The sequence below is a fragment of the Labrus mixtus genome, chromosome 8, assembly GCF_963584025.1.
Source record: "Labrus mixtus chromosome 8, fLabMix1.1, whole genome shotgun sequence".
Classification (NCBI taxonomy): domain Eukaryota; kingdom Metazoa; phylum Chordata; class Actinopteri; order Labriformes; family Labridae; genus Labrus; species Labrus mixtus.
Genome location: NC_083619.1, coordinates 30139218 through 30200749, shown reverse-complemented (window position 1 = coordinate 30200749; position 61532 = coordinate 30139218). Strand labels below are relative to the sequence as shown.

At 40.5% G+C, this 61532-nt stretch overlaps 1 protein-coding gene, 1 long non-coding RNA gene and 4 gene segments (V, D, J or C); all 6 read left to right on the top strand.

The window, feature by feature from the left end:
* Window positions 1-4023: 4023 nt before the first annotated feature.
* LOC132979602 (uncharacterized) lies at window positions 4024-5598 on the top strand. The gene is made up of 3 exons (XR_009674070.1): window positions 4024-4457; window positions 4576-5223; window positions 5468-5598. It is a non-coding gene; the product is annotated as an uncharacterized LOC132979602 (long non-coding RNA).
* A 16210-nt stretch (window positions 5599-21808) lies between these two features.
* Window positions 21809-22821, top strand: LOC132979601 (uncharacterized). Its single transcript, XM_061045504.1, has 2 exons — window positions 21809-22262; window positions 22396-22821. Exons 1-2 carry the CDS (start codon window positions 21857-21859, stop codon window positions 22773-22775), a joined length of 786 nt encoding a protein of 261 aa, XP_060901487.1. The 5' UTR covers window positions 21809-21856; the 3' UTR covers window positions 22776-22821.
* Window positions 22822-28394: 5573 nt separating this feature from the next.
* LOC132979612 (T cell receptor alpha variable 22-like) lies at window positions 28395-29570 on the top strand. The segment is given in 2 exon segments: window positions 28395-28735; window positions 28982-29570. Coding segments are annotated over 2 exon segments (411 nt in total).
* A 620-nt stretch (window positions 29571-30190) lies between these two features.
* On the top strand, window positions 30191-31181 carry LOC132979607 (T cell receptor alpha variable 41-like). The segment is given in 2 exon segments: window positions 30191-30409; window positions 30654-31181. Coding segments are annotated over 2 exon segments (543 nt in total).
* A 13432-nt stretch (window positions 31182-44613) lies between these two features.
* On the top strand, window positions 44614-45755 carry LOC132978487 (T cell receptor alpha variable 26-2-like). The segment is given in 2 exon segments: window positions 44614-44912; window positions 45109-45755. Coding segments are annotated over 2 exon segments (420 nt in total).
* A 3938-nt stretch (window positions 45756-49693) lies between these two features.
* LOC132979599 (Ig kappa chain V region 3381-like) lies at window positions 49694-50498 on the top strand. The segment is given in 2 exon segments: window positions 49694-49779; window positions 49923-50498. Coding segments are annotated over 2 exon segments (420 nt in total).
* Window positions 50499-61532: the final 11034 nt, after the last annotated feature.

Here is a 61532-nt window from a genome sequence, read left to right as displayed (position 1 = left end):
ACTGACTCTGCTGTGTACTACTGTGCTCTGAGGCCCACAGTGACAGGAAACACCACAACTCTGTACAAAAACCTCTGGAGAGAAGACAACACAATACTCCACAACATCCACTAGAGGGAGTCACACACTGATAAACTTTAGTTGTATGTGTTGATACAGTCTAGATTCTTTCCCCTCATGATACAGTTGTGATAAAACTCTTCAGAAATGAAAATGATTTGATATGAGTCTCCTCCTACTGACTGCAGAGGAGCCTTATGACAGAGAACTGGGTCTTTGTAATATAACAATGAGTAAGGTCTTTTACCTGCTCTTTTGTAAAGTGTCTTCAGATAACATTTGTTATGAATTGGTGCTATACAAATAAAGATTGATTGAGAACTCTTTTAATCAAGCTGTGAACATCAGACCGAACAACTCAGCACCAACTCATACTAGTTCTTCCTTTACAGCACCTCACCTCTGTAAATGTGGGAGAACTCACAATGGCCTCCAGTTAAAAACAAGTTCAAGTTCTAAATAAGGTGTTCCTCTGGCCCCGCCCACTGAGGCAAACCAATGAGATTGTATATATCTCCAGAGCAGAAAAGTTTGAGGAAGTCAAATTAAAACCATGTCAAAGTAGAGGAGAACATCTGTGCAGCACAGAGGCTGTTTAGTTTAGAAGAACATTACTCATCTGCTGTCTGTTTGTCTTCAACAACTCCAAAGACATGCTGCTTTACCTCTTTTTACTTTGCTCTCACTTTATAGGTGAGTGTTACAACACACATCAAACTCTAATTTCACCTGCTGTTTAGACCAGATATCTGAACAACTATTTCAAAGTAGATGTTTATCTGTGGGAGCTACAAATTCCACTGATAGAAAAAGACTTTTGTTTTCTTCATGAATCTCAAAATGATCAAAGATGACTGATGAAGTAAAGGACTGATTTTCAGTCTCTTGATGTCTGAATCTCTTGCAGACTAACAGACATGTATAATACTTATTTTGCAGCCCTGGGCTCCATGAACAGCATAAACCCAGAAAGAACTGAAGAAAATGTTGAAGAGGGAGGAAACATCAACCTGACCTGTAGATATGATGGTCAAATCAACAACATCCAGTGGTACAGAGAAAAACAGAGATCCAGACCAGAGTTCCTGCTCTACATCACAGAGGGAGGATCGATTCATCCAACAGATTCTGATTTCTCAGCTTACATTAACAAAACGGAGAAACGAGTAAATCTGGAGATCTCCTCTGCTGCACTGAATGACTCTGCTGTGTACTACTGTGCTCTGCAGCCCACAGTGACAGGAAACACCACAACTCTGTACAAAAACCTCTGGAGAGAAGACAACACAATACTCCACAACATCCACTAGAGGGAGTCACACACTGATAAACTTCTATGGTATGTCATGATGAAGGTTTGATGTTTCTCAATTCAGAAATGAAACTAGTTCAACAGATGAGTCTCCTCCCAATGACTGCAGAGGTGTTTGATGACAGAGAACTGTTTGATTCCAGCTGTGAACATCAGACCAAACTCTACTCACAAAACTGAATCATACTGAACATTCAGTTACAGCATCTCACCTCTACAAACATGGAACAACTCACTGTTATTTTGTTCTTATCAGCTCTCATAGGTATGTATGTAATAAATGGACAGTGTGTTGTGATTCTGAAAATCAGTTCGGAAAGCTGTCATTATAACATTAAATATGTTAGATGTATAGTTATGTTTGTTCAATGTAAAGATTAATTGACGTGACTTTGAATAATTTCTTTGGCTTCATCTTTTTTTAGGTGTCAACTGTGAAGAACTCACTCCAGTTAAGAATGAAGAGCACAGTTTAGAAGACAGCACCGTCACTCTGTCATACAGTTACTCCAAACAAGCTGATGGCAGTGATTATTTCTTCTGGTATCGACAATATCCAGGAAAACAACCACAGTTTATCGCCTCTCACATATCAACAGGACCACTTTCAGAACCCATCTCAGGACTGTCTGTTTCAGTGAGGGGGGATAAAAAACATCTGGATCTACAGATCTCCTCTGCTGCACTGACTGACTCTGCTGTGTACTACTGTGCTGTGAAGCCCACAGTGACAGGAAACACCACAACTCTGTACAAAAACCTCTGGAGAGAAGACAACACAATACTCCACAACATCCACAAGAGAAAGTCACTGTTCAAACATACTGTTCATAGTCTGATTGAAATATCAAAACTTGAGCTTTTCTTACATTTCAAGGAGGAGCATAGTTTAAAGTTAAGACGTCACCTTTTAGCTGTTATGACACACTGACCAATTGCCTATTTAACAACTCAGCAGCCTGTCATGGGGTCTTTGATGACACGTGGATGATTGCATCGTCGACATACAACTGGCAACAAACATTTTCACAGCTGTCTGGTAGTTGGTTAATGTATAGGCAAAAGAGCAGCGGCCCCAGAATGGAGCCTTGTGGTACGCCAACATTACAGTGTTGAGGGGATGATATTGAACTATTGATTTTAACTCATTGCTTTCAAAATTCCAGACATGACTTAAATCACCTGAGAGCTTGATTACAGAAATGTAGATTTTTTTGAGTATTATAAATCAAGTCATGGTTTACAGTATCAAAGGCCTCTTTCAGGTCTAGAAATACTGCTCCCAAAACTTTACCGTCACCTATGATGTGTGTCAGGGGCTTTACAAGTGGAGAATGCTTATTTATGAATTCAGTATCTAATCCAAACATATCTTTAGCCTGAGAGGTATTAGATTAATTATTTGTTGAATGTTGCCTTCATTAGTCTGTGTAATGAAGAATGAGTTTGATGCATCTGTAGGTAGTATCGCTTTCATTGTGCAGGTCTGAAAAAGAAGCCGACGCCAGACGCTGTCACACGTATCAGAAAGTATATGTTGTCATGTAATGTGTCTATGTTTTTATTTTGGAATAATATTGCCAGGAAAGATCATCACTAATATGTGCTATAATAGCCAGATAACAGTACACTTCAGTGTCACCAGCAGGAGGCAGTGGGGCGCTGGGCTTCTCCCATGCATGGACTGTCTTTGTTACGGGACTCTCGTTTCTTCCTCATTCTACCGAGTGAAGCTGAACTGAATAGAAGCACAGTTGCCTGTCTCATTCTTTTCTTCTGTTTATACAGGTTTGTATGGTTAAAACACATGTGTAAATGCATATAAATATTGATAAACACAAAGGAAACATTCTACATCACATTTGTAAAGGTAGTTGAACTTTATGTGTTTGTGAACTAGTAGATACTATGCTAAGGTTACCGCGTGCGGGCCAAGATGGCGCCGGCGATCGTCGTGTCTTTTGTGTTGATTTAAATGAGCTCCTGCACATCTCATTTCAAAACAGATATTATATTAACAGTGTGATTAAGTGTTCTGAAGGTTATGGATATTGTTGTTATTGTCATATGTGCACGGTTTCAATGTCATAAGGAGTTATAGTTGTCAGTCTTCAGCTATTGTACTAGGAGCAACATGCTAGTCTCCCTTTATTTACATCTGTGAGTGAGGTTACATTCAATTACCTTTTAATAGCCCGGGAAATTATACAGCTGAGGTTAATATTGTCCTCAAGTAGTTTTAGAGTAAAAGTAAACTCTAGTTCAGTTATAGAGCTGATTAAATGTGTGTTTATGTCGTTAAACACCCGTAGCATATAGGATTATTTTGTAGAAACCGTAAATATAAGTTTTTTCTTGAAAACCAGATATGGAATTGGTCGACAGTTTGTATTGTGATTATTTGTGATGTTGTGAATTCTGTATTAATGATGCACTATTAGAATACAGAAAACAAAACACAAAGTGTCAGAAAAAGAAGCATTTATTTTGAATACTGTTTCATAAAGATTCTACCGAGTGAAGCTGAACTGAATAGAAGCACAGTTGCCTGTCTCATTCTTTTCTTCTGTTTATACAGAAATTCTCATCTGCTTATGGGATCTCATTTTGAGACCTGTAACATATACATGTTAAAAACATATCTAAAACAGTGCAACAGAGAGACATGACAAATGCATAAACAGCAAATGTGCAGCAGATACATGAACCATGCAAATTTACAGCATATCAACTAAATTAGTACATATATTCAGTCACTTTTCTCTCTCTCTTTCTGGGAATATGCATTTTTGACTTTAGAATCAATTCTGAATTTGAGTCCTGTCTCTCCAAATGGAAATCTCTTGACCTGTTGCAGCGTGGTTTCATTCCTCAGCCACAGTACAGTCCTACATAAGAGACAAACAAAGATGACTGTAGAGTTGAGTGGAGGGAGGGGTTAAAGGGAGGAGTCAAACTGTGACTCAACGACCAAAAAGACAAACTTTCACAAATGTGGTTTATACAAGAGGAGACTCTTTATGTTTAAAGATGCTTTCAGTATATTTGAGTCAGTTTGTGACTTTGTTTCTGCTCACATTAACAGGTAGGTCATTAAGAATATCAGAGCTTTATTCATTAAAAAAGATGATTTTGAATCAGAAGCACTTCTTTGTTCCTACTGGAAATCACATTAAAGACAGTACGTGTTATTGTTCCTTCAGGTGTTATCTGTGATGATCTCACTCCAGTCAAGAATGAAGTGTTCGGTTCAGAAGACAGCACTATAACTCTGTCCTACAGATACTCCAAGACTGTTTCTAGTCTTGATCATTTCTTCTGGTATCGTCAACATGCAGGAAAACCACCAGAGTTTATTCTGTATATCTCTGGACTTAATTCTTCAAGACCAGCAGACTCTCTCAAATCAGACTCAGAGTTCTCGACTAAGGTGTCTGGAAAGAACCATCTGGATCTACAGATCTCCTCTGCTGCACTGAATGACTCTGCTGTGTACTACTGTGCTCTGAGGCCCACAGTGACAGGAAACACCACAACTCTGTACAAAAACCTCTGGAGAGAAGACAACACAATACTCCACAACATCCACTAGAGGGAGTCACACACTGATAAACCTATGATTATTTCATTCATGATACAGTTGTGATAAAACCTTTAAGGAATTAGAGTAGTTTAAAGAGTCTCCTCCTCCTGACTGCAGAGGAGCCTGATGACAGAGATCTCTTTAAATCAAGCTGTGAACATCAGACCAAACAGCTCACCAAACTTACTCATACTTGTTCTTCACTTACAGCGTCTCACCTCTACAAACATGGAACAACTCACTATTATCTTCATTTTAACTCTCCTGGGTATGTTTGTGTTTAATAAGAAATCTAAATGACAAAGAAGCTTTTAAAGAATTTCAGATCCAGTATGAATTTTTGGATCAGCGACAGATCAATTTAACATTTCAAAAACACTTTCTAGAAAACAACACTTCTTTACTGATGACTGTTTCTTGTATTGTTTGTTTGAACACAAGATGTTTATTGTGTGACATCTTTAAACTACAGTATGTCTGATGTTGAAACATCATGTGTTTGTCTCCATCAGGTAACACCTTGGAGGATGATATTACTGCCAGCAGTGCTGAAGTGTTTTCATCAGAGGGTCACAGTGTTACTCTGTCCTGTAAATACTCAGTTAAAGCTGATAATCTCCAGTGGTATCAACAAGATCCTGGATCAGCTCCTCAGTTCCTTCTCCTGATCAGCGACACTTCAGATCCAACTGTAGTGACAGCAAAACCTCCACACCCTCGACTGACTGTGAAACTGAATGAGGAGAGAAACCGTCTGGATCTACAGATCTCCTCTGCTGCACTGACTGACTCTGCTGTGTACTACTGTGCTCTGAGGCCCACAGTGACAGGAAACACCACAACTCTGTACAAAAACCTCTGGAGAGAAGACAACACAATACTCCACAACATCCACTAGAGGGTATGTATGTAAAGGAAAATGTGGGTGTTTAGGGAAATAATTTGAATAATAAGTTGAATTAAAACAATAGATTTTTGAGGTGTGATGGATTGTGTTGCATTAAGAGTTGAATTTCAATAACATACGATTCTGTATCATATCTTCTTTTTTAGAATCCAGCTATGAAGAGCTCACTCCAGTTAAAAATGAAGAGTACAGTTTAGAAGGCAGCACTGTTACTCTGTCATACAGTTACTCTGAACTGTCAACTGGTGATTATTTCTTCTGGTATCGACAACACAATACTCCACAACATCCACTAGAGGGAGTCACACACTGACAAACTTCTATGATATGTCATGATGAAAGTTTGATGTTTCTCAATTCAGAAATGTTCTTGTCTCTTCTCTTCTCTCTTCTCTTTTGTTCTTCGGAGGCTGCCATTTTTTGAGGTGTTCCACAGGGTTCATTCCCGGGTCCTCTCAGTTTTTAATTACAGGCTGACCATGATATTGTTAAAATAATTTGATCAGGTTTCCTTTGTGTTGGTTGAAGAGCCTATATTATTCCCTTTTTGGGGTTCATATATTTAATCTATGTACCTTCTAAAGTACGTTCACAATAGCTAAAGTTCTGTACTGCCACTCCATGCACCGGCTCCCTTCTGACTCTCTCTCTAAGGCTCTGAAGTGCCCACGTTCAAAGTCCCCACGTGTGCCAAGTCTGATCTGATTGGTCAGCCTGTTGGCTCAGCCGTAATTGGTCAGTTGCTCAGCACGGTTCTCGGAAATCAATTTCAATCAATCTATCAATTTTTATTTGTATAGCGTCAACTCATAACAAGTGTTATCTCGAGACACTTTATAAAAAGCAGGTAAAATACCTTACTCTTTGTCTTTTAATATTACAAAAGAGCAGGTAAAAAGACCTTACTCATTGTTATGTTACAAAAAGCAGGTAAAATACGTTACTTATGCTATATTACAAAGACCCGGCCTATCCATCATGAGCACTTTAGCAAAGCAGCAAAAGTTACAGTGGTAAGAAAAAACTGCCTTGTTAAAAGGCAGAAATCTTCCAACACAGGAGTAATGTGGTCCCTTTTCCTAGTTCTAGTCAATACACGAGCTGTAGCGTTCTGGACTAGTTGAAGAGTCGTTAGAGATCCACCATAGCACCCTTACAAAAGAGAATTACAATAATCCAATCTGGAGGTAACAAATGCATGAACTAGTTTCTCTGCATCACTTTGCGACAGGATATTCCTGATCTTGGATATATTACGAAGGTGAAAATAGGCTGTTCTTGAAATTTGCCTGATGTGAGAGCTAAAAGACATATCTTGATCAAATAGAACTCCTAGATTCCTAACAGTGGTGCTAGATGCCAGGCTGATGTCATTAAGGACAGTCAAATCACTAGAAAAAGTCTCTCTGAGGTTTTTAGGGCCTAGCACAATAACTTCAGTCTTGTCTGAGTTAAGGAGCAAAACATTTCTGGTCATCCAGGTCCTAACGTCCTTAAGGCACGTTTCTAGCTGACATAACTGATTGGTGCCATCGGGCTTCATTGATACATAAAGCTGAGTATCATCTGCATAACAATGAAACTGTATGGAGTGTTTCCTCATAATATTTCCCAGAGGAAACATATATAATGTAAAGAGAATTGGTCCAAGCACTGAACCTTGTGGCACTCCATTGCTAACTTTGGTGTGCATAGAGGACTTATCATTAACATGAACAAACTGAGATCGGTCTGATAAGTAGGATTCAAACCAACTTCTAGCTACAGCACTATCAGATAAACTTCTAGAGAGCACATTTTTATTAAGCAGAGGTAATTCTGGTAGGACAAAGTCGAAAGTAATAAGGAAATGGTCTGATAGAAGAGGATTTTCTAGGAAAACTGTAAGGTTTTGGATTTCAATGCCATAAGCTAAAACAAGATCCAGGGTGTGGTTAAAATGATGAGTAGTTTCGTTTACACCCTGGGTGAAACCAATAGAGTCTAATAGTGACATGAAAGCTGTGCTCAGGCTATCATTTTCAACATCCACATGGATATTGAAGTCACCTACAACAATTATTCTATCACTGCTAAGGACTAAATCTGATAAAAATTCTGCAAATTCAGTTAGAAACTCAGAATATGGGCCAGGAGGACGGTAAACTACAGCAACTAGAACTGGCTGAAAGGTTCTTGAGACTGGATGTGAAAGGGTTATCTAGAAGACCAGAATTAAAAATAGCTGCTACCCCACCACCTCGTCCGGTGTCTCGAGGTATATGAGTACTAAAATGACTGGGAGGAGTGGATTCATTCAAACTAACATATTCATCTCGACACAGCCAGGTTTCAGTCAAACAAAGTAAATCAATATGCTGATCTGATATCAGATCATTCACTAAAAGAGATTTGGATGCTAAGGACCTAATGTTCAAAAGACTGCAGTGAATTTTCTGATTTTTTTGCAAAGTCGTATTCGTAGTTTTGATTCTAATGAGATTTTGACGATTTACGCCTTTTTTTCTACGTTTGGATGACTCGAGTCTGGGCCGGGGGACAGACACAGTACCTATAGTATAACTACAGTTCGATTCAGAATTACAGCTATAGTGACTGGGAGACAGATCTAAGTGTAAGACTGCAGCTCTGCCTGCTGGTCTGAACTCTGTGTTGTTGTCAGGGTTTTGGACTAATAACCTCTGCTATGTTTCTAGATAATAGAGCTGCACCGTCCAAAGTGGGATGGATGCCGTCTCTAGCTAGCAGACCAGGTTTTCCCCAAAAAGACTGCCAGTTATCTATGAAGCCCACATCGTGTGCTGGACACCACCTCGACAGCCAGCGGTTGAGTGATGACAGGCGGCTATACATGTCATCACTGGTCTGATTTGGGAGGGGACCAGAGAACACTACGGAGTCCGACATCGTCTTAGTACACACCGACTCCACATTAACCTTAGTGACTTCAGACTGGCGTAGTCGGGAGTCATTAGTGCCAACATGAATTACGATTGTATCAAATCTACCTTTAGTCTTTGTCAGCAACTTTAAATGAGATGCGATGTCACCCGCTCTGGCCCCAGGTATACACCTAACTATGCCCGCTGACTTCGCTAGCTTCACGTTTCAGACTATGGAGTCTCCAATAATCAGAGTTTTATTCTCAGCGGGTGTGTCGCTGAGTGGGGAAAATTACTTTGAAACGTGAAGTGGTTGGTGGGGAACCGTGTGCTTCGGTTTTCGACTATGCTTCCCTCGGACAGTAACCCAGCCACCGCCTCCCGGCTGCTCGGGAGCTACCGGGGGGGAAGCCAAGCTATGTCGGCCCGCACCGGCTACAGGTGGCTGGCTAACTACTGCTGCATATGATGACTCTGACTCAATGGTGTGGAGCCGTCTCTCTAACTCAGACACCCTCGCTTCCAAAGCTAAAAATAAACTACATTTCTTACATGTATCATTATCACTAAAGGAGGACGAGGAGTAACTTAACATATGACACGTAGAGCAGGAGAGAGCAGGAGAGGGAGAGACAGAAAAAGAAGCTAACTGCTAAGCTAGGCAAAGAGTAGGTAGCTAAAATAAACAAAACTGTTAAGCAGGTTTGTCGCTAGAGAGAACGAGTGCTTTTCGATTACTTCTGTTTGTCTGAACGTACAGTGTGTTGGAAACAACAGTCGTAAGAAACTAGGCAAAATGAACAATTAAGCTTTTAGCTCTAACGATCAGCACTGAGCAACACAGAACAGCAGAGAACAGTACAGGAAGTGATGCAATACGCTCACCCGTAGCATGTAGCACGTAGCAGCTGCAATGGGCAATGGGAAATGTCATGCCCCTTTTACCATATTGGGAATGCAGCCACTGGCTCCGTCCGAGGGGAGCATAAACATTAGCACCTTAGCACTACTGTGCTACCGCAGGCTACGGCATATCGTGGGCGTGCTACAGAAGTTAATGGGCCTGCAACATGAGCTGCTGGGCCACAACGAGCCAATGGGCTTAGATCAGTGATATCTTACTGACAAGACGTCACACTGGCAAAACATTTCCGAGGGGGGCTAGAACCGAGCGTTACATGCAGCTAATGCTGCAGCTAACAAGAGGACGTAGGAGTAGCCGCGTTTCCGTGGACTTTGAATTTTGGCAAATAGATGTGTCTAAACATGCACAGGACACTTGGAAAACACACTAAAGAGCATATAAAACCAGAAAAAGCAGAATATGGGATAAGATTTAAGATAAATGAATCTTGTAAAACTGTTCAAGACCTTCATAGAGTCCTCACAAAAACCTGCTTGAAGTCCCTTTTATACACAATTGTAATATTTTTTATCTCCACTAGAGGAAACATTATGAAGGGGGAAGATCACCACAGCACTCTGTTCAAGCATTCATATGTAACAGCTGCTGTAAAGGGAACTATTCTCACACTTCTGGCTGAACGTCAGATCAGGTCTCTTGTTGGTTTAAACCTTGTTGTAGAGATGGAACTTTGGCTGTGGATTATTCTGGCTGCTCTTTTCTTTGGTGAGAAACTATAGCATCATACATTTGTTTTACTCCTCACTTGTTTGTGTGTCTGTTCTGAAGGCTATGTAAATTATTTAACCTCAATCCTTTTTTTCATCAATCAACAATTAATCTCTTCCTCTTTCTGTTCTCTTCTCAGAGTGTAAAGGAGAAGACAGAGCGATCCAGCCAACAGAAGATGTCTTTGCTTATGAAGGAGACACAGTCACACTTGGTTGTACATTTGAGACCACTGACCCATATCCAAATTTGTTCTGGTACAGACAAAAAGTGGGTGATTTCCCAAAGTACATGTTGAGATGCTACTCAAAAGACATATATAAAGATCCTGAGTTCCAGACAGACAGATTTAATGCTTCAATCAACGGGACATCAGTTCCTCTGATGATCCAGAAGCTTCAGCTGACTGACTCTGCTGTGTACTACTGTGCTGTGAGGCCCACAGTGACAGGAAACACCACAACTCTGTACAAAAACCTCTGGAGAGAAGACAACACAATACTCCACAACATCCACTAGAGGGAGCATCAGACCGAAACAACTCAGCACCAACTCATACTAGTTCTTCCTTTACAGCACCTCACCTCTGTAAATGTGGGAGAACTCACAATGGCTTCCAGTTAAAAACAAGTTCAAGTTCTAAATAAGGTGTTCCTCTGGCCCCGCCCACTGGGACCAAGGGCCCGTTTCAGAAAGAAGGTTCAACAAACTCTAACTCTGAGCTCTGAGTTGATTTACCCTCAGGTGGGAAACTCTGAGTTTTGGGTTCCAGATCAGCTGATTTGAGTTAAATCAACTCTGAGTAGGTTCACTCGGTGTTCAGCGCGTGCACCACTACTATGAAAAGCCAACATTAATGGAGCCATGGCAACAGGTGAGAAAAAAGAGATCCTCTTACTTTAACCATCTGGAAATATAACCTACTACATCTTCATGCAGACACACTACAAATATAAACAGGTTTTAAGAAAGAAAGAAAAAGTAACACTGCTGCAGCAGCACAGGAGAGAAAGAAGTGGTGAAGGAGAAAACTGCTGCTCGCATCAGCATGTAATGAAGTCTATTCATCTAATATTTAATCAGAATAATAGTTCTGCAGGTAAAAACCGGTGTAATGGTGTTTAAACTAACATTTAGTGACATAAAGATGCAATTAATCAGGAGAAAAGCGACTTTAAAACAGCTCAAAGTGAAATAGGCTATAAGAACAAACTAGGCTCATGGTGGTAGCCAACCTTTGGGTCACACTTGATTGTACATTTGAGACCACTAGAACAAGCCCCACTCTGTTCTGGTATCGACAAAGATGTAATGATTTTCCGAGATACATGTTGAAATCTTACTCAGACAGAAAAGAAAAGGCTCCTGAGTTCAGGACAGACAGATTTAATGCTGCATGTAGCATGTCCTGGACATGCAAAAAGGGGTCACTATAGCTAACGGAAGCTCACCACACAGTTAGTTAGTTAACTAATTATTGAACTAAATGAGATCTCACTCCCTACCAACCTGCTAGTCTACTCTTTCCTAGTGGAAGGAGCTGTGTAAAATTATGATGTGGATTCCCGTTGTTGATATGTTTGATGATGAAGAAATTCGCCGTTGACACTGACTTGCTTACATAATGATCATTTTATTGACAAACAAGTTACAGCATCGCCAGGCTCGCCGTGGTTCGACCTGGGAGAGACACAGCCAAAAGTGATCTCTCCTGAACATACATTGAGAGTGCTATTTATACACAATGTTACAGGGCACATGAGGACATCTGTTTATCTGTTTTTTAGGACAACCCCTCTTTTCCAACAGCAGCCTCTGCAATTATATGTATGTCATAAACTTAAAGGCCAACACAGGTCACAGGTACAATCTCCTGTCTAGATGTCCCCGGGAAACCCTCTGGACATAAGGGTCCATTTGTTCACATTCCACTGCGGGGGATCCTAGCTTTGCTCTAAACATTTCCTGACACTCATAACTCATCCTGCGAACCACACCTCTAAACAAACTTTCCACTGAAGGAAACCCCTTTAACAGATGTGTGCAGTATACACTTAAAGATCACTATAATATCTCTGTCCTAGATATTTAAGACACTTAAATTACTCCTCTAACACCCTTTGAGGACAGATGAACAAGTTATAATCACAGCCCCAGGATTATCTGCCTAACATTCATTTCTAGAATAATTAGATTCAAGGATAACCCCTGGTATAGGACTCTAGATTACCCCCCAGAGAGGGAATAACTGTGAACTCCCCTCGCTAGGATGTTAGGTGTGTATGAAGTGTGTAATATAAATCAGTAAGACAAGTGTGCCGTAGTGTGACTGCTCAAAACTTACCTTCCGAGGTACACGGGGTCCTTAAGGGGAACTTCCAGTCTTTGTGGTGTAAATGATTTCAGTCAGAAAACGATTTTAAAAAGTTTCCGAAAATGTATTTAAAAATGTTAAATGATATTCCAAATGCAAATACAAAACAGTAAAAGAAAAATATAAAAAATGGAAAAGAAAAGCAAAACTCAAAGACCAAAGTCTAAACCTGTGAGTGTAGACACTTGAGGTTTTAAAAGATCCAAAATGATATTTCAAAAGTCAGAGTGACGTGGATTCGTTTAGCAAAGCAAAAAGGAACCTCGATCAGATTTTCTGCAGAGTTTTTATAGCCAAAAAGTTTCTCTTTTTTCAAGATCCTGAACAATGCACGTTCGCAGAAACGTGATGCATCCACAGGTCATGCTAAGCTCATGACATAGGTAATACCAAGTTCATATGTGGTTTCGGCTCGAAGACCGTGAACCGAGCAGATACACAGAAACGCTATACGCCTATGAGCTCCTATGTGGTTTTGCTTCAATGTATGGCACACTTATCTTAAAATAAAATTCTTCCATAAGTAGAAAATGATTCTGATATGGTTGGACTTAGTACGTCCTAGACTACGTGCACAAGTAACATGAAGTACTTTTACTGTGTACTTTTTGTGAAATCCATTGACAAAGATTTATTTTATTGACATTGATTTATAATGGACTTTGACAGTGGATTTCACAAAAAGTACACAGTAAAAGTACTTCATAGTACAGGTGCATGTAGTATAGGAAGTACTAAGTCCAACCATATCAGAATCATTTTCTACTTATGGAAGAACATATATTTTTATATTTTTTTCCCAGGAAAACATCTTATTTTGAAAAACGGAAGTTATCGCAGACTCGCAGTATTATTCTCAAACTAATTTCACCGACCTCCGAAGCTATTCCCTGAACAGTATTTTGTTTGCTCCCGTTTCATACACGTGTCTCTCATAGTCAGTTTTATGGTAAGACCTAGACATTTAGCACTTCACTTCATCGCTCTCTTTCTCTGTTCGCTCTGGAGTCCGGAGCATTTACCATAAAGATCAGAATACGTGAGCACTTCAGATTTAGGGGCGGCTCACTTCACCATGTAAACTCGAGGAGAGGCTGGCTTGACCGCAGTTGTGCAGCCCACAGTGACAGGAAACACCACAACTCTGTACAAAAACCTCTGGAGAGAAGACAACACAATACTCCACAACATCCACTAGAAGGAGTCACTGACTATAAACTGGAATCACTCAGGAGGGGAAGTTACAAGACAGATCATTAAAAGCGTCAGTAAAAGATGTTCAGTGTAAAGTTGTCAGTCAGGGAATAACACAGGGCTGTGAATGAGACCTGTCTCTGTGATCAGGCTCCTCCTTCTAATCCTCTAACTTAGTGTTGATGTGGACTAAACACAGAGATCACAGCCTTCTTTATACTCTCTGTAACTCAGTTATTAACACTGCAGATATGATGCCTCTGGTTATCTCAGTGTTGCTGGCTGCTGTGTGTCTTGGTATGAACTCTGTTTCTTTGATATCAATCCAACACTGACATGATTCTTTAACAGCACACTAATACTATTTGTTACTGTTTTACAGAATGTATGGCACAAACAGACAACGTGCTGCAACCAGAAGGAGATGTGACTGCTACTGAAGGAGAGGCAGTAACTCTTGGCTGTCAATACAACAGCAGTTCATCAAATGATTATCTCTACTGGTACAAACAAGATGGAAACAACAGCCCCAAATTCATACTGAGCCGCTTTAAGTTTGGAGAAGGGAAAACAATGAAAGAGTTTGAGGAGAGATTTTCATCCACACTGGATTCTACTTTAAGATCAGTTCCTCTGAAGATCCAGAAGCTTCAGCTGACTGACTCTGCTGTGTACTACTGTGCTCTGCAGCCCACAGTGACAGGAAACACCACAACTCTGTACAAAAACCTCTGGAGAGAAGACAACACAATACTCCACAACATCCACTAGAGGGAGTCACACACTGATAAACTTCTATGGTATGTCATGATGAAGGCTTGATGTTTCTCAATTCAGAAATGAAACTAGTTCAACAGATGAGTCTCCTCCCAATGACTGCAGAGGTGTTTGATGACAGAGAACTGTTTGATTCCAGCTGTGAACATCAGACCAAACTCTACTCACAAAACTGAATCATACTGAACATTCAGTTACAGCATCTCACCTCTACAAACATGGAACAACTCACTGTTATTTTGTTCTTATCAGCTCTCATAGGTATGTATGTAAAGGAAAATGTGTGATGCTTAGGGAAATAATGTGAATCTACATTTTAAAAGAAGTTGAATTAAAACAATAGATTTTTGAGGTGTGATGGATTGTGTTGCATTAAGAGTTGAATTTCAATAACATACGATTCTGTATCATATCTTCTTTTTTAGAATCCAGCTATGAAGAGCTCACTCCAGTTAAGAATGAAGAGTTCAGTTCAGAAGGCAGCACTGTTACTCTGTCATACAGTTACCCTGAACTGTCAACTGGTGATTATTTCTTCTGGTATCGACAACATCCAGGAAAACAACCACAATTTATCGCCTCTCAAACATCAACAGGACCACTTTCCAATTCCGTCTCTGGACTGTCTGTTACAGTGAGGGAGGATAAAAAACATCTGGATCTACAGATCTCCTCTGCTGCACTGACTGACTCTGCTGTGTACTACTGTGCTGTGAAGCCCACAGTGACAGGAAACACCACAACTCTGTACAAAAACCTCTGGAGAGAAGACAACACAATACTCCACAACATCCACTAGAGGGAGTCACACACTGATAAACATCAACTGTAGGTATGGAGATGTAGGCTCGACTGTTTTGTAGTGATGATAAAGAAGATCTCTGACAGGTGCTCTCCACATATCCAGAACTGTTTGAATGTAACATGAATTTAGTTTGCAAACTATAGATTTAAATGAAGCTCTTAATATACAAAAAGTTAATATGATGTGATGGTTTGTCATCATATTTAATCTGGATCAAATCATTAGAATAAAGCACCATCATGAACAGTTGGCACGACAAAATTCAAAGTCAGTTTCTTTTTTTCTGTCTTTGATAAACACGTTCTTCTTTGGCTGTGATTCCTCGTGGTGTACCACAGGGTTGAGTTCGAGGCCTGGTCATTTTTATTTGTAGGTTGAATTTGATTCAAAATAAATTAGTCTAGTTTCTTTTTTGTTGTTATTGATGAACAGATCTTATCTAAATCCAGTCATAGATGCCCCTATGTTACTACATTTGAGATGTAAGTGTTGAGAGGAGGAGCTACACAAATGAATATGAACAGTGTCACTTTGGAACAGAAGAGCTGCTGTGTTCTCTCTACTGTTCATTTATCACAGGAACAACAATGCAGCTTCCTTTGGTTTGGATGATGATAGTATTCTTTCATACTGGTAAGTACTGAAAAGACTTAGTAAGATCTAAGACATGAAACATGTGTGTCCAGATAGACAACTACAGTCACAGTGAAATATATGTCTTTCTCTTTAGGATCCTCTGAGGAATTAGTGACACCATTCAGAGAGGTAATGATGGCTGTTGATGGAGAAAATGTGACTCTCTCCTGCAACTATTCAGGCTCTGCCAACTACCTCTACTGGTATCAGCAGAAATCAGGTTCATCTCCACAACATCTCATAGGAGGATATTCAGAGAAAACAGAGAAGTTGTCTACAAAACATGATACACAATCTAATGAGTTTCATCTGGAGATCTCCTCTGCTGCACTGACTGACTCTGCTGTGTACTACTGTGCTCTGAGGCCCACAGTGACAGGAAACACCACAACTCTGTACAAAAACCTCTGGAGAGAAGACAACACAATACTCCACAACATCCACTAGAGGGAGTCACACACTTTAAAACTCTACATGCACGTGTTGACGCAGTCTAGATTATTCGCAAAGTGGATAGAAACATAAAATGGATGTACTCAGGATAAAAAAGACTTTACATTTTGAGACAACACAAAATCTTCATATCTATGGAAATGTATGCTTAAATCTATGGACTAGTTATTTTGTTACCCACTCTTTTCTTGGCACCTTCTACATTTCCAGAACTGTCCAGGATTAAGTATTTCTAAATATTCAAACAATTCTTGACATAAATATAAAATATCTGAACAGTACGTCTGATATGCTGCTTTTTCATATTAATTCTTTAGGGCAATTCATCGATAGTTTGGTATCAAATTTCTGAATAAATGATCCCTGTAAACATCTAGAAACACATGATTGATTACTGTGTACCACATGGTTCAACCCTGTGTCCTCATTTCTTCTTTATGTGTTGACTTTGATATTTTAAAAATGATTTGATCTATTTTCATTTGTGTAATAATAGTAAGAATGGATTCTATATAAATTCATTAACATGTGCATCAGGTTCAGAACATTTTAAATGTGTTCCAGTATGCAGTTCAGAGACGCGTTCCAGGATGTCACTTCTAGAATTTCTGCACTACATTTTTACAATTCCTCCAGGGGGAGACATTATTGAGCAGGTAATGAACTACTGTGTTCAAACATTATATTAATACCAGCTGCTGCTGTAAAGAGAACACTTCAACACAGTGAACATTGAACATCAGAGAGTTCCTCCTGTTGGTTTAAACCTGGTTTTAGAAATGGAAATTTGGCTGTGGATTATTCTGGCTGCTCTTTTCTTTGGTAAGATATAAAGCACAACTTGTCTTCAGTGTTTTTAAGTTCTGAGCAGAAATCTATGAACATTTGAATTATTTTGTTCTTGCAGTAAGACTGAACAACTGATATTTTCCACTGTCTCATCTTCTCAGTCTCTTGAACAATATTTAATCTAATGGCTTCATTTTCTCTACGTTTTACAGGACCAGCAGCTGGAGACAAAATCTCTCCTACAGTCGATGAAGTCAGTGGAACAGAAGGAGAATCTGTCACACTCAGATGTAACTATGAGACAACAGACCAGTATGTTTACCTCTACTGGTACAGACATCATTCTGACCTCCAGGCACCTCAGTTTATACTCAGGAAAGGAGCCAGATCATGGAGTGATGAAGAATATATTCCAGATAAACGATATGAATCTCAAACATCACGCAGCTCAACTGAACTGACCATTAGAAAGCTAACCCCTGAAGACACAGCTCTCTACTACTGTGCTTTAGAAACACAGTGATACAAAGTGTAGAAGAGGCTGTACAAAAACCTGAACACAGATATCTGACTACTCTTCAAAGAGGAGGGAAGTGGGATTCAAACCACAGCTTCATGTCAGATGGATTGTGATGATTCCTGTTTGATCAGAGTCTCTGTGGTTACAGCTGCTGATGAGACACTGAGGGAATTAAATACTCAGCTACTAACTACACATTTTGTATAGCACCAAATCATAACAAGTGTCATCTCAAGACACTTTACAAAAGAGCAGGTCGAGACCTTACTCGATGTTATATTAAGATAATCTGCATATTTTCAAAGTGCCATCAAATAACTACTCAAAATGAATCACAAAGTAGATAATGCTTGAAAGTTAGGTAGCTAATGTAACTAGCCCAGTAGCAAGCTAATCCCTCTGTGAAGTCAATTAGAACTAGCTAATAAATGTTTCTCAGAGTTAAATATGTATTTCCTGACCCAGCTTTGTGCTCTCTCTCCCTCCATCCTCCTGCTTGGTGATTTTAACATACACTTGGACTCCACAAACTCAACAATAACCACTGAATTCATCGAAATACTGAACTGCTTCAACTTAACTCAACATGTCAACTTCCCCACCCACAACCGCGGTCACATCCTGGATCCAGTCTGTTCCACTGGTCTCTCCATAAATCACCTCTCAGGCATGGATCTTACCATCTCCGACCACCTAGCTATTAACATAAACATTGACATTCCCAACCCCCTGCCAAAACAAAAACGCTCAATCCACTTCCGCAAACTCAACACTGTTTCTCCTTCCGCTCTATCATCTGCCCTCATGGACAAAATGTCTGTCTTCTCCCCTGTTTCCCCTGCAGAGCTCTCCGACCTCATCACGGGAATGAAAACCTCCACCTGCCTTCTGGACCCCATCCCCACCAGTCTTGTCAAGGCCTGCCTTCCCACCCTATCCCCACTCATCATCTCAACAGTAAACTCCTCCCTCTCCACTGGGGCCGTTCCACTATCCCTCAAACTTGCTGCTGTCACCCCCATTTAAAAAAAACCTGGACTCAATCCCGACATCCCAAACAACTTCAGACCCATCTCCAACCTCCCCTTTCTCTCAAAACTTCTGGAACGTGCTGTTGCTTCACAACTCAAAATCCACCTCTCTGCCAATGACCTCTATGAATCATTCCAATCTGGTTTCCGTTCCCACCACAGCACCGAAACAGCTCTCCTCAAGATCACCAACAACCTTCTCCTCTCCTCTGATGCCGGAAACCTCAACATCCTCAACCTTCTGGACCTCTCCTCAACAAAAAGAAGAGGGCCTTCATGACTAGGGATCGTGAGGAGCTCAAGGCTGTCCAAAAGGAGTTAAAGAAGAAGCTGAGAGAGGCCAAGAACAACTACAAGGACAAGATTGAGGCCAAGATGGGACAGAACAACCCAAAAGAGGTGTGGAATGGCATGAAGCAGATGACGGGCTGCAGCAGGCCGGAACCCAGGATTAAAGGAGACCCAGTATTTGCTGCTGAGCTGAACCTATTTTTCAATAGGTTTGACACATCCCCCGACCCAGTGAGCTCAAATAATGGGTCTAGTTCTCCCCCCACCATCTCAGCCCCCATTCACACCTCTGCTGGAGACTCTGCTCTTCCTCCCATCAAGGTCCTGACCACCCCCCCCCCCCCCCCCTCTCAGCTCCTCATCAGCAGCTTCAAAGGACAGCCCCCCCTCACCTTCCAGCTCCCTCCCTTCAGGTACCTGCATGACAATAGACAGTACTCCACACCCCTCCCCTGCTCACTGTCCCACTCTCACTCTGACTACCAGCCAGGTACAAAGAGAACTCTCCAGACTCCACATCAGAAAAGCCAGTGGACCAGACAACATCAGTCCCAGGATCCTCAAGGTGTGTGCTGGGCAGCTTGCAGGAGTCTTTCAGCACCTCTTCAACCTCTCCCTGAGGCTGATGATGGTGCCTGACCTGTGGAAGACCTCCTGCATCGTCCCAATCCCAAAGAAAGGTCGTCCCAGCGCTCTCAATGACTACAGACCTGTGGCACTCACGTCACATGTCATGAAGACATTTGAGAGGCTGGTTCTCCAGCACCTGAGGACCCTGCTCACTGCTTTCCAGGATCCGTTGCAGTTTGCATATCAGAGGCACATTGGTGTGGAGGATGCTATCATCTTCCTGACACACAAAGCCCTGTCACACCTGGAGACGAAGGGAAGCACTGTGAGAGTCATGTTCTTTGACTTCTCCAGTGCTTTCAATACCATCCAGCCCTGCCTCCTGAGGGACAAACTGCTGGATATGCAGCTGCACCCTGACACCACAGCTTGGATTTTTAACTACCTCACGGGCCGGCCACAGTATGTCAGAGTCGACGGCTGTATCTCTGATGTAGTGACGGGCAACACAGGAGTACCTCAAGGAACTGTTCTGGCGCCTTTCCTCTTCACTCTCTTCACATCAGACTTCAGGTTTAACTCTGGTTCCTGCCACCTCCAAAAGTTTTCCGACGACTCCTCCATTGTTGGGTGCATCACTGATGACGACGAGAAGGAGTACAGAGGACTGTTAGAGAGCTTCGTCACATGGTGTGAAAGCAACCACCTGAAGCTCAACATCAGCAAAACAAAGGAGGTGGTAGTGGACTACCGGAAGAAGAAGAGGCCCCCTGCCCCGGTCATCATCCAGGGGGAGGAAGTGGAGAGGGTGGACTCATACAAGTACCTTGGGGTCTACATCAACAATAAACTGGACTGGACTCACAACTCTGACGCCCTCTTCAGGAAGGGACAGAGCAGGATGTTCTTCCTGAGGAGACTCAGATCGTTCAGTGTCTGCAACAGACTCCTGAAGACCTTCTACCAGTCTGTGGTGGCCAGCGCCCTCTTCTTTGCTGTGGTGTGCTGGTGGGGTGGCATCAAGACTGGTGAGGCAAACAGGCTGAACAAGCTGGTGAGGAAGGCCCGCTCTGTAGTGGGTCTTGATCTGGACACTTTGGAGTCAGTGGCTGAATCTTATCCATCCTGGATAACTCCTCTCACCCCCTACATGGTGAGCTGTGGCAGATGGGCAGCTCCTTCAGCCAACGCCTCATCCCCCCCAGGTGCAAAACAGAGCGCTTCAGGCTCCTTTGTGCCCACTGCCATAAGACTGTACAACAGCAGACTATGACAACAATAACAGTACGTCCTGACACAAAACTTCACCCCCCATAAAACACTACCCCCATGACCTGCTTCATTATTATCATTGTATTATGTATTACTATTATTATTTAGCATCAATATATATATATACATATATACTGTACATTCTATATATTTTTATTATATTATTATACTAGTCTATATTATATTATATAACATTTTCATTATATTACACTGTATTGTTCATATTGCACTATATTATATTATACTACATTATATTATATAACTACACTCTGCATTACTGTGGTACAACACTGCCTCTCTTCTCTGCTGTTTACATTACTTGCTGCTATTGATCATACCAAGTCACTTTAATCATCACTTGTCACTTTATCTTGTCATTCTCTGCAAATACTGTCTCAATTCTCAATTCCCCCCAGTTAACTTCATCATTCATTTTGTACTGTATATACCCCCTGATTTTATTTTTATTTTTATTTATCTTATCTATTCTGTTTAACGTGTATTTGAGCTTTCTTGTCTGTGCTGTTATAACGCCCGAATTTCCCCTCGGGGGAGCAATAAAGTGCTATCCTATCCTAATCCAAGCCACCCCACAGCATCAACTGGAACATTTGTGTCCCCTGTCATGTATTAACAGATTAATCTTTATAGAGTCCACTCAGATCAACCAACCAACCTGTAATAGTGGTTATGCATCCCTGGAAGAAGACCTTCTCCGGATCCACAACGGACCTCAACCAGGAGCGACAGGATGACACACAGATTTAATGGTACTGTGTCTGTATGTGCTGGCAGAGGAAAGAAGACTGCTTGGAAACTTGGAAGTCTCTCCCAGAGGTGAAGGATGGACGGTGGGTCTGGGACACACTTCTGCACATTTGCATCATAGTTGTAGGTTGATGCATTATGTAAGCATACAGAACCAGCAGGCTCACTGCAGAAGAACTGATCTGATCTATTTAATGTTTTTACTCCACTTGAGGGCGACATTATCAGGTAGGAGGTTCATCACCTCTGCACTGAGTTCAACCTTTCTGTCAATACAAACTGCTGCAAGGAAGAGAACTTTTCTCACTCTGAATGTTGAACATCAGAGAGTTCCTCCTGTTGGTTTAAACCTTGTTGTAGAGATGGAACTTTGGCTGTGGATTATTCTGGCTGCTCTTTTATTAGGTGAGAGACAAAGAACATATTCTGATTACTCTGTACATGTTTGTGTGTCTGATTCTCTAGCTACGTAACTTTTCTGACCTAGTAAGTATTTTTGTCAACAATTCATCTCTTCCTCTTTCTGTTCTCTTCTCAGAGTGTAAAGGAGAAGACAGAGTGATCCAGCCAACAGAAGATGTCTTTGCTTCTGAAGGAGACACAGTCACACTTGATTGTAAATTTGAGACAACTTACACAACCCCCTCTTTGTTCTGGTACAGACAAGAAATGGGTGATTTCCCAAAGTACCTGTGGAAAAGCTATGCAGGACTGTCACAAAATGCTCTTGGGATCTCAGAAGACAGATTTAATGCAACAATCAACGGGAAATCAGTTCCTCTGAAGATCCAGAAGCTTCAGCTGACTGACTCTGCTGTGTACTACTGTGCTCTGCAGCCCACAGTGACAGGAAACACCACAACTCTGTACAAAAACCTCTGGAGAGAAGACAACACAATACTCCACAACATCCACTAGAGGGAGTCACACACTGATAAACTTTAGTTGTATGTGTTGATACAGTCTAGATTCGTTCCCCTCATGATACAGTTGTGATAAAACTCTTCAGAAATGAAAATGATTTGATATGAGTCTCCTCCTACTGACTGCAGAGGAGCCTTATGACAGAGAACTGGGTCTTTGTAATATAACAATGAGTAAGGTGTTTTACCTGCTCTTTTGTAAAGTGTCTTCAGATAACATTTGTTATGAATTGGTGCTATACAAATAAAGATTGATTGAGAACTCTTTTAATCAAGCTGTGAACATCAGACCAAAACAACTCAGCACCAACTCATACTAGTTCTTCCTTTACAGCACCTCACCTCTGTAAATGTGGGAGAACTCACAATGGCCTCCAGTTAAAAACAAGTTGAAGAGGGAGGAAACATCAACCTGACCTGTACATATGATGGTCTAATCAACAACATCCAGTGGTACAGAGAAAACCAGAGATCCAGACCAGAGTTCCTGCTCTACATCACAGAGGGAGGATCGATTCATCCAACAGATTCTGATTTCTCAGCTTACATTAACAAAACGGAGAAACGAGTAAATCTGGAGATCTCCTCTGCTGCACTGACTGACTCTGCTGTGTACTACTGTGCTCTGCAGCCCACAGTGACAGGAAACACCACAACTCTGTACAAAAACCTCTGGAGAGAAGACAACACAATACTCCACAACATCCACTAGAGGGAGTCACACACTGATAAACTACAATGGTATTTAATGATACAGACCATCATCTGAACAGTGATTAAAACTAAAGACATGATGTAGAAAATGTGGTCATCTTAAATAACTTGATCCAGTTTCTGATAAGAATTGATCCGGTTTTAGATTCTATTAAAATCCAGTCATAGATTCAACCACTTTATAACATGAAGTTCTGCTGTTCCAAACATTCACAGTCTTTACAAACAGCTGGAAGACTTCTCCCACATTGCTCTCCTGACATGTTTACCTCAACTAGACAGCATCAACCTCCACTAGAGGGCGACATTATCTAGTAGGTGGTACAAAACCCAGATACTGAGCTCAACCTGTCTTTGAATAATAACTTCTGCTGAGAAGAGAACAAACGTCACTCTGAATGTTGAACATCAGAGAGTTCCTCCTGTTGGTTTAAACCTTGTTGTAGAGATGGAACTTTGGCTGTGGATTATTCTGGCTGCTCTTTTCTTTGGTGAGATAAAAAGAACAACACATTTTAATGATTCTATTTATTAAATAAGTAAACTGGAGTTCAGAGCAGGAATCTCTGAACTGTTGACATGTGTCTGTTCTGACTATAACTGTAGAGTTGACACTATTCACTGTCTTCCCTTCAGCCTCACTAACAATGTTTAGTCTCATGTTGTCCATTTCTACACTTTTTACAGGACCAGCAGCTGGAGACAAAATCTCTCCTACAGTCGATGAAGTCAGTGGAACAGAAGGAGAATCTGTCACACTCAGATGTAACTATGAGACAACAGACCAGAATGTTTACCTCTACTGGTACAGACATCATTCTGACCTCCAGGCACCTCAGTTTATACTCTGGAAAGGAGCCAGATCAAATAGTGATGAAGAATATATTCCAGATAAACGATATGAATCTCAAACATCACGCAGCTCAACTGAACTGACCATTAGAAAGCTAACCCCTGAAGACACAGCTCTCTACTACTGTGCTTTAGAAACACAGTGATACAAAGTGTAGAAGAGGCTGTACAAAAACCTGAACACAGATATCTGACTACTCTTCAAAGAGGAGGGAAGTGGGATTCAAACCACAGCTTCATGTCAGATGGATTGTGATGATTCCTGTTTGATCAGAGTCTCTGTGGTTACAGCTGCTGATGAGACACTGAGGGAATTAAATACTCAGCTACTAACTACACATTTTGTATAGCACCAAATCATAACAAGTGTCATCTCAAGACACTTTACAAAAGAGCAGGTCGAGACCTTACTCGATGTTATATTAAGATAATCTGCATATTTTCAAAGTGCCATCAAATAACTACTCAAAATGAATCACAAAGTAGATTATGCTTGAAAGTTAGGTAGCTAATGTAACTAGCCCAGTAGCAAGCTAATCCCTCTGTGAAGTCAATTAGAACTAGCTAATAAATGTTTCTCAGAGTTAAATATGTATTTGGGTGTGGTTATGTGTATCAAAGTACAAAGAAATATGAAATAATGCTAAAGCCAGCTAGCTAATTGTTGTGGTTTTCTGTATTGGAGATATCACAAAAATGTAGCGTAGCATTAGTTCAGGCAGGCCACAGAGTCACGCTCTTCTTTTATGCCAGAGATTTTGGTAACAGCTGATCTCAAGCAAACCTCATCAGCTGATTTGCTTCAAAGCATCCTATTGGCCAAACAGTACTTATGACGCCTTATTATAACTGCTCTAGACTGCCTACTCTTTGCTGCTCCCTCTGCAAGCTACATTTACAAACCTCCTCCACCCCAGCTCCTCCTTTTATTCTGTTCTGACTTAATCAATGTCATGCTGTTGTCATTGATGCCTGCTCTGTTTGGGTGTGCTGCTTCTCTCCCTGCCTTAAGCTTTCCTTGTATGCACGGGGAGGGCAGGAATGTGTGCTGTTCCTGCCTAATGCTTTCCATGTAAAGATGTGGACGGGCAGGGAGATCCAGAACAACCGCTAAATATAAATAATTGCAATAAAGTATTTTTGTCTTGACAAAGTGGTCCTGACTGAACTCTAGTTCTGTACAATCATTTACTTAAACTGTTCTTAAGAGTTAATGAGTTTGAATATGGCCCCCGGTGATGTCATCAGAATTCACAGCACCCTTCAATTATATTAAATACAGCCTAATGAAGTGATGTTGAGGAAGGATGTTTTCATTTTGTCCTAACAACTTTAAAACCAATGAATGTGTATGAAACCCAAAGGATTTTGGTATGTGAAACCCATTAAAAAAATCAGCATGGTTTGTCTGTTAATGACCCCTTCAAGATGATACTCTAGATGTTAAATGTGGTATGGTGGTTGGTGCTGGGTTGTTTTCATCTGCATCTTTTTCAGAATCCTCTCCTGCGATGGTGTTTTTGTCACAACCCTTTAAAAGTGACATATCCTGATAGATCAGACCTAGACCTCTACATCCAAGCAATCCAAGCCACCCCACAGCATCAACTGGAACATTTGTGTCCCCTGTCATGTATTAACAGATGAATCTTTATAGAGATCAACCAACCAACCTGTAATAGTGGTTATGCATCCCTGGAAGAAGACCTTCTCCGGATCCACAACGGACCTCAACCAGGAGCGACAGGATGACACACAGATTTAATGGTACTGTTTCTGTATGTGCTGGCAGAGGAAAGAAGACTGCTTGGAAACTTGGAAGTCTCTCCCAGAGGTGAAGGATGGACGGTGGGTCTGGGACACACTTCTGCACATTTGCATCATAGTTGTAGGTTGATGCATTATGTAAGCATACAGAACCAGCAGGCTCACTGCAGAAGAACTAATCTGATCTATTTAATGTTTTTCCTCCACTTGAGGGCGACATTATCAGGTAGGCGGTTCATCACCTCTGCACTGAGTTCAACCTTTCTGTCAATACAAACTGCTGCAAGGAAGAGAACTTTTCTCACTCTGAATGTTGAACATCAGAGAGTTCCTCCTGTTGGTTTAAACCTTGTTGTAGAGATGGAACTTTGGCTGTGGATTATTCTGGCTGCTCTTTTATTAGGTGAGAGACAAAGAACATATTCTGATTACTCTGTACATGTTTGTCTGTCTGATTCTCTAGCTATGTAACTTTTCTGACCTAGTAAGTATTTTTGACAACAATTAATCTCTCCCTCCTCATGTTCTCTTCTCAGAGTGTAAAGGAGAAGACAGAGTGATCCAGCCAACAGAAGATGTCTTTGCTCCTGAAGGAGACACAGTCACACTTGACTGTAAAGTTGAGACCATTTCAACGACCCTCTATTTGTTCTGGTACAGACAAGAAATGGGTGATTTCCCAAAGTACCTGTGGAAAGGCTATGCAGGATTGTCACAAAATGCTCTTGGGATCTCAGAAGACAGATTTAATGCAACAATCAACGGGAAATCAGTTCCTCTGAAGATCCAGAAGCTTCAGCTGACTGACTCTGCTGTGTACTACTGTGCTCTGCAGCCCACAGTGACAGGAAACACCACAACTCTGTACAAAAACCTCTGGAGAGAAGACAACACAATACTCCACAACATCCACTAGAGGGAGTCACACACTGATAAACATCAACTGTAGGTATGGAGATGTAGGCTCGACTGTTTTGTAGTGATGATAAAGAAGATCTCTGACAGGCGCTCTCCACATATCCAGAACTGTTTGAATGTAACATGAATTTAGTTTGCAAACTATAGATATAAATGAAGCTCTTAATATACAAAAAGTTAATATGATGTGATGGTTTGTCATCATATTTAATCTGGATCAAATCATTAGAATAAAGCACCATCATGAACAGTTGGCACGACAAAATTGAAAGTCAATTTCTGTCTTTGATGAGGAAGTTCTTTCTCGCGGTGTACAACAGGGTTTAGTCCTAGGCCCGGCCTTTTTATTTCCAAGTTGAATTTGATTTAAAATAAATTAGTCTAGTTTCTTAATTGTTGTTATTGATGAACAGATCTTATCTAAATCCAGTCATAGATGCCCCTATGTTACTACATTTGAGATGTAAGTGTTAAGAGGAGGAGCTACACAAATGAATATGAACAGTGTCACTTTGGAACAGAAGAGCTGCTGTGTTCTCTCTACTGTTCATTTATCACAGGAACAACAATGCAGCTTCCTTTGGTTTGGATGATGATAGTATTCTGTCATACTGGTAAGTACTGAAAAGACTTAGTAAGATCTAAGACATGAAACATGTGTGTCCAGATAGACAACTACAGTCACAGTGAAATATATATATTTCTCTTTAGGATCCTCTGAGGAATTAGTGACACCATTCAGAGAGGTAATGATGGCTGTTGATGGAGAAAATGTGACTCTCTCCTGCAACTATTCAGGCTCTGTCACCAACCTCTACTGGTATCAGCAGAAATCAGGTTCATCTCCACAACTTCTCATAGGAGGATATTCAGAGAAAACAGAGAAGTTGTCTACAAAACATGATACACAATCTAATGAGTTTCATCTGGAGATCTCCTCTGCTGCACTGACTGACTCTGCTGTGTACTACTGTGCTCTGCAGCCCACAGTGACAGGAAACACCACAACTCTGTACAAAAACCTCTGGAGAGAAGACAACACAATACTCCACAACATCCACTAGAGGGAGTCACACACTGATAAACTTTAGTTGTATGTGTTGATACAGTCTAGATTCTTTCCCCTCATGATACAGTTGTGATAAAACTCTTCAGAAATGAAAATGATTTGATATGAGTCTCCTCCTACTGACTGCAGAGGAGCCTTATGACAGAGAACTGGGTCTTTGTAATATAACAATGAGTAAGGTGTTTTACCTGCTCTTTTGTAAAGTGTCTTCAGATAACATTTGTTATGAATTGGTGCTATACAAATAAAGATTGATTGAGAACTCTTTTAATCAAGCTGTGAACATCAGACCAAAACAACTCAGCACCAACTCATACTAGTTCTTCCTTTACAGCACCTCACCTCTGTAAATGTGGGAGAACTCACAATGGCCTCCAGTTAAAAACAAGTTCAAGTTCTAAATAAGGTGTTCCTCTGGCCCCGCCCACTGAGGCAAACCAATGAGATTGTATATATCTCCAGAGCAGAAAAGTTTGAGGAAGTCAAATTAAAACCATGTCAAAGTAGAGGAGAACATCTGTGCAGCACAGAGGCTGTTTAGTTTAGAAGAACATTACTCATCTGCTGTCTGTTTGTCTTCAACAACTCCAAAGACATGCTGCTTTACCTCTTTTTACTTTGCTCTCACTTTATAGGTGAGTGTTACAACACACATCAAACTCTAATTTCACCTGCTGTTTAGACCAGATATCTGAACAACTATTTCAAAGTAGATGTTTATCTGTGGGAGCTACAAATTCCACTGATAGAAAAAGACTTTTGTTTTCTTCATGAATCTCAAAATGATCAAAGATGACTGATGAAGTAAAGGACTGATTTTCAGTCTCTTGATGTCTGAATCTCTTGCAGACTAACAGACATGTATAATACTTATTTTGCAGCCCTGGGCTCCATGAACAGCATAAACCCAGAAAGAACTGAAGAAAAAGTTGAAGAGGGAGGAAACATCAACCTGACCTGTACATATGATGGTCAAATCAACAACATCCAGTGCTACAGAGAAAACCAGAGATCCAGACCAGAGTTCCTGCTCTACATCACAGAGGGAGGATCGATTCATCCAACAGATTCTGATTTCTCAGCTTACATTAACAAAACGGAGAAACGAGTAAATCTGGGGATCTCCTCTGCTGCACTGACTGACTCTGCTGTGTACTACTGTGCTCTGAGGCCCACAGTGACAGGAAACACCACAACTCTGTACAAAAACCTCTGGAGAGAAGACAACACAATACTCCACAACATCCACTAGAGGGAGTCACACACTGATAAACTTCTATGGTATGTCATGATGAAGGCTTGATGTTTCTCAATTCAGAAATGAAACTAGTTCAACAGATGAGTCTCCTCCCAATGACTGCAGAGGTGTTTGATGACAGAGAACTGTTTGATTCCAGCTGTGAACATCAGACCAAACTCTACTCACAAAACTGAATCATACTGAACATTCAGTTACAGCATCTCACCTCTACAAACATGGAACAACTCACTGTTATTTTGTTCTTCTCAGCTCTCATAGGTATGTATGTAAAGGAAAATGTGTGATGCTTAGGGAAATAATATGTATCTAAATTTTAAAAGAAGTTGAATTAAAACAATAGATTTTTGAGGTGTGATGGATTGTGTTTCATTAAGAGTTGAATTTCAATAACATACGATTCTGTATCATATCTTCTTTTTTAGATTTCAGCTATGAAGAGCTCACTCCAGTTAAGAATGAAGAGTACAGTTCAGAAGGCAGCACTGTTACTCTGTCATACAGTTACCCTGAACTGTCAACTAGTGATTATTTCTTCTGGTATCGACAACATCCAGGAAAACAACCACAGCTCCTTATTGATCACGGCGCTTCAGGAACGATAGGAAATGCACTTAGATCAGGATTAAAGATTTCAGTGGAGCAAAAAGAAATCAACATGAACATCTCCTCTGTTGCACTGACCGACTCTGCTGTGTACTACTGTGCTCTGAGGCCCACAGTGACAGGAAACACCACAACTCTGTACAAAAACCTGTGGAGAGAAGACAACACAATACTCCACAACATCCACTAGAGGGAGTCACACACTGATAAACCTATGATTATTTCATGATACAGTTGTGATAAAACCTTTAAGGAATTAGAGTAGTTTAAAGAGTCTCCTCCTCCTGACTGCAGAGGAGCCTGATGACAGAGATCTCTTTAAATCAAGCTGTGAACATCAGACCAAACAGCTCACCAAACTTACTCATACTTGTTCTTCACTTACAGCGTCTCACCTCTACAAACATGGAACAACTCACTATTATCTTCATTTTAACTCTCCTGGGTATGTTTGTGTTTAATAAGAAATCTAAATGACAAAGAAGCTTTTAAAGAATTTCAGATCCAGTATGAATTTTTGGATCAGCGACAGATCAATTTAACATTTCAAAAACACTTTCTAGAAAACAACACTTCTTTACTGATGACTGTTTCTTGTATTGTTTGTTTGAACACAAGATGTTTATTGTGTGACATCTTTAAACTACAGTATGTCTGATGTTGAAACATCATGTGTTTGTCTCCATCAGGTAACACCTTGGAGGATGATATTACTGCCAGCAGTGCTGAAGTGTTTTCATCAGAGGGTCACAGTGTTACTCTGTCCTGTAAATACTCAGTTAAAGCTGATAATCTCCAGTGGTATCAACAAGATCCTGGATCAGCTCCTCAGTTCCTTCTCCTGATCAGCGACACTTCAGATCTAACTGTAGTGACAGCAAAACCTCCACACCCTCGACTGACTGTGAAACTGAATGAGAAGAGAAACCGTGTTGATCTACAGATCTCCTCTGCTGCACTGACTGACTCTGCTGTGTACTACTGTGCTCTGAGGCCCACAGTGACAGGAAACACCACAACTCTGTACAAAAACCTCTGGAGAGAAGACAACACAATACTCCACAACATCCACAAGAGGGTATGTATGTAAAGGAAAATGTGGGTGTTTAGGGAAATAATTTGAATAATAAGTTGAATTAAAACAATAGATTTTTGAGGTGTGATGGATTGTGTTGCATTAAGAGTTGAATTTCAATAACATACGATTCTGTATCATATCTTCTTTTTTAGAATCCAGCTATGAAGAGCTCACTCCAGTTAAAAATGAAGAGTACAGTTTAGAAGGCAGAACTGTTACTCTGTCATACAGTTACTCTGAACTGTCAACTGGTGATTATTTCTTCTGGTATCGACAACACAATACTCCACAACATCCACTAGAGGGAGTCACACACTGACAAACTTCTATGATATGTCATGATGAAAGTTTGATGTTTCTCAATTCAGAAATGTTCTTGTCTCTTCTCTTCTCTCTTCTCTTTTGTTCTTCGGAGGGTGCCATTTTTTGAGGTGTTCCACAGGGTTCATTCCCGGGTCCTCTCAGTTTTTAATTACAGGCTGACCATGATATTGTTAAAATAATTTGATCAGGTTTCCTTTGTGTTGGTTGAAGAGCCTATATTATTCCCTTTTTGGGGTTCATATATTTAATCTATGTACCTTCTAAAGTACGTTCACAATAGCTAAAGTTCTGTACTGCCGCTCCATGCACCGGCTCCCTTCTGACTCTCTCTCTAAGGCTCTGAAGTGCCCACGTTCAGAGTCCCCACGTGTGCCAAGTCTGATCTGATTGGTCGGCCTGTTGGCTCAGCCGTAATTGGTCAGTTGCTCAGCACGGTTCTCGGAAATCAATTTCAATCAATCTATCAATTTTTATTTGTATAGCGTCAACTCATAACAAGTGTTATCTCGAGACACTTTATAAAAAGCAGGTAAAATACCTTACTCTTTGTCTTTTAATATTACAAAAGAGCAGGTAAAAAGACCTTACTCATTGTTATGTTACAAAAAGCAGGTAAAATACGTTACTTATGCTATATTACAAAGACCCGGCCTATCCATCATGAGCACTTTAGCAAAGCAGCAAAAGTTACAGTGGTAAGAAAAAACTGCCTTGTTAAAAGGCAGAAATCTTCCAACACAGGAGTAATGTGGTCCCTTTTCCTAGTTCTAGTCAATACACGAGCTGCAGCGTTCTGGACTAGTTGAAGAGTCTTTAGAGATCCACCATAGCACCCTTACAAAAGAGAATTACAATAATCCAATCTGGAGGTAACAAATGCATGAACTAGTTTCTCTGCATCACTTTGCGACAGGATATTCCTGATCTTGGATATATTACGAAGGTGAAAATAGGCTGTTCTTGAAATTTGCCTGATGTGAGAGCTAAAAGACATATCTTGATCAAATAGAACTCCTAGATTCCTAACAGTGGTGCTAGATGCCAGGCTGATGTCATTAAGGACAGTCAAATCACTAGAAAAAGTCTCTCTGAGGTTCTTAGGGCCTAGCACAATAACTTCAGTCTTGTCTGAGTTAAGTAGCAAAACATTTCTGGTCATCCAGGTCCTAACGTCCTTAAGGCACGTTTCTAGCTGACATAACTGATTGGTGCCATCGGGCTTCATTGATACATAAAGCTGAGTATCATCTGCATAACAATGAAACTGTATGGAGTGTTTCCTCATAATATTTCCCAGAGGAAACATATATAATGTAAAGAGAATTGGTCCAAGCACTGAACCTTGTGGCACTCCATTGCTAACTTTGGTGTGCATAGAGGACTTATCATTAACATGTACAAACTGAGATCGGTCTGATAAGTAGGATTCAAACCAACTTCTAGCTACAGCACTATCAGATAAACTTCTAGAGAGCACATTTTTATTAAGCAGAGGTAATTCTGGTAGGACAAAGTCGAAAGTAATAAGGAAATGGTCTGATAGAAGAGGATTTTCTAGGAAAACTGTAAGGTTTTGGATTTCAATGCCATAAGCTAAAACAAGATCCAGGGTGTGGTTAAAACGATGAGTAGGTTCGTTTACACCCTGGGTGAAACCAATAGAGTCTAATAGTGACATGAAAGCTGTGCTCAGGCTATCATTTTCAACATCCACATGGATATTGAAGTCACCTACAACAATTATTCTATCACTGCTAAGGACTAAATCTGATAAAAATTCTGCAAATTCAGTTAGAAACTCAGAATATGGGCCAGGAGGACGGTAAACTACAACAACTAGAACTGGCTGAAAGGTTCTTGAGACTGGATGTGAAAGGGTTATCTAGAAGACCAGAATTAAAAATAGCTGCTACCCCACCACCTCGTCCGGTGTCTCGAGGTATATGAGTACTAAAATGACTGGGAGGAGTGGATTCATTCAAACTAACATATTCATCTCGACACAGCCAGGTTTCAGTCAAACAAAGTAAATCAATATGCTGATCTGATATCAGATCATTCACTAAAAGAGATTTGGATGCTAAGGACCTAATGTTCAAAAGTCTGCAGTGAATTTTCTGATTTTTTTGCAAAGTCGTATTCGTAGTTTTGATTCTAATGAGATTTTGACGATTTATGCCTTTTTTTCTACGTTTGGATGACTCGAGTCTGGACCGGGGGACAGACACAGTACCTATAGTATAACTACAGTTCGATTCAGTATTACAGCTATAGTGACTGGGAGACAGATCTAAGTGTAAGACTGCAGCTCTGCCTCCTGGTCTGAACTCTGTGTTGTTGTCAGGGTTTTGGACTAATAACCTCTGCTATGTTTCTAGATAATAGAGCTGCACCGTCCAAAGTGGGATGGATGCCGTCTCTAGCTAGCAGACCAGGTTTTCCCCAAAAAGACTGCCAGTTATCTATGAAGCCCACATCGTGTGCTGGACACCACCTCGACAGCCAGCGGTTGAGTGATGACAGGCGGCTATACATGTCATCACTGGTCTGATTTGGGAGGGGTCCAGAGAACAATACGGAGTCCGACATCGTCTTAGTACACACCGACTCCACATTAACCTTAGTGACTTCAGACTGGCGTAGTCGGGAGTCATTAGTGCCAACATGAATTACGATTGTATCAAATCTACCTTTAGTCTTTGTCAGCAACTTTAAATGAGATGCGATGTCGCCCGCTCTGGCCCCGGGTATACACCTAACTATGCCCGCTGACTTCGCTAGCTTCACGTTTCAGACTATGGAGTCTCCAATAATCAGAGTTTTATTCTCAGCGGGTGTGTCGCTGAGTGGGGAAAATTACTTTGAAACGTGAAGTGGTTGGTGGGGAACCGTGTGCTTCGGTTTTCGACTATGCTTCCCTCGGACAGTAACCCAGCCACCGCCTCCCGGCTGCTCGGGAGCTACCGGGGGGGAAGCCAAGCTATGTCGGCCCGCACCGGCTACAGGTGGCTGGCTAACTACTGCTGCATACGATGACTCTGACTCAATGGTGTGGAGCCGTCTCTCTAACTCAGACACCCTCGCTTCCAAAGCTAAAAATAAACTACATTTCTTACATGTATCATTATCACTAAAGGAGGACGAGGAGTAACTTAACATATGACACGTAGAGCAGGAGAGAGCAGGAGAGGGAGAGACAGAAAAAGAAGCTAACTGCTAAGCTAGGCAAAGAGTAGGTAGCTAAAATAAACAAAACTGTTAAGCAGGTTTGTCGCTAGAGAGAACGAGTGCTTTTCGATTACTTCTGTTTGTCTGAACGTACAGTGTGTTGGAAACAACAGTCGTAAGAAACTAGGCAAAATGAACAATTAAGCTTTTAGCTCTAACGATCAGCACTGAGCAACACAGAACAGCAGAGAACAGTACAGGAAGTGATGCAATACGCTCACCCGTAGCATGTAGCACGTAGCAGCTGCAATGGGCAATGGGAAATGTCCCGCCTCTTTTACCATATTGGGAATGCAGCCACTGGCTCCGTCCGAGGGGAGCATAAACATTAGCACCTTAGCACTACTGTGCTACCGCAGGCTACGGCATATCGTGGGCGTGCTACAGAAGTTAATGGGCCTGCAACATGAGCTGCTGGGCCACAACGAGCCAATGGGCTTAGATCAGTGATATCTTACTGACAAGACGTCACACTGGCAAAACATTTCCGAGGGGGGCTAGAACCGAGCGTTACATGCAGCTAATGCTGCAGCTAACAGGAGGACGTAGAAGTGGACTTTGAATTTTGGCAAATAGATGTACCTAAACATGCACAGGACACTTGGAAAACACACTAAAGAGCATATAAAACCAGAAAAAGCAGAATATGAGACCTTTAAGATAAATGGATCTTGTAAAACTGTTCAAGACCTTCATAGAGTCCTCACAAAAACCTGCTTGAAGTCCCTTTTATACACAATTGTAATATTTTTTATCTCCACTAGAGGCAACATTATGAAGGGGGAAGATCACCACAGCACTCTGTTCAAGCATTCATATGTAACAGCTGCTGTAAAGGGAACTATTCTCACACTTCTGGCTGAACATCAGATCAGGTCTCTTGTTGGTTTAAACCTTGTTGTAGAGATGGAACTTTGGCTGTGGATTATTCTGGCTGCTCTTTTATTTGGTGAGAAACTATAGCATCATACATTTGTTTTACTCCTCACTTTTGTTTGTGTGTCTGTTCTGAAGGCTATGTAAATTATTTAACCTCAATCCTTTTTTTCACCAATCAACAATTAATCTCTTCCTCTTTCTGTTCTCTTCTCAGAGTGTAAAGGAGAAGACAGAGCGATCCAGCCAACAGAAGATGTCTTTGCTTCTGAAGGAGACACAGTCACACTTGGTTGTACATTTGAGACCACTGACCCATATCCAAATTTGTTCTGGTACAGACAAAAAGTGGGTGATTTCCCAAAGTACATGTTGAGATGCTACTCAAAAGACATATATAAAGCTCCTGAGTTCCAGACAGACAGATTTAATGCTGCAATCAACGGGACATCAGTTCCTCTGATGATCCAGAAGCTTCAGCTGACTGACTCTGCTGTGTACTACTGTGCTCTGCAGCCCACAGTGACAGGAAACACCACAACTCTGTACAAAAACCTCTGGAGAGAAGACAACACAATACTCCACAACATCCACTAGAGGGAGTCACACACTGATAAACTTCTATGGTATGTCATGATGAAGGCTTGATGTTTCTCAATTCAGAAATGAAACTAGTTCAACAGATGAGTCTCCTCCCAATGACTGCAGAGGTGTTTGATGACAGAGAACTGTTTGATTCCAGCTGTGAACATCAGACCAAACTCTACTCACAAAACTGAATCATACTGAACATTCAGTTACAGCATCTCACCTCTACAAACATGGAACAACTCACTGTTATTTTGTTCTGCTCAGCTCTCATAGGTATGTATGTAATAAATGGACAGTGTGTTGTGATTTTGAAAACAACGAGTATTTCAGTTTGGACAACAGCTGTCATTATAACATTAAATATGTTAGATGTAGATTTATGTTTGTTTATTAAAAGATTCAATGACATGTGACTTTGAATAATTTCTTTGGCTTCATCTTTTTTTAGGTGTCAGCTGTGAAGAACTCACTCCAGTTAAGAATGAAGAGCACAGTTTAGAAGACAGCACCGTCACTGTGTCATACAGTTACTCCAAACAAACTGATGGCAGTGATTCTTTCTTCTGGTATCAACAATATCCAGGAAAACAACCAGAGTTCATCATCTCTCACTCAGGAACAGGACGACTTATATCAGATCCAGTCTCTGGACTGTCTGTTACAGTGAGAGAGGATAAAAAACATCTGGATCTACAGATCTCCTCTGCTGCACTGACTGACTCTGCTGTGTACTACTGTGCTGTGAAGCCCACAGTGACAGGAAACACCACAACTCTGTACAAAAACCTCTGGAGAGAAGACAACACAATACTCCACAACATCCACTAGAGGGAGTCACACACTGATAAACTACAATGGTATTTAATGATACAGACCATCATCTGAACAGTGATTAAAACTAAAGACATGATGTAGAAAATGAGGTCATCTTAAATAACTTGATCCAGTTTCTGATAAGAATTGATCCAGTTTTAGATTCTATTAAAATCCAGTCATAGATTCAACCACTTTATAACATGAAGTTCTGCTGTTCCAAACATTCACAGTCTTTACAAACAGCTGGAAGACTTCTCCCACATTGCTCTCCTGACATGTTTACCTCAACTAGACAGCATCAACCTCCACTAGAGGGCGACATTATCTAGTAGGTGGTACAAAACCCAGATACTGAGCTCAACCTGTCTTTGAATAATAACTTCTGCTGAGAAGAGAACAAACGTCACTCTGAATGTTGAACATCAGAGAGTTCCTCCTGTTGGTTTAAACCTTGTTGTAGAGATGGAACTTTGGCTGTGGATTATTCTGGCTGCTCTTTTCTTTGGTGAGATAAAAAGAACAACACATTTTAATGATTCTATTTATTAAATAAGTAAACTGGAGTTCAGAGCAGGAATCTCTGAACTGTTGACATGTGTCTGTTCTGACTATAACTGTAGAGTTGACACTATTCACTGTCTTCCCTTCAGCCTCACTAACAATGTTTAGTCTCATGTTGTCCATTTCTACACTTTTTACAGGACCAGCAGCTGGAGACAAAATCTCTCCTACAGTCGATGAAGTCAGTGGAACAGAAGGAGAATCTGTCACACTCAGATGTAACTATGAGACAACAGACCAGTATGTTTACCTCTACTGGTACAGACATCATTCTGACCTCCAGGCACCTCAGTTTATACTCTGGAAAGGAGCCAGATCAAGGAGTGATAGAAAATATATTCCAGATAAACGATATGAGTCTCAAACATCAAGCAGCTCAACTGAACTGACCATTAGAAAGCTAACCCCTGAAGACACAGCTCTCTACTACTGTGCTTTAGAAACACAGTGATACAAAGTGTAGAAGAGGCTGTACAAAAACCTGAACACAGATATCTGACTACTCTTCAAAGAGGAGGGAAGTGGGATTCAAACCACAGCTTCATGTCAGATGGATTGTGATGATTCCTGTTTGATCAGAGTCTCTGTGGTTACAGCTGCTGATGAGACACTGAGGGAGGATCCACATGAGCATCACATACACATTGATGAAAATGAGACTAGAATATGACCCAAATCAATGTTGTTTTAATATAACATTTATTTAACCAGGTAATTAACCCTTTGAGATAAAAATACATTTTACAAGGGTGACCTGGCCAAGAGGGCAGCAGCACACGTCATAATGAACATGATATGATTAAGATTACAATTAAAAAACACAGGCACTGTCCAATGGTCTCGTGTTTTGTCATTTAATATTGAGCCAACGGTGTTATGCCCTTAAAGGTTTTTAAGTGGACCCAAAAGCAAGACCGGAAAACAGGGTGGTGGGTAAAGGGGTATTTATTGATGTGAGGCTGCTGCTTGAATGAGAGGCTGGGTGGCGAGGCGCTGGAGCTCGGTAGTTGGAGGCACTGGGGGAAAAAAAGAAGACAAGGGAATAATTAGTTACAGGTATCCAAAGCACAAAAAGTTTACTGATGCTGAGAAGCCAATCTACCACGGTGAAGACGGAAATAATCTGGCAGCTTGGGAGAGTTGAACCAGGGTATAAATGCTGCAGCCGGTGATTACAGATGACGAACAGGTGAGTGATTACAGAGAGCTCCAGCAGCCGATAGGCCACACCCAGCCTCTGAAAGAACAAAAACACAAGCACCAAACAAGGAAAAAAACACAGAACTGTCCAATCACCACGAACGGCTTCAAGTAAAATGAGATCTGCCAGTTTCATGTCATTCTGGAGAAAGTTTCCTGCAGACAGGGCAGCAAAACTAAGTGCTCTTTTACCGAGCTCAGTCAGGACACAAAGAACAGACAGATTAAAAACATCACAGGAACACAAGGCATAGTGGCTTCTGGTTCTGTGGAGCTATGAACATAAAGAAGATGGAACTAAACCAAGAAGAGCTTTATAAAGAAGACTGCGCTCCTACAAGGATGGCCAATAAGATTTAGTGTACAGGTCCCAGTGATGAATAAGGCGTCTATAACCAGTAACAGGTCAGTCCTCAGGTCTATTGCTGCTAGACCTGTTGGCTAGTTTTGACACAGTTAACCGTCAAATCCTCCTTTCCTCGCTCTCTGAACTTGGCATCTCAGGATCTGCCCTCTGCTGGTTCGTGTCCTACCTCTCAGGAAGATCTGTTAGAGTGTCTTGGAAGGGAGAAGTTTCCAAAATGCACAATATATCCACAGGGGTGCCCCAAGGGTCAGTGCTCAGTCCCCTTCTCTTCACTTGGTGCCAGTGTTAATCTTGTCAACAAAATAAATGACAAAAATATTCATTGATGAAGGTCTTTTAAATTAGTCAACTATGATGATGACGAGACGAAACTCGGCTATTTGACGATTTGATAAATAATATTACTTCATCATCTAATTGATGTCTGACCAAACAAAAACTACATTACAAGTGAGGATTATCAAGTACCCCCTCAGCTGTTCTAAAATCATTGTAAACCATAACAGACTTCATCCAATGTGAGCGTGTGTGGTGAGTGCAACAATGTGCAGCCTGGAGCCTGCAGGTCCTTGAAGCTCCGCCCCCTAGAGCTTCTGATAATAAAAATAAAAGCTTGCATCTGATTTTGTTGACTAAAATATCTTCTAATTACGTCAACTAAAATGATGTGCAATTTTAGTCAGTGACTAATTGACTAAATTTAATCAGTAACAAATGACTAATATCTGACTAAATAAAAAGGACATTTTCGTCAGGAGACTATGAATAAATAAGAAAATGATGTGAAGAATAACATTGCTTGGTGCAATAATCCACACTCATGGCTTCTCATACCATTGCTATGCTAATGATACCCAGCTCTTCCTGTCATTCCCACCAGATGATTTTACAGTCTCATCAAGAATTTCCTCATTCCTTGATCCTATCTCTAAATGAATGAATGAACGCCACCTTCAACTCAACCTCTCAAAGATTGAGCTCCTTGTTATCCAAGCCAGTCTCTCCATGCGACCACATATCATTCCCAGCTTGGAACAACCAAACTTATGCCCACAAAGTCTGCCCGGAACCTGGGTGTCACCAGCTAACATTTAAGCTTCTAGTGGCCTTGATCACCCGGTCATGTTGATTTCTCCTGTACAACATCAGGAAGATCAGACCTTACCTGTCAGAGCATGAACAACAGCTCATGGTACAAACTCTTGTGATATTACGCACTGACTATTGAAACTCCTTACTGGCAGGTTTTCCTGCATGCACTAAAAAACCCCCTGAAGCTGATCCCAAACTGGTCTTCAACCTCCCCAAAACAGCACGTTACTCTGCTGTTCATCTCCCTCCACTGGCTCCCAGTTACTGCTTGCATCAAATTGAAAACCCTGATGCTTGCTTACCAAACAGTCACAAAAACAGCTTGTCCTTATCGAAACTCCTTCATCCAGGTCTATACTCCCTCCCTATCGTCCACTAACCACTGGCATACGTGTATCAGTGTTCTGTTAACAGCTATTTCTACTCTGATGGATATAGTAAATATTTCTGAACAACAATTATATGATGGCCAAAAAGGAGCATCCACACTTCAACAGTCCAAAGAGTCCAATTTGGTGAAACTGTACATCACAACCTGGCTCAACAGAATGTGACAAAAATACACAAAATATAGTCGGATAAGATATGCAACGTATCTTAATGAAGCAAAAAGTCCTGAAATCTCTTGATCTGTTGCAGGGTGGTTTGATTCCTCACTACAGTACAGTCCTACATAAGAGACAAACAAAGATGACTGTAGAGTTGAGTGGAGGGAGGGGTTAAAGGGAGGAGTCAAACTGTGACTCAACGACCAAAAAGACAAACTTTCACAAATGTGGTTTATACAAGAGGAGACTCTTTATGTTTAAAGATGCTTTCAGTATATTTGAGTCAGTTTGTGACTTTGTTTCTGCTCACATTAACAGGTAGGTCATTAAGAATATCAGAGCTTTATTCATTAAAAAAGATGATTTTGAATCAGAAGCACTTCTTTGTTCCTACTGGAAATCACATTAAAGAGAGTACGTGTTATTGTTCCTTCAGGTGTTATCTGTGATGATCTCACTCCAGTCAAGAATGAAGTGTTCGGTTCAGAAGACAGCACTATAACTCTGTCCTACAGATACTCCAAGACTGTTTCTAGTCTTGATCATTTCTTCTGGTATCGTCAACATGCAGGAAAACCACCAGAGTTTATTCTGTATATCTCTGGACTTAATTCTTCAAGACCAGCAGACTCTCTCAAATCAGACTCAGAGTTCTCGACTAAAGTGTCTGGAAAGAACCATCTGGATCTACAGATCTCCTCTGCTGCACTGACTGACTCTGCTGTGTACTACTGTGCTCTGAGGCCCACAGTGACAGGAAACACCACAACTCTGTACAAAAACCTCTGGAGAGAAGATAACACAATACTCCACAACATCCACTAGAGGGAGTCACACACTGATAAACTTCTATGGTATGTCATGATGAAGGCTTGATGTTTCTCAATTCAGAAATGAAACTAGTTCAACAGATGAGTCTCCTCCCAATGACTGCAGAGGTGTTTGATGACAGAGAACTGTTTGATTCCAGCTGTGAACATCAGACCAAACTCTACTCACAAAACTGAATCATACTGAACATTCAGTTACAGCATCTCACCTCTACAAACATGGAACAACTCACTGTTATTTTGTTCTTCTCAGCTCTCATAGGTATGTATGTAATAAATGGACAGTGTGTTGTGATTTTGAAAATAAAGAGTATTTCAGTTTGGACAACAGCTGTCATTATAACATTAAATATGTTAGATGTAGATTTATGTTTGTTTATTAAAAGATTAAATGACATGTGACTTTGAATAATTTCTTTGCCTCCCTCCTTTTTAGGTGTCAACTGTGAAGAACTCACTCCAGTTAAGAATGAAGAACACAGTTTAGAAGACAGCACCGTCACTCTGTCATACAGTTACTACAAACAAGCTGATGGCAATGATTATTTCTTCTGGTATCAACAATATCCAGGAAAACAACCACAGTTCATCATGTTCACCTCAGGGTTGAACATCACAAAAACAGCAGAATCTCTGAAATCAGAGAAAAGGTTTTTGACACGACTCTCTGAAAAAAAGGATCGTGTGGATCTACAGATCTCCTCTGCTGCACTGACTGACTCTGCTGTGTACTACTGTGCTCTGAGGCCCACAGTGACAGGAAACACCACAACTCTGTACAAAAACCTCTGGAGAGAAGACAACACAATACTCCACAACATCCACTAGAGGGAGCATCAGACCAAAACAACTCAGCACCAACTCATACTAGTTCTTCCTTTACAGCACCTCACCTCTGTAAATGTGGGAGAACTCACAATGGCCTCCAGTTAAAAACAAGTTCAAGTTCTAAATAAGGTGTTCCTCTGGCCCCGCCCACTGAGACCAAGGGCCCGTTTCAGAAAGAAGGTTCAACAAACTCTAACTCTGAGCTCTGAGTTGATTTACCCTCAGGTGGGAAACTCTGAGTTTTGGGTTCCAGATCAGCTGATTTGAGTTAAATCAACTCTGAGTAGGTTCACTCGGTGTTCAGCGCGTGCACCACTACTATGAAAAGCCAACATTAATGGAGCCATGGCAACAGGTGACAAAAAAGAGATCCTCTTACTTTAACCATCTGGAAATATAACCTACTACATCTTCATGCAGACACACTACAAATATAAACAGGTTTTAAGAAAGAAAGAAAAAGTAACACTGCTGCAGCAGCACAGGAGAGAAAGAAGTGGTGAAGGAGAAAACTGCTGCTCGCATCAGCATGTAATGAAGTCTATTCATCTAATATTTAATCAGAATAATAGTTCTGCAGGTAAAAACCGGTGTAATGGTGTTTAAACTAACATTTAGTGACATAAAGATGCAATTAATCAGGAGAAAAGCGACTTTAAAATAGCTCAAAGTGAAATAGGCTATAAGAACAAACTAGGCTCATGGTGGTAGCCAACCTTATTTTAATCATATTTGACAAAGTAAACTTAGCCTAATTCATTTGAAAGTGCATTATCAAATGTTCTTTTTATACGCTATAGCCTTCCTAACATATCACATTAAAACAACCTGGATTTTTATTCAGACAAAACGGTGAATCTTCACTAATACGCACGTGATACGGACTGAATGAAAGAATGAGGAAAACCCAGTTTCCCTCATGTCATGGTTAACTGACTCAGTGTTTGTTAAAAACCTGCTTACTGAAACAGGCCCCAGGATTAAAGTATTTCAGAATATCCAAACAATTCTTGACATAAATATAAAATATCTGAACAGTATGTCTGATATGTTGCTTTTTCATCTTAATTCTTTAGGGCAATTCATCGATAGTTTGGTATCAAATTTCTGAATAAATGATCCCTGTAAACATCTAGAAACACATGATTGATTACTGTGTACCACATGGTTCAACCCTGTGTCCTCATTTCTTCTTTATGTGTTGACTTTGATATTTTAAAAATGATTTGATCTATTTTCATTTGTGTAATAATAGTAAGAATGGATTATATATAAATTCATTAACATGTGCATCAGGTTCAGAACATTTTAAATGTGTTCCAGTATGCAGTTCAGAGACGCGTTCCAGGATGTCACTTCTAGAATTTCTGCACTACATTTTTACAATTCCTCCAGGGGGAGACATTATTGAGCAGGTAATGAACTACTGTGTTCAAACATTATATTAATACCAGCTGCTGCTGTAAAGAGAACACTTCAACACAGTGAACATTGAACATCAGAGAGTTCCTCCTGTTGGTTTAAACCTGGTTTTAGAAATGGAAATTTGGCTTTGGATTATTCTGGCTGCTCTTTTCTTTGGTAAGATATAAAGCACAACTTGTCTTCAGTGTTTTTAAGTTCTGAGCAGAAATCTATGAACATTTGAATTATTTTGTTCTTGCAGTAAGACTGAACAACTGATATTTTCCACTGTCTCATCTTCTCAGTCTCTTGAACAATATTTAATCTAATGGCTTCATTTTCTCTACGTTTTACAGGACTAACAGCTGGAGACAAAATCTCTCCTGCAGTCGATGAAGTCAGTGGAACAGAAGGAGAATCTGTCACACTCAGATGTAACTATGAGACAACAGACCAGTATGTTTCCCTCTACTGGTACAGACATCATTCTGACCTCCAGGCACCTCAGTTTATACTCTGGAAAGGAGCCAGATCAAGTAGTGGCAGTAAATATATTCCAGATGAACGATATGAATCTCAAACATCAAGCAGCTCAACTGAACTGACCATTAGAAAGCTAACCCCTGAAGACACAGCTCTCTACTACTGTGCTTTAGAAACACAGTGATACAAAGTGTAGAAGAGGCTGTACAAAAACCTGAACACAGATATCTGACTACTCTTCAAAGAGGAGGGAAGTGGGATTCAAACCACAGCTTCATGTCAGATGGATTGTGATGATTCCTGTTTGATCAGAGTCTCTGTGGTTACAGCTGCTGATGAGACACTGAGGGAGGATCCACATGAGCAGAATATATACTGACTGACTCTGCTGTGTATCTTTGAGCTCGCAGCAGCATTTACTCCACAACATCCACTAGAGGGAGTCCCACGCTGTTGAAATGTTTTAGTATGTGATCACACAGTCTAGATTCTCCTCTCTCATGAGACAGTTGTTATGAAGAGCTTCAGAAATGTAACCAACAGATGAGTCTCCTCCTCCTGACTGAGCAGATGTTTTATAACAGGACTGTTTGATTACTGCTGTGAACATCAGACCAAACAAAACTCACTAAACTGATTCCTCCTGATCTCTCAGTTACAGCTTCTCGACTCTGCAAACATGGACAAACTCACTGCTATATTTTTGTTATCAGCTGTCACAGGTATGTGAGACATGGCCAGTGTGACATATTTCACTTATTACAACAATCCTTCCACTTTAACATGTACATGCTCTCAACTATGTCTAACAGCTATTTTAGATGGCATGCAGAAATACAGACTAAATTCAATCAAATCCGATTGTGATTTATAAATAACGTTTTTGAAAATAAAATATCAGTTGTTTTATTTTTTTAGGTGTCAGCTGTGAAGAACTCACTCCAGTTCAGAATGAAGAGCACAGTTTAGAAGACAGCACCGTCACTCTGTCATACAGTTACTCCAAACTGTCAACTGGTGATTCTGTCTTCTGGTATCGACAACATCCAGGAAAACAACCAGAGTTCATCATCTCTCACTCAGGAACAGGACGACTTATATCAGATCCAGTCTCTGGACTGTCTGTTACAGTGAGAGAGGATAAAAAACATCTGGATCTACAGATCTCCTCTGCTGCACTGACTGACTCTGCTGTGTACTACTGTGCTCTGCAGCCCACAGTGACAGGAAACACCACAACTCTGTACAAAAACCTCTGGAGAGAAGACAACACAATACTCCACAACATCCACTAGAGGGAGTCACACACTGATAAACTTTAGTTGTATGTGTTGATACAGTCTAGATTCTTTCCCCTCATGATACAGTTGTGATAAAACTCTTCAGAAATGAAAATGATTTGATATGAGTCTCCTCCTACTGACTGCAGAGGAGCCTTATGACAGAGAACTGGGTCTTTGTAATATAACAATGAGTAAGGTCTTTTACCTGCTCTTTTGTAAAGTGTCTTCAGATAACATTTGTTATGAATTGGTGCTATACAAATAAAGATTGATTGATTGGCTAAAAGTAAAAATCTCTTATACTCTTGTCCATATTAATTCATCCTAGTACTTTTTTAATCATTCTTTCCTTATAGAAGAGTTAATCTAATTTGTCATCATTTATTGTTTTAATATTCAGTTTAATGTCTCTCATAGAGCAACAGGGTTGAACAGGTCAAAAGGCTTCATGTCTCTGCTAGGCCTCAAATGGTCAAATGAGCTCTTCTAAGCACCTTTTTTAACATCAGTCTTGTTCACAAAGCATATAGTGGAGAATGACCCTCTGTCTTTTGGAACATTTGCACACTTTTTAACACCCTTTTTTTTTTGATGTTTTGATAAAAGTGTTTCAATTGTGAAAGGTTTGGCAAATTGAGAGTGGGGCCTTAAGTGACTTGTGGGCTCACAAAATCTCTTAGAAGAGACCTAGGAAGTTGATTTTTGTTTTGGTGACAGTTCCCAATCTCACGGGGTGTTGAATCGATAGTGAACGCGCCCTCGGCCTTTAAACCGACAGTGGGCGTGACTGCACGATTGCGCATGTCAGCAGCACACTGGCAGACCATAATGTAGCATAATGGGCTTTTTGAATGGGTTTTTGCTTAGATTCCTGGAATGGGATCTTTGGTTAACACAGATTTAAAATGTGTTTTTGCAACCAACCTTAAAAAACACAGTAAATACCCCCTGAAAGATCGAATAAAGAGGTCGCTCACAAGTGACGATTATCAATACGTCATTATCTGATGTCAGTGTCATGCGCCCGTTTGTAGTTCTTATCGCCGGCCGTTGAATTTATTGATTGCATTTTCGGGTATTAATCTAATTCGTCAGGATTATTTTGTTAAATAAAATTATAAAATCATATAACTCACACAAACTGTACAGTATTGTCTTTATGTATCAAGGATTGTTACATGTTATAGTTTATAATGTTGCTAATATGCATCGATCTGTTCCAATCGTTTTATTAAATTTGGTTGTAATGAAAGACATCCATAAAAATGTAACAGAAATCATTATTTATTACATAGGAGCTTAGTTTGATGTCTACGGTCTGATGTAACCCGTCTTAAGAGCAGCGAACCGAACGTCCACTTCCTTCCGGTTCGTTGTTGATAGCGTCCATAGAAACCACCATAGCAACAGTAGAAAACGTAACAACCCAACATTTCTCTATCGAGACCTGAGAGAATCTTCGTAGAAATGAACAAACTAAAAATCATAAATATAAACCGAACGAAGATTATGAAGACACAATGTACATTTGTCGCCAGAAAGGTTATCAAAACGACACTTAAAGCTCAAACTATCTTAGAATATTGCATTTTAAAATAGAAGGGATGTCCGCCATGTTTATTTTTTCGCCAAGGGAAAACTGGGCAGTCACGTGACCTGAGGTATGCCTATACAAAAGAATAGACAAAAGGAAACGTAGACATGTCACAATTTTAGAGCCATTATTGTGAAACTACTACGTTTTGCGCTGTGGACCAACGTAGGTATTACACATTTTGACATGAGACTGGGTTGAAATATTCTCTGAGAGGCGCTCTCCACATATCCAGAACGGTTTGAATGTAACATGAATTTAGTTTGCTAACTATAGATATAAATGAAGCTCTTAATATACAAAAAGTTAATATGATGTGATGGTTTGTCATCATATTTAAAATGGATCAAATCATTAGAATAAAGTACCACCACAAACAGTTGGCTTCACAAAATTAGAAGTCAGTTCCTTTTTTTTCTGTCTTTGATGAGGAAGTTCTTCTTTGGCTGTGATTCCTCGTGGTGTACCACAGGGTTTAGTTCTAGGCCCGGCCTTTTTATTTGCAAGTTGAATTTGATTTAAAATAAATTTGTCTAGTTTCTCTTTTGTTGTTATTGATGATCAGATCTTATCTTAATCCAGTCATAGATGCCCCTATGTTACTACATTTGAGATGTAAGTGTTGAGAGGAGGAGCTACACAAATGAATATGAACAGTGTCACTTTGGAACAGAAGAGCTGCTGTGTTCTCTCTACTGTTCATTTATCACAGGAACAACAATGCAGCTTCCTTTGGTTTGGATGATGATAGTATTCTTTCATACTGGTAAGTACTGAAAAGACTTAGTAAGATCTAAGACATGAAACATGTGTGTCCAGATAGACAACTACAGTCACAGTGAAATATATGTCTTTCTTTTTAGGATCCTCTGAGGAATTAGTGACACCATTCAGAGAGGTAATGATGGCTGTTGATGGAGAAAATGTGACTCTCTCCTGCAACTTTCAGGCTCTGCCAACTACCTCTACTGGTATCAGCAGAAATCAGGTTCATCTCCACAACATCTCATAGGAGGATATTCAGAGAAACCAGGGAAGTTGTCTACAAGACACGACAAACAATCTAATGAGTTTCATCTGGAGATCTCCTCTGCTGCACTGACTGACTCTGCTGTGTACTACTGTGCTCTGAGGCCCACAGTGACAGGAAACACCACAACTCTGTACAAAAACCTCTGGAGAGAAGACAACACAATACTCCACAACATCCACTAGAGGGAGTCACTGTTCAAACATACTTTTCAAAGTCTGATCGAAAGGAGGAGCTAAACTGTTACTGAACTATACAAAGAAAAGGAACTTTAATATTCAGCACACTGCAATACATAACACTGACACATTACTTTATTCAGTATGCAGTCACTGCATCTATGTGTCTTTTCACTACTATATATTTTCATTATATCAGGTATGTTGGATATAGGAGCATGAAAATAACCCACATTGTATCTACAGAACAATAAATCTTCTAGTTTTAAAAACACAAATTAACAAAATGTTCATTCTTTCTCCAGGTATCAGCTGTAAAGAAGTCACTCCAGAGAAGAACGAACAGTACAGTTTAGAGAACAGTACTGTTACTCTGTCCTACAGATACTCACAACAAACAACAGCTGGAGATGAATTTTACTGGTATCAACAATATCCAGGAAAACAACCACAGTTCATCATCTCTCACTCAGGAACTGTTGACATGTGTCTGTTCTGACTATAACTGTAGAGTTGACACTATTCACTGTCTTCCCTTCAGCCTCACTAACAATGTTTAGTCTCATGTTGTCCATTTCTACACTTTTTACAGGACCAGCAGCTGGAGACAAAATCTCTCCTGAAGTCAATGAAGTCAGTGGAACAGAAGGAGAATCTGTCACACTCAGATGTAACTATGAGACAACATACCAGTATGTTTCCCTCTACTGGTACAGACATCATTCTGACCTCCAGGCACCTCAGTTTATACTCTGGAAAGGAGCCAGAGATTATAGCAATCAGAAATATATTCCAGATAAACGATATGAGTCTCAAACATCAAGCAGCTCAACTGAACTGACCATTAGAAAGCTAACCCCTGAAGACACAGCTCTCTACTACTGTGCTTTAGAAACACAGTGATACAAAGTGTAGAAGAGGCTGTACAAAAACCTGAACACAGATATCTGACTACTCTTCAAAGAGGAGGGAAGTGGGATTCAAACCACAGCTTCATGTCAGATGGATTGTGATGATTCCTGTTTGATCAGAGTCTCTGTGGTTACAGCTGCTGATGAGACACTGAGGGAGGATCCACATGAGCATCACATACACATTGATGAAAATGAGACTAGAATATGACCCAAATCAGTCACACTTTAGAGGGGTCAGTCTACTGAGCTTCTCATACCACTCGTATGCTGACGATACTCAGCTCTTCCTGTCATTCTCACCAGATGACGTTACAGTCTCAGAAATAATTTCCTTATGCCTCAAACCACAACTCTCTACAAAAACACAAGCTGTCAAACTGCTGAAAGCCGTAATGCCAAACTTTGAACCTCCACTAGAGGGCAACTGCTTCTGCACTGTGTTGAACCACTCTGTTGATAAAAATTGTTGCAGAGAAGAGAAGTTATCTTATTCTGAATGTTGAACATCAGAGAGTTCCTCCTGTTGGTTTAAACCTTGTTGTAGAGATGGAACTTTGGCTGTGGATTATTCTGGCTGCTCTTTTCTTTGGTGAGAAAGAAACTATAGCATAACAATTGTTTATAACCTTCTGTTTTGAGTGTCTGTTCTTAACGCTAGGTAACTTATTTAACCTGAAGCCCTTTTTTCATTAATCAACAATTCATCTCTTCCTCTTTCTGTTCTCTTCTCAGAGTGTAAAGGAGAAGACAGAGTGATCCAGCCAACAGAAGATGTCTTTGCTTCTGAAGGAGACACAGTCACACTTGATTGTCAGTTTGAGACTTCAACGACCCCCTATTTGTTCTGGTACAGACAAGAAATGGGTGATTTCCCAAAGTACCTGTGGAAAGGCTATGCAGGATTTTCAGAAAATGCTGCTGGGATCTCAGGAGACAGATTTAATGCAACAATCAACGGGAAATCAGTTCCTCTGAAGATCCAGAAGCTTCAGCTGACTGACTCTGCTGTGTACTACTGTGCTCTGAGGCCCACAGTGACAGGAAACACCACAACTCTGTACAAAAACCTCTGGAGAGAAGACAACACAATACTCCACAACATCCACTAGAGGGAGTCACACACTGATAAACTTCTATGGTATGTCATGATGAAGGCTTGATGTTTCTCAATTCAGAAATGAAACTAGTTCAACAGATGAGTCTCCTCCCAATGACTGCAGAGGTGTTTGATGACAGAGAACTGTTTGATTCCAGCTGTGAACATCAGACCAAACTCTACTCACAAAACTGAATCATACTGAACATTCAGTTACAACATCTCACCTCTACAAACATGGAACAACTCACTGTTATTTTGTTCTGCTCAGCTCTCATAGGTATGTATGTAAAGGAAAATGTGTGATGCTTAGGGAAATAATATGTATCTAAATTTTAAAAGAAGTTGAATTAAAACAATAGATTTTTGAGGTGTGATGGATTGTGTTTCATTAAGAGTTGAATTTCAATAACATACGATTCTGTATCATATCTTCTTTTTTAGATTTCAGCTATGAAGAGCTCACTCCAGTTAAGAATGAAGAGTACAGTTCAGAAGGCAGAACTGTTACTCTGTCATACAGTTACCCTGAACTGTCAACTAGTGATTATTTCTTCTGGTATCGACAACATCCAGGAAAACAACCACAGCTCCTTATTGATCACGGCGCTTCAGGAACGATAGGAAATGCACTTAGATCAGGATTAAAGATTTCAGTGGAGCAAAAAGAAATCAACATGAACATCTCCTCTGTTGCACTGACCGACTCTGCTGTGTACTACTGTGCTCTGCAGCCCACAGTGACAGGAAACACCACAACTCTGTACAAAAACCTCTGGAGAGAAGACAACACAATACTCCACAACATCCACTAGAGGGAGTCACACACTGATAAACCTATGATTATTTCATTCATGATACAGTTGTGATAAAACCTTTAAGGAATTAGAGTAGTTTAAAGAGTCTCCTCCTCCTGACTGCAGAGGAGCCTGATGACAGAGATCTCTTTAAATCAAGCTGTGAACATCAGACCAAACAGCTCACCAAACTTACTCATACTTGTTCTTCACTTACAGCGTCTCATCTCTACAAACATGGAACAACTCACTATTATCTTCATTTTAACTCTCCTGGGTATGTTTGTGTTTAATAAGAAATCTAAATGACAAAGAAGCTTTTAAAGAATTTCAGATCCAGTATGAATTTTTGGATCAGCGACAGATCAATTTAACATTTCAAAAACACTTTCTAGAAAACAACACTTCTTTACTGATGACTGTTTCTAGTATTGTTTGTTTGAACACAAGATGTTTATTGTGTGACATCTTTAAACTACAGTATGTCTGATGTTGAAACATCATGTGTTTGTCTCCATCAGGTAACACCTTGGAGGATGATATTACTGCCAGCAGTGCTGAAGTGTTTTCATCAGAGGGTCACAGTGTTACTCTGTCCTGTAAATACTCAGTTAAAGCTAATAATCTCCAGTGGTATCAACAAGATCCTGGATCAGCTCCTCAGTTCCTTCTCCTGATCAGCGACACTTCAGATCCAACTGTAGTGACAGCAAAACCTCCACACCCTCGACTGACTGTGAAACTGAATGAGGAGAGAAACCGTGTGGATCTACAGATCTCCTCTGCTGCACTGACTGACTCTGCTGTGTACTACTGTGCTCTGCAGCCCACAGTGACAGGAAACACCACAACTCTGTACAAAAACCTCTGGAGAGAAGACAACACAATACTCCACAACATCCACTAGAGGGTATGTATGTAAAGGAAAATGTGGGTGTTTAGGGAAATAATTTGAATAATAAATTGAATTAAAACAATAGATTTTTGAGGTGTGATGGATTGTGTTGCATTAAGAGTTGAATTTCAATAACATACGATTCTGTATCATATCTTCTTTTTTAGAATCCAGCTATGAAGAGCTCACTCCAGTTAAAAATGAAGAGTACAGTTCAGAAGGCAGCACTGTTACTCTGTCATACAGTTACTCTGAACTGTCAACTGGTGATTATTTCTTCTGGTATCGACAACACAATACTCCACAACATCCACTAGAGGGAGTCACACACTGACAAACTTCTATGATATGTCATGATGAAAGTTTGATGTTTCTCAATTCAGAAATGTTCTTGTCTCTTCTCTTCTCTCTTATCTTTTGTTCTTCGGAGGCTGCCATTTTTTGAGGTGTTCCACAGGGTTCATTCCCGGGTCCTCTCAGTTTTTAATTACAGGCTGACCATGATATTGTTAAAATAATTTGATCAGGTTTCCTTTGTGTTGGTTGAAGAGCCTATATTATTCCCTTTTTGGGGTTCATATATTTAATCTATGTACCTTCTAAAGTACGTTCACAATAGCTAAAGTTCTGTACTGCCGCTCCATGCACCGGCTCCCTTCTGACTCTCTCTCTAAGGCTCTGAAGTGCCCACGTTCAAAGTCCCCACGTGTGCCAAGTCTGATCTGATTGGTCGGCCTGTTGGTTCAGCCGTAATTGGTCAGTTGCTCAGCACGGTTCTCGGAAATCAATTTCAATCAATCTATCAATTTTTATTTGTATAGCGTCAACTCATAACAAGTGTTATCTCGAGACACTTTATAAAAAGCAGGTAAAATACCTTACTCTTTGTCTTTTAATATTACAAAAGAGCAGGTAAAAAGACCTTACTCATTGTTATGTTACAAAAAGCAGGTAAAATACGTTACTTATGCTATATTACAAAGACCCGGCCTATCCATCATGAGCACTTTAGCAAAGCAGCAAAAGTTACAGTGGTAAGAAAAAACTGCCTTGTTAAAAGGCAGAAATCTTCCAACACAGGAGTAATGTGGTCCCTTTTCCTAGTTCTAGTCAATACACGAGCTGCAGCGTTCTGGACTAGTTGAAGAGTCGTTAGAGATCCACCATAGCACCCTTACAAAAGAGAATTACAATAATCCAATCTGGAGGTAACAAATGCATGAACTAGTTTCTCTGCATCACTTTGCGACAGGATATTCCTGATCTTGGATATATTACGAAGGTGAAAATAGGCTGTTCTTGAAATTTGCCTGATGTGAGAGCTAAAAGACATATCTTGATCAAATAGAACTCCTAGATTCCTAACAGTGGTGCTAGATGCCAGGCTGATGTCATTAAGGACAGTCAAATCACTAGAAAAAGTCTCTCTGAGGTTTTTAGGGCCTAGCACAATAACTTCAGTCTTGTCTGAGTTAAGTAGCAAAACATTTCTGGTCATCCAGGTCCTAACGTCCTTAAGGCACGTTTCTAGCTGACATAACTGACTGGTGCCATCGGGCTTCATTGATACATAAAGCTGAGTATCATCTGCATAACAATGAAACTGTATGGAGTGTTTCCTCATAATATTTCCCAGAGGAAACATATATAATGTAAAGAGAATTGGTCCAAGCACTGAACCTTGTGGCACTCCATTGCTAACTTTGGTGTGCATAGAGGACTTATCATTAACATGTACAAACTGAGATCGGTCTGATAAGTAGGATTCAAACCAACTTCTAGCTACAGCACTATCAGATAAACTTCTAGAGAGCACATTTTTATTAAGCAGAGGTAATTCTGGTAGGACAAAGTCGAAAGTAATAAGGAAATGGTCTGATAGAAGAGGATTTTCTAGGAAAACTGTAAGGTTTTGGATTTCAATGCCATAAGCTAAAACAAGATCCAGGGTGTGGTTAAAACGATGAGTAGGTTCGTTTACACCCTGGGTGAAACCAATAGAGTCTAATAGTGACATGAAAGCTGTGCTCAGGCTATCATTTTCAACATCCACATGGATATTGAAGTCACCTACAACAATTATTCTATCACTGCTAAGGACTAAATCTAATAAAAATTCTGCAAATTCAGTTAGAAACTCAGAATATGGGCCAGGAGGACGGTAAACTACAGCAACTAGAACTGGCTGAAAGGTTCTTGAGACTGGATGTGAAAGGGTTATCTAGAAGACCAGAATTAAAAATAGCTGCTACCCCACCACCTCGTCCGGTGTCTCGAGGTATATGAGTATTAAAATGACTGGGAGGAGTGGATTCATTCAAACTAACATATTCATCTCGACACAGCCAGGTTTCAGTCAAACAAAGTAAATCAATATGCTGATCTGATATCAGATCATTCACTAAAAGAGATTTGGATGCTAAGGACCTAGTGTTCAAAAGTCTGCAGTGAATTTTCTGATTTTTTTGCAAAGTCGTATTCGTAGTTTTGATTCTAATGAGATTTTGACGATTTATGCCTTTTTTTCTACGTTTGGATGACTCGAGTCTGGACCGGGGGACAGACACAGTACCTATAGTATAACTACAGTTCGATTCAGTATTACAGCTATAGTGACTGGGAGACAGATCTAAGTGTAAGACTGCAGCTCTGCCTCCTGGTCTGAACTCTGTGTTGTTGTCAGGGTTTTGGACTAATAACCTCTGCTATGTTTCTAGATAATAGAGCTGCACCGTCCAAAGTGGGATGGATGCCGTCTCTAGCTAGCAGACCAGGTTTTCCCCAAAAAGACTGCCAGTTATCTATGAAGCCCACATCGTGTGCTGGACACCACCTCGACAGCCAGCGGTTGAGTGATGACATGCGGCTATACATGTCATCACTGGTCTGATTTGGGAGGGGTCCAGAGAACACTACGGAGTCCGACATCGTCTTAGTACACACCGACTCCACCTTAACCTTAGTGACTTCAGACTGGCGTAGTCGGGAGTCATTTGTGCCGACATGAATTACGATTGTATCAAATCTACCTTTAGTCTTTGTCAGCAACTTTAAATGAGATGCGATGTCGCCCGCTCTGGCCCCGGGTATACACCTAACTATGCCCGCTGACTTCGCTAGCTTCACGTTTCAGACTATGGAGTCTCCAATAATCAGAGTTTTATTCTCAGCGGGTGTGTCGCTGAGTGGGGAAAATTACTTTGAAACGTGAAGTGGTTGGTGGGGAACCGTGTGCTTCGGTTTTCGACTATGCTTCCCTCGGACAGTAACCCAGCCACTGCCTCCCGGCTGCTCGGGAGTTACCGGGGGGGAAGCCAAGCTATGTCGGCCCGCACCGGCTACAGGTGGCTGGCTAACTACTGCTGCATATGATGACTCTGACTCAATGGTGTGGAGCCGTCTCTCTAACTCAGACACCCTCGCTTCCAAAGCTAAAAATAAACTACATTTCTTACATGTATCATTATCACTAAAGGAGGACGAGGAGTAACTTAACATCTGACACGTAGAGCAAGAGAGAGCAGGAGAGGGAGAGACAGAAAAAGAAGCTAACTGCTAAGCTAGGCAAAGAGTAGGTAGCTAAAATAAACAAAACTGTTAAGCAGGTTTGTCGCTAGAGAGAACGAGTGCTTTTCGATTACTTCTGTTTGTCTGAACGTACAGTGTGTTGGAAACAACAGTCGTAAGAAACTAGGCAAAATGAACAATTAAGCTTTTAGCTCTAACGATCAGCACTGAGCAACACAGAACAGCAGAGAACAGTACAGGAAGTGATGCAATACGCTCACCCGTAGCATGTAGCACGTAGCAGCTGCAATGGGCAATGGGAAATGTCATGCCCCTTTTACCATATTGGGAATGCAGCCACTGGCTCCGTCCGAGGGGAGCATAAACATTAGCACCTTAGCACTACTGTGCTACCGCAGGCTACGGCATATCGTGGGCGTGCTACAGAAGTTAATGGGCCTGCAACATGAGCTGCTGGGCCACAACGAGCCAATGGGCTTAGATCAGTGATATCTTACTGACAAGACGTCACACTGGCAAAACATTTCCGAGGGGGGCTAGAACCGAGCGTTACATGCAGCTAATGCTGCAGCTAACAAGAGGACGTAGGAGTAGCCGCGTTTCCGTGGACTTTGAATTTTGGCAAATAGATGTGTCTAAACATGAACAGGACACTTGGAAAACACACTAAAGAGCATATAAAACCAGAAAAAGCAGAATATGGGATAAGATTTAAGATAAATGAATCTTGTAAAACTGTTCAAGACCTTCATAGAGTCCTCACAAAAACCTGCTTGAAGTCCCTTTTATACACAATTGTAATATTTTTTATCTCCACTAGAGGAAACATTATGAAGGGGGAAGATCACCACAGCACTCTGTTCAAGCATTCATATGTAACAGCTGCTGTAAAGGGAACTATTCTCACACTTCTGGCTGAACGTCAGATCAGGTCTCCTGTTGGTTTAAACCTTGTTGTAGAGATGGAACTTTGGCTGTGGATTATTCTGGCTGCTCTTTTCTTTGGTAAGATATAAAGCACAACTTGTCTTCAGTGTTTTTAAGTTCTGAGCAGAAATCTATGAACATTTGAATTATTTTGTTCTTGCAGTAAGACTGAACAACTGATATTTTCCACTGTCTCATCTTCTCAGTCTCTTGGACAATATTTAATCTAATGGCTTCATTTTCTCTACGTTTTACAGGACAAACAGCTGGAGACAAAATCTCTCCTACAGTCGATGAAGTCAGTGGAACAGAAGGAGAATCTGTCACACTCAGATGTAACTATGAGACAACATCAGATTATGTTGATCTCTACTGGTACAGACATCATTCTGACCTCCAGGCACCTCAGTTTATACTCTGGAAAGGAGCAAGAGATTATAGCAATAACAAATATATTCCAGATGAACGATATGAATCTCAAACATCACGCAGCTCAACTGAACTGACCATTAGAAAGCTAACCCCTGAAGACACAGCTCTCTACTACTGTGCTTTAGAAACACAGTGATACAAAGTGTAGAAGAGGCTGTACAAAAACCTGAACACAGATATCTGACTACTCTTCAAAGAGGAGGGAAATGGGATTCAAACCACAGCTTCATGTCAGATGGATTGTGATGATTCCTGTTTGATCAGAGTCTCTGTGGTTACAGCTGCTGATGAGACACTGAGGGAGGATCCACATGAGCAGAATATATACTGACTGACTCTGCTGTGTATCTTTGAGCTCGCAGCAGCATTTACTCCACAACATCCACTAGAGGGAGTCCCACGCTGTTGAAATGTTTTAGTATGTGATCACACAGTCTAGATTCTCCTCTCTCATGAGACAGTTGTTATGAAGAGCTTCAGAAATGTAACCAACAGATGAGTCTCCTCCTCCTGACTGAGCAGATGTTTTATAACAGGACTGTTTGATTACTGCTGTGAACATCAGACCAAACAAAACTCACTAAACTGATTCCTCCTGATCTCTCAGTTACAGCTTCTCGACTCTGCAAACATGGACAAACTCACTGCTATATTTTTGTTATCAGCTGTCACAGGTATGTGAGACATGGCCAGTGTGACATATTTCACTTATTACAACAATCCTTCCACTTTAACATGTACATGCTCTCAACTATGTCTAACAGCTATTTTAGATGGCATGGAGAAATACAGACTAAATTCAATCAAATCCGATTGTGATTTATAAATAACGTTTTTGAAAATAAAATATCAGTTGTTTTATTTTTTTAGGTGTCAGCTGTGAAGAACTCACTCCAGTTAAGAATGAAGAGCACAGTTTAGAAGACAGCACCGTCACTCTGTCATACAGTTACTCCAAACTGTCAACTGGTGAGTCTGTCTTCTGGTATCGACAACATCCAGGAAAACAACCAGAGTTCATCATCTCTCACTCAGGAACAGGACGACTTATATCAGATCCAGTCTCTGGACTGTCTGTTACAGTGAGAGGGGATAAAAAACATCTGGATCTACAGATCTCCTCTGCTGCACTGACTGACTCTGCTGTGTACTACTGTGCTGTGAAGCCCACAGTGACAGGAAACACCACAACTCTGTACAAAAACCTCTGGATCTACAGATCTCCTCTGCTGCACTGACTGACTCTGCTGTGTACTACTGTGCTGTGAAGCCCACAGTGACAGGAAACACCACAACTCTGTACAAAAACCTCTGGAGAGAAGACAACACAATACTCCACAACATCCACTAGAGGGAGTCACACACTGATAAACTTTAGTTGTATGTGTTGATACAGTCTAGATCAGGCATGGGCAAACTACGGTCCGCGGGCCATATACGGCCCGTTGAGCTTTTTAATCCGGCCCGCCGAACTTGTCCAAATTATATTATTATTAAATACAATTTTATTATAATTAAACCTCGTTCGTTTTCCCCTGTAATGCCCGCGTTTCCCCAATAGATGGCGCACTTCAGAGTGTGGTGTATTATTCCCTTTGCCCTATGAACCCGTATGAGCCCTTCTGTAAAGATGAGCGGATCAAAGAAAAGAAAAGTGGACAGTGAATGCAGAGTGTTTAATACGGAGGGGACAACTAAATATTTGTTCACTGAAGTCCGATCAAAGGCTGTATGCCTGATATGCCAAGAAACTGTCGCAGTTTTCAAAGAGTACAGTATCAGCCGTCACTTTGCTACGAAGCATGCTAACTATGCTAGCAAGCAGTCCACGCAAGAACGGGCGGCTGCGGCTCAGAGGTTGAAGGATAATTTACAGACTCAGCAACATTTTGTTCACCAACAAACTGCGATTCAAGAGTCAACTACCAAGGCAAGTTTTTTGCTGGCATTCAAATTAGCAAAGGCTAGCAAGCCTTTCTCCGAAGGCGAGTTTTTAAAAGACTGCGTGGTAGAGACAGCAGGTCTCTTGTGTCCGGAGAGCCAAGGCCAGTTTGAAAAAATCAGTTTATCACACAGGACTGTGACTCGTCGTGTGGAACTGATTGATGAAGATATAGCCAGAGAATTAAACAAAAAGGCTGAGTCCTTTAAGTTATATTCACTAGCGCTGGATGAAAGTAATGACGTGAAAGACACTGCTCAGCTCCTCATTTTTATCCGAGGGATTAATGACAGTTTTGAGATAACGGAGGAGTTTTTGACCATGGAGTCCCTGAAAGGAAAAACACGAGGAGAGGACTTGTATAACCAGGTGTCTGCTGTCATCGAGAGAATGAAGCTACCTTGGAGTAAACTTGTCACAACGGATGGATCGCCAAATTTAACTGGAAAACATGTTGGGCTGCTGAAAAGAATCCAGGATAAAGTGAAACCAGGATGTTATTTTCCTTCACTGCATCATCCATCAGGAATCTCTGTGTAAGTCTGTATTGCAGCTTAATCATGTCGTGAATCCAGTTGTAAAACTTGTTAACTTGATACGAGCAAGGGGACTTCAGCATCGTCAGTTTATTATGTTCCTGGAGGAAACTGATGCGGATCATCAGGACTTACTGTACCACTCTCGTGTCCGCTGGTTAAGTTTGGGCAAAGTGTTTCAACGAGTGTGGGAGCAGAAAGAGGAGATCAGCGCATTTAATGAGTTAATGGGGAAATCCGACAAATTTCCTGAGCTAAGCCACAAGAACTGACTTTCTCCAGACTTTAATGCACTGGCAAAAAAGGGAGATCAACAACACTGTTCCCACTGAAACTGAACGTGAGTTTCTCTACTGTGTTTATTAAAATTTAAATTAATTAAATGAATGCATTTGGAAATCAATTTGTACAATGAGCCTTGCATATTCATGCTTTGCTACCTGTTAAAGGCCAAATCCTTTCATGTAATGGCTTTTACATGTCATTTATATTAGTTCACACAAACACTCCATCCATCTGTTCCTGGCCCCTCTGTCAGATTTTAGAACCCATTGTGGCCCGCGAGTCAAAAAGTTTGCCCACCCCTGATCTAGTATTTGTCTCACAGTCAAGTTAATCAGTGACTAACAGAGAATTTGTCAATTTAAGGTTTTACAGTTGAGATATTTCTGAATGTTTATTCCACTAATCAGTTAGAAAAACATTTTATTTTCAGGTTAAGATGTAATCTCAATGTCAGATAAATATATTTATCAATAATCAGTTTGCAGTCTTTGTGGGTCCATTTGAACAACATTATTGAAATTCCCAAAACTAGAGATGTGTGTATCATACTGATGCTTATGGAGCAGAAAGAATATCTCTGTATTAATGTCGTCTTCTTACTGTCCTTTTATTTATCCTCTTATCTTAACTCCTCTTATGTTTTAACTTATCTTACTTTGTCTATTTATGTTTTATATTTATATAGGCCTATACGTACGATCATTTATTCACTTGTTTCTGTTTCTTTTCCTGCTCTTACCTTCTTATTTCTGTTATCTCTTTATTTGCTTTTAGTTCTTTTAGTTTCTTACATCTTTTTAAATCTTTGCTCCTCTTGGTCTCAGCTCGTGTTGTTGGGTTCTTATGATGGTTCTTATGATGGTTCTTATGATGGTTCTTATGATGGTTCTGATGATGGTTCTTGTGATGGTTCTTATGATAGTTCTTATGATGGTTCTTGTGATGGTTCTTATGATGGTTCTTGTAATGGTTCTTATGATGGTTCTTATGATGGTTCTTGTGATGGTTCTTATGATGGTTCTTGTGATGGTTCTTATGATGGTTCTTATGATGGTTCTTGTGATGGTTCTTGTGATGGTTCTTGTGATGGTCCTTATGATGGTTCTTGTGATGGTTCTTGTGATGGTTCTAATGATGGTTCTTGTGATGGTTCTTGTGATGGTTCTTGTAATGGTTCTTGTGATGGTTCTTGTAATGGTTCTTGTGATGGTTCTTGTGATGGTTCTTGTGATGGTTCTTATGATGGTTCTTGTGATGGTCCTTATGATGGTTCTTATGATGGTTCTTGTGATGGTTCTTGTGATGGTTCTTGTGATGGTTCTAATGATGGTTCTTGTGATGGTTCTTGTGATGGTTCTTGTAATGGTTCTTGTGATGGTTCTTGTGATGGTTCTTATGATGGTTCTTGTAATGGTTCTTATGATGGTTCTTGTAATGGTTCTTATGATGGTTCTTATGATGGTTCTTGTGATGGTTCTAGTGATGGTTCTTGTGATGGTTCTTGTGATGGTCCTTGTGATGGTTCTTGTGATGGTTCTTGTGATGGTTCTTGTAATGGTTCTTATGATGGTTCTTGTAATGGTTCTTATGATGGTTCTTGTGATGGTTCTTGTGATGGTTCTAGTGATGGTTCTTGTGATGGTTCTTGTGATGGTCCTTGTGATGGTTCTTGTGATGGTTCTTGTGATGTTCTTATGATGGTTCTTATGATGTTCTTGTGATGGTTCTTATGATGGTTCTTATGATGGTTATTGTGATGGGTTCTTATGATGGTTCTTGTGATGGTTCTTGTGATGGTTCTTGTGATGGTTCTTGTGATGGTTCTTATGATGGTTATTGTGATGGGTTCTTATGATGGTTCTAATGATGGTTCTTGTGATGGTTCTTGTGATGGTTCTTGTGAT

Bases quoted from the DNA above. Each gene is read 5' to 3' on its own strand.
- LOC132979601 (XM_061045504.1), top strand. From the start codon at position 21,857: ATGGTACTGTGTCTGTATGTGCTGGCAGAGGAAAGAAGACTGCTTGGA. The intron at 22,263-22,395 runs GTGAGAGACAAA...TTCTCTTCTCAG, and splicing joins TCTGGCTGCTCTTTTATTAG to AGTGTAAAGGAGAAGACAGA.